The sequence below is a fragment of the Rattus rattus genome, chromosome 4 (assembly GCF_011064425.1).
Source record: "Rattus rattus isolate New Zealand chromosome 4, Rrattus_CSIRO_v1, whole genome shotgun sequence".
Taxonomy (NCBI): Eukaryota; Metazoa; Chordata; class Mammalia; order Rodentia; family Muridae; genus Rattus; species Rattus rattus.
The window spans coordinates 160,186,086-160,256,329 of record NC_046157.1 but is presented as its reverse complement, the minus strand read 5'-3'; the positions used below and the strand labels follow the sequence as shown (position 1 = coordinate 160,256,329).

Here is a 70,244-nt window from a genome sequence, read left to right as displayed (position 1 = left end):
ATGGACGCCAATTCCTTCTATCAGCTGAGGCAAGTCAGGACTCTAAGGACAAGCGCATGCCTCACCGTGAGGGGAAGAGGTTCAGAGTCATATTGAAAGGCTGTAACTGTCAGCAGGGGAGAGATAGGGAACATCTTTTAAAATGGCACCCAGCATGAGTGTGCAGAGCATGACAAGAAGCAAAATGCTAAAGCTGGAGAGAGATGGCACAGTGGTTAAGAGCACTTACTGCTTTTGTTGAGGACCCAGGTTTGATTCTCAGCACCCACATGACAGTTCCCAACCAACTCCTGTCCCGGGGGATCTGCTGTCCTCTTCTGGCATCCACAGGCACTGCATACACGCAGTGCACATACATGCTGGCACTCTGTACTGGCTGGGTTTTTGTGTTAACTTGACACAAACTGGAGTCAACACAGAGAAAGGAGCCTCCTTGAGGAAATGCCTCCATGAGACCCAGCTGTAAGGCATTTTCTTAATTAGTGATCAAGGGGGGAGGGCCCTTTGTGAGTGGTACCGTCCCTGAGCTGGTGGTCCTGGGTTCTATAAGAAAGCAGGCTGAGCAAGCCAGGGGAAGCAAGCTAGTAATCATCACCCCCCCCATGGTCTCTGCATCAGCTCCTGCCTCCAAGTTCCTGCCCTGCTTGAGTTCCTGTCCTGACTTCCTTTGGTGATGAACAGCAATGTGGAAGTGTGAGCTGAATAAACCCTTTCCTCCCCAACTTGCATCTTGATCATAAAGTTTTGGGCAGGAATACAAACTTTGACTAACACACACACACACACACACACACACACACACACTTTTAAAAAGCAAAATGTCCTTTAGTCAATTATCTATAGAGGGCACTAGGATCATGAGTCTGGTGAGGAATTAGTGGGTTATGTTGGTTTCCCAAGCAAAAATTTTTCAGTTTTTTTTTTGTTGTTTTTGTTTTTGCTTTAGTTTTAGTTTTAGTTCTTAGATTATGACAATGATGTTTGAGTCACATACAACCCATTCTTATGTGTTACAACTCCACCAAGCATTCCAGCTTTGCTTCTTCGGGTACTAACTAGGAAGTGAGAAATGAGCTTAAATGTATAGGTTATATAAATCTCATATTTATCAGTTAATTGCTTCTTGAGTTTCCTTAGAGTAACATGAAGACAACATAGAGAGAAAAATGGTACCAAGAGTGAAATTGTTACTCTCCAGAGGTTGGAAGAACTGTTAGAATTGATTGATGGAAAAATTTGGAAGAGAAGGTTTACAATGCTTTAAGATGAGCCCATAATGCTCATTCTTTGGGGGAAGAATCAGGATGATTTGGTTACTCTATGTGTGTGCACTGAGACTTTGAGTAATATTGACCTTAGAGATAGTGGGCTAATCAGGTTTTATGCTGCTCCATCTGGAGATGAGTTTTGTGCTGGGCGTGGGGAATACATAGGAGCGAGTTTCATTCTTCTACACGTAAGCATCCAGTTTGACCAGCATCATTCGTAGAAGGTGCCGTCTTTACTCCAATGTTTTGTTGGCTTATGTGTCAAAAAATGTATAGGTGTATGGACTTATATCTGCACCCCTCAATTCCATTCCATGGTTTAATGTTTCAGGACCATGTTTTTCTTATTACCACAGCTCTGGACTATTAACTTGAAACATAGAAGATGACAGAAACTTCCCAGTGTTTTTAATTGTTCAATATTGTCTCAGCTGTCATGGGTCCTGGAGTTTCCATATAAAATTTAAGATGAGTCTTCCAATTTCTATAAAGCATTACATCAGAATATTGATGGATTACAACGACCTTGTAGGTGGCTTTTGGTGAAATGGCTATTTTCTCAATATTAATCATGCCTGCCTATGAACATGAGAAGTCTTTTCACCTCCTGCTATCTTCTTCAGTTTCTCTTAATGTTCATTGTATGAGTCTTAGGCTTCCTTGGTTAGACATATTCCAAGACAATTTTGAGACTATTATGAAGGGAATTATTTTCCTGATTTCTTTCTTGGTATGTTTTTCACTTGTATATTTGGAGTTCTTGGCCACTGGGATTCTTCTGGACTCCCCCAATATTACCGGCTATGGTCAACCCTCTTAATTACCTTCCAGAATTTGATGGTAAGGCACTATTGCTGAAAACATTACATACTTGAGTCACAGAACACAAAGGACTCAAAATGGTACTTTTCCAGAATCTTTACTCCTTCTGGCTAATTTTCATAGTGATGGAAGGTGCTATGTACACTACCAGAGGAAATAATCACCAATCCTACCCCATCTATGAACACAGTGTGCCACAATAATGACTGGCCGGGCAAGACATGCTCACTGGTACAGTAGTGGCATGAATGTCACAGGTGTAACCAAGTACTTTATGAATGAAATTAAGGCACACTCCATAAGATGAAATTTATACTTGGCATTAACTTCAGGTCCAAGGTCCCATGGGTAGACGGGTCATAGTTCCAAGAGAGAACCTACTGTTGATGCTCTACTAGATGGCCATTGCATTAAACTTGTTTCTAATGAAGCATTGCTCTACCCGTAGATTAGTAGATCTCTCAACCCTCATCGGAGAAACTTTTTTGTAGCAGACGATGATTAACGTAAAGACCCACAACTGATCAAGATGCAGAGAATAAGAGACTTTAGAATGCTCAGCCTCGAAGACGATGTCTACTTCCTACACCCTCCTTCCAAGACCCAGAGGGTTTGTGGGAGTAGGGGAACAGAAAGATTGTACAAGTGAGAGGCAATAAATGACTACAAGATAAAAATGCTTCCTGGATACATCAGGGCAGTTTCACCTATGAATTCAAAGCAGTTAAGACAGCAATCACAAGACCGGTGCAAGCTCAAGACAAATAAGATCTATTTCAAAGCCTTTCCAATGGTTCCAGGAGATCGAGGGTACTTGATGATCCCATGGCTACCCAGGCTTCACTTCTCTGCACCCAGCCAGCCTTCATTCCTTATTTGTGGCAAAAGACCCAAATATCATCCATCGGATGCTGGTTTTACAGATATGCAAATTCCAAGCTCTGTGGTCACTGGAGGCTTCCACCAGATCTCAAAGCCTGGGAAACCAGGCAGAGCTGTCTAGCTAGATTGGCACACCCAATGCTGTGTTAAGTAGTGAGGCTGAGAGAGAGAGAAGCCAAAGCTATAAGACCCAAGGACAGAAGAGATGATGTCAACCTGCCACACCTGTGAAGGAAGGATCCAGGAAGTGTGAAAATCAGTTTGAGAGGGCAGGCCCATAGGATGCAGCCTCCGAAGTCACAGAAGAGGGGATGGTCATACTCTTTGGGAACCTGCATCCCTCCAAAGTGTGTCCTTGGTACCAGACAAAGATCTTTGATGTTTGATGCTTCCCCTATTCTTCTTTGGAGGGATGATACCTCTTTAGTTCTCCGTGACTCCCTTTGAGAGTAGGGGACGTTTACGTGATGCCTGGCCTCCACTGATTTTGTATGTGATTGGGTTTTTGGTTTTGTTCTAATATTTGTTTTTCCGGTTGTTTCTTTTTACAGAGGCTCGCAACTGTCCCGAGTCTTGATGAGACCTTGGACTTAGACTTCCATCGCTAGAACAGTAGATTTTGGGACTGGCTTTAGACAGAACTAATCCATTATTGTTTGTTAGTTTTGTTTTTCAAGACAGGGTTTCTCTGCATAGCCCTGAATGTCTTGGAACTTGCTTTGTGGACCAGGCTGGCCGATGTACTCAGAGATCTGCTTGCCTCTGCCTCTCTAGATTAAGGTCTGGCATCGATCCATTTTTTAACTGTGAAATGAACACGAACTTTTGGGACTTTTGGTCAGGCTATATAGCTTGAATCTGAAATCACAAAGAGCCATGTGATAAAAGCTTGGTCTCCAGAGTGCACTACTGAGAAGCAGGGAAGCCTTTGTTTCAGGTAGGGCCTATCAGAATGTCCTTAGGTCATTAGGGATTTTCCTCAGAGAAGATTGTGATAACCTAGACTCCAGCTCCCTGTTCCTGGTTCAAGATATAATTCATGGCTTGTTCATGTATATGCTCCTGTTTGACATGCCACCGTCTGCTACCCTCACAGAACTGAACCTCATAAACAATAGGTATGTTAATAAACCTTATGTTACTGTAGCAAATACCTGAGATGTGGCAACTCATGAGCAAAGGTTTATTTTGGGCTAGCTATAGAAGTTTCTATCCCTGGTCATGTGGCTATGTTGCTTTGGGACTCACGAAAGATAGGAGAATACTCAGAGAGACTGTCCTAGAAGCTTGTTTCATGATAGTAAGGGAACAAAGAGAGAGAAGGTGCCTGTATCCCCACATCTCCTTCAAAGGAACACCCCCAGAGACCTAACTTCTCACGCTAGAGCCCCTCTTAATGGTTGCACAACTTCCCAGTGGTGCCACAGGCTGAGCATCCATTGCCTGCAAGCCGTCAGCAAACACATCTTTGAAGGACTCAGAATCAAAACTAGTCAGCAACCATGGTTATTAACGAGCACTGTAATTACGGCTGATTTCTTTCTCGTGCGTGTATGTCTGCATGCATGAATCTGACACAGTTTTCAAGTTCTGTATCTTGTCATGTAGTACTTTTACAATCCAAGGATATACTTTGACAACAAATAAAAATAACACCATGAAAAGAAAAGTAATAATACAATTTATATGAATTTATTGACAAGTTCTTGGTTTGGGAACACAATAGAAGACTTACTTTCTTTAGAATGTACTTCAGTTTTCATCAAATTCAGAGACAAGCAATGATTATTATCTCAAACACAGAGCCACCAGGGTCACAGCCTCATCTTCTTTTCTCCCAAAGCTCAAAGGCCGTGCCACCCACAACACATGAGCACAGTGAGGAATGACTAACACTGGGAAGGGCACACTGGTCTGAGAATCCAGGGGAGGAAGCCATTAGCTGACAGGAGTAAGGGAAACTATGGTGCTGTCACTGAAGGCAGAACGCTAAACTTTCTGTAAGTTACCAACAGATGGCAGTCATTGTTCAGACTGAAGATACTGGAGAAACAGATCACATATTCCAGTACCTTCCCTGATGGGTGTGGCCAGCAATTAGATTGTTTTTATTTAAAAAAAATATGTTCTGGGTGTATAGTGTATGGTGAATTATTTCCCTAATAAAAACAACATGGATTTAACACTTGTTTCCAAGTTTCAACTGATTGGATAAGGGACTAATACTTCTTCACTTCCTGCCACTTCTCAGTGGGTCTTGGATTTGTGTGATTTCTTCACTCGACTCTTTCCCCCAAAGCATTTCCGGCAGCCATAGGCACAACTTTTATAGACAATGAAGACCACCGTCAACACGATGGCCAGGAGAAAGCCAATCACGTCCAAGGAGTGGTACTGGTACCAGGTGAGGTCGTGGGCGGCGGGGCGCAGGTGTGGCGCCCCCTTGTGCCTCATCACGTACTCCACCCAGAACACAGCCAGGTCCAGAGGCTCGATAGGACGGTCCTTGTGAAGACTGGAGAGGCGCATGATGTTCTCCTTGTAACTGAACACAAGGCAACTGTTAGTGTCTGGAACACTCGTGTAACGGATAGTATCTCCTTAGTCCTGGCTCCAGTTAAGGAGAGGAGCGTGTTTCTAATGAAGACTTCTCCATACACTTAATAATTGTTTGTTTTTGCTTTTTAGTGATTTCTTTGTAGGAAATTATATTTTGCCTTCCTTACGGTAAAATGAAGTTGAAGAGGAATTGAGGACAGATGAGAGAGTAGTGCGGTTTGTGGGCATGTGCTGCCCACGAGCTCATGTGTGAGAACTTTGGTCCCCGATGTGAAGGTACAGAGAGGTGGTGGAACCTTTGGGAGGCGAGAAGCCATTGAGAGAGATGGTGGCCTTTGTCACCTGGAACCTGTCACTGTGAGAGCAGCGTGCGATCAAGCAAGGACGTCATTTGTGTTTTGTCTCTTGCGTACACACATCCTTTGAACCTCCAGGTTTCTACCATGTGGGGAAGCAGCGTGAGACCCTTAGATGTAGCTTCCCCACCGGAGATTTCCCAACAACTTCTAGAACCGTGAGCCAGATAAACGTTAACCCTACATAAGTCATGGCATTCTGGGTATCCTGTTATTGCAACAGAAAACAGGCTAAGGCACATGCCTGAAACTCTTTAACATACATGTTGTCATGAGTATGCCGCATGTGCCATACACCATTGCTGCGTTAAATCTACCACTGGCCGCTATTTCTTCTAAAATGCTGTGGTATTGCTCTGAGGATTTTATTTTTATTGTGTTAATGTGTTTGTGTCTCCATGTGTGTGCACACACATGAGTTCAGTGCCCATGGAGGCCAGAAGGGGACACGGGATTCCCCTAGAGCTGGGAAACAAAGCAAGGCTGTATAGAAGAGCAGCGAGCACTCCAACTGCCGAGCCTCAGGTCTACCTCCCTGCCTCTTGAATTGTTGTCTGGGGTTTTGCTGTTGTTTGTTTGTGTGTGGTTGGTCGATTTTGTCTTAAGGTAGAACCTTGACTATATAGCCTAGAACTCTTCTTGAACTTGTAGCAATCCTCCTGTCACCAAAGAGCTGAGGTTACAAGTGTTTGTCACCAGGCTGGTCTTCCCATAGCTTTTCAACAAAAAAGTTCCAGTAACTTTGACAGCAATATATTGAATTTCAAGTAGGGACAAAGTGATCTCATGGGGTGTGCGTGTGTGCACGTGCATGTGCGTGTGTGTGTGTGTGTGTGTGTGTGTGTGTGTGTGTGTGCGCGCGCGCGCGCGCATGCATGTGGGCATACATGCATGCATGTGTGTTCACACATCTGTGTCCGTTTCTACATGTGTCTGTGCATTCACTCACAGGCTATAAGACAATGGTCTCCTCTGTGGCACTTTATTTTTTTGAGACAGTCTTTCATGGGAGCTGGATGTAGGCAGGTGGCTAGCAAGTCCCAGCAATTCTCCTGCCTCTACCTTCCACTGTGCTGAGGCCTGGGATTCCACGTAAATGCTGGAGGTTAAACTCCATCCTCAGTCCTGTATAGCGAAAGCTCTTACCCATCTAAGATGCTGGGGTGAGCATCTCCCCAGCAACACCCCTATACATCTTTTGGTGGGACATTTCTCTCTTCTCAGGATCTTAGAAATGAGATGCCTACTGTGGTGATATTTTTACTTGAAGATTTTAAATCTAGGGAAAATAAAATTTTTAAACAAATTCTATGATAAAATATAAAGTCATTTTATCAGTAGATATCTCCCATGTTATCTTAGATAAATATAGATTTTTATGTATTTGTTGTGTTGGTTATAAATGCTGTAGGTATGAATACAAGTAGTTTTTTTTTTTTTTTGGATTTTTTTTGGTTTTGTTTTTTTTTTTCTATTACTGACCTCTTGTTTTTTATTACAGTTTTAAGGGCGTTTTCCAAATCATCGGCAGTCATTTCCAGGACATTCAGGGTCACCCCAGCTCCCCGAGTTTCCATGCGCTTGGCGTTGTCCATCTGATCACCAAACAAGGGCATCATCACCATTGGAACCCCATTGCATATTCCTTCATAAATACCATGGGAACCGGAGTGTGTGATGAACGCCCGAGCCTTTGGATGACCTGAGAAGCACAACAGAGAGGGTCGATGAGCTGTCCAGACTTACAATGTCTAGATTCTGAGAATCCCCCAGGGACTGTTATCTTCCTGTGATCATTGTAGGAACTCGGGGTGGGGGAGGGGAGAGAGAAGTGATACATGCTAGGTGCTATGTGTATGGGCCACAATCGAGCTAAGCAATCATTTAAAACAATCATGCTTGTCATTTTCTTAATTTAGCCCTGATTTGACCTCCATGTCAGATGCCCCCAACCTATCAAAACCTACCAAGCAGATCGTTTTGGGGTAGCCATTTGACAAGAATGGTGTTCTTTGCAAGGTTCGATGGTCTAGTTCCGGTGTAGCGCCACAGGACCTTGCAGGGACACAAAGCACAAGGTTTAATAAAAGAATGCAGTGTGATTTTTTTTTTTAAATCTGCTATACTAGCTAGAAAGGCCAGTCATATGGAAGGAACACATATGGTCTCTGCATGGTGGGAGGTCTGGGGCACAGGAAGTCCCTGGAGCCCAGGCAACACTGTATCTTGATGTGGAAGCCTGGCGATTTGAGTGTGAGAAGCCACGAAGCCAGGCACGGGGAAACTCTTCACTTTTCTGCACTGCAAAGGGAAACTTGCTTAACTAAGTAAGTGAATGCAGAGCTAACCAAGCAAAAGCAAACAAAAACTAAATCTTTTTGGAGAAACATCTTCATTTGGTATGAAAAAAAATATCATTCTTATTTTTAACCAGTCTCTGCCTAATATGGAGCTTCCTAGAGAAAAGGAAAAATCTGAGTGAGGCAGAAAATACTGTAGGAGTACCGAGTGAAATTGCAAAATATAATAATAATAATAATAATAAAATGCTAATGTTATTAATAATAATAACAATAATGATAATAACGTTGTAGAATATCATAGGATTTTGAGACCCTAAATTTCTGCCTTTAGACCCCTAAGTCTGGAGTTAGAGCTCCCGTGAAAACAGATAGAAAGGAGTCATGCAGAACCATCTCACCGTCTGAGGAATTCTGCCCAAAGCCTCAGCGATTTCCATCGCTTTCTTCTCTGGAATCTCTGAGACCATGGATCCCAAAGAGAAAACCACGATGCCATGTTCTCCGGAGGCGTTGACATAGGCTTCAAATTCCTAGAGCAAGGAAAGACATTTCTGATTCGTCTCTTGTCCTTCACATTCCTTGGGGACTAAACACATTCGGTTACAAGTCACTTCCCTCTCATGGAAGTCAGTGAAGGGGTGTAGGTAATAGACAGAAATCATCATGGCAACTGCCTCCTTGTTCCCTGTCAACTCAGGAGGATTCCTTGCTTACAGGGTTATCTGTGGGGTTGCCTGGAGATGCAGAATGAAGGTAATATGCTGACCTCCCACAAGAGAAGCACATGCATGAGTGTGCACACACATGAATGTGCATCCATGAACGTGACACGGGTCCATATGCATGCTCCCACCTGTGGCCCCATACAGGAAACAGACTCTAAGCGGCATGGCAGCTCTCCCATGCCACACATTATTAATAAGCTAACCAACCAAAGAACTGTTTCCAAAGAACGTGGGGAGTGTTTGCATGCTGGGTGATGTGACAGGCTGCCCACAGCTGAGGAGCTGCCTGAAACCTGGTACTTTTATTACTAAAATCTAAATTTTCCTGGGCAAATCACATCCTTGATCCCCCAACATGTAAGATACAGAGAGACTTCTACCAAACTCTACCCTGAACACATTAGCATCCCAGACCCTGGGCAACCTTCCCAGAGGAGCACCCCTCTTCCACCCACCTGAGCACCTCCCCCCCAAATCATCACAGCAGTGCACCTTGGTCTCACCCACTGTGCCATCTGAAGAGTCAGAGAGGGCAGGACAGTGTCTCTGCCACGGCCCTGGATTTTGATCTGTTTAAGAGCACACTGGAGTTGGCCGCTCTAAAGCCTTTCCTCTCTAGGATCAAATCCCAGGCACTTCTTTTCTGGTGGCAGGCAGATCCCATCCTAGTGCCCTTAGCTTTGCTGCTGCCTCCAGACAGCACACGGTTCACCTACATTCTAGAATCTTTGCTCCTTCAAGATACGCGTGATCCTATCTGAAAAGAGATCAGTCTAGTTTTCCTTCCTGCATGGCTTCCCACGGCTACTCAGCAGCCACTAGTGTGAGATTGGCACAAAATCAGATCTGCAGAGTCATAAACACCCACAGTCATTTAACTGGGGCTTAACTGGCACGCAAGTTTGTGTACAGAGGCCAACAGAGTAAGCAGCAGGGGCAGGTTGGACAATGACGCTGATCAAGTTCAGTGGATTGAACAAAGGTGAGTCCCCTCTACTTGGCACAAGATGCCCTAAACTTGGCCACAACATCACAGTCCTTGGGACAGCCAAACAGTGAGGCAACATGTTAACTGCAAACAATCTTTGATCTCTGACTTGTTTCTTACAAAACACAATAAATGTTCCAAAAGAAAGAAAGTCCTTCTTCCCTCCAGCTGACGAGACCTTTAAATATTCCTTACATTCTACTAAGAGCTGCACAGTTGGTTCTGAGCTCGGACCAAAACATCTTTTCCTTTCTCAGAATCCATTTAGACTACCTGTCAGACGCCTTTCTCTTGAGACAAGCACAAGCTTGCTTGCCTCCCTGGTTGGTCTTTTTGTCAGTATCTTTCTATCTCTGGCTTCCCTGATCTCCTATTAGCCATTTACTTCAGACTCAACAGGTATGACTGTGGTCCTGAATTGCTCTCTTTCACCAAGATTGCCTCTTGCTCAGAGGGGTGACGCCTTGCCCTATGGGAAGAAGAGGAAGACCACCATATCTAGCTTCCTGTTAGAATATCTAGACATTAGAATGACGACAAGTACCGTAAAGGCAGTGACTCCCGCCAGGATCCATAAGGGTTAAAGAACAATTGCATCAGACTTGAGCTACTTAGTGCCTGAATCGAGAACAGGAGTTCCCAGCAAAGGAATGATTCACAGCTCTGTTCTCTGAGAAGTGTCCCAAACACAGTGGTTCTTTTGTGTTGCATTAAATTGAATTCCCCAGGATAAAATGCCCAAGATATGTTTTCCCAGAATATTATATACAAAGAAGTAAAAAAGAAATGCCAAGGACAGACAAATTCACGACTGTAAGACTTAGGGGATAGAAGTTAACACAAGAGAGCACTAGAAACCATCCCAGCAAGCTCACCGAGGTCAGCACATACCTGAGGAAAGTTCCTTCTCCCCAGAGAACACAGGCATGGAAAGGCCCCACTTAATACACACCTGGGATAGGGCTTTTTTCTGAAGGCAGTTTATCCCACCAATAAAAACCATGTTGGGCATGATGGGCCTGGGGTAATCTTTCATAAAGTCGCTTCTCATCAGCCAGATAGATGCAGGGCTCAGAAGGTCCTTGACAGTCACCTCTTTCTGTAAGATTTCGGTGGCAAGTGACCCATAGGGGGAGTAAACCACTCTGCATAGAAAGTTCTCTGTCAAAGCAATAAGCATGTTCTTCACCCGCTGCAGGAAGTTCATGCGATCTGTGTTCGAGGACAAACTCTTGGGCACGTAGGACAACGGAGCAGGGCATTGGGTGGCTTCCAAATCCAGGCTGCATGGCAATGCATTCAAGAAGTACACAGCAGGCAGAGACAGGTACTGGGCCACAATGGAGCCACACGGAAGGAAAGGGTCTGTCAGCAGAGCATCAAAGTGGCTTTGTTCCAGAGAGGCCATAAACTCGGCATTGTGCAGAAGGTGGGAGCAGGCAGACAGCAGCATACTGGAGTCCCTTTTGACTCTGTTGTATGTTTTAATCACACGCAGCAGAAAAGGATCTTGATCAAAGACACTCCGCCCAAGTTCCACAAAAGCAGCTGTCACGTTTTCACTTTGGAATGGCACAGGGTACTTCCTCGTAGTGTAAAATGATCCTTCTTTTATGTGTATCGAAGCTTCAGGTGCTATGACCACCACTTCGTGCCCCTTTTGCTGGAGCTGCTGAATAACCCCGAGCATACTCAGCCAGTGGCTGCCATCCACGGGGATCACTAACAGCTTCCCAGCATGGGACGCAGAGGGACCCAACACACACAACAGAAGGCACGGAAGAAGCAGAAGCGAACGTGAGCTCCGGCACACCACAGACATGGTAGCTCTCCTTCTGCTGCTGCTGGAGCTCTACGCAGGCCTGCTCATGACTCATGAGAATAAACCTGAGCAACCAGTTAATGTTTGATTGTGCCCCATGACTAACGCTGTCAATGAATTGGCAAAGGCCATAGAACATCTGTTTTCCATGGCGAAGTGGGTGAAGCTTTACTGAGTTCCTTAATAACAGCAGCTGGGCTGACTGCTATCCCTTCCTCAAATCGCACTTTTGAGTGAATATAGTGGACCCAACCCTCTCTGGCCATTTTGGACTCATGAAATTAGCATTGTTTTTTTTAGGTCAGAAAGGATTAACAGAGAGGGAAAAGGGACTGTAAAGTGCCAAGGCATAAGATTTTACCAAGAATAAGACTGATAGTTACTCGGTATTTTGGAAAGAAAGGAGTATTATGTTGAAACATTACTTTTATCCATGGAAGCCCTCCACCATCTTCTCAGGCCTCCTCTAAATCGCTTCCATCATTTAAGAGTGGGGTGTGTGTGTGTGTGTGTGTGTGTGTGTGTGTGTGTGTGTGTGTGTGTGTGTGTGGTGTGTGGTATGAGGTGGGCTCTTTCACTGGAGTAGTGCCTACCAGTTAAGCTATATACCAGAAGGCTACAGAGCTAAGAAATCTCCTTTTCTCTAGCTCCCCAGGGTTGGGATTCCCTGCATACCCAACTGTTTCCAGAATGTTCATGTGGCTCCGCAGCTTAAGCTCAGGTGCTTATGTGTACCTCAGCCTCTGCCACTGTGTTCACTTGGTCCTTAGTGAATCTAGTACAGGGCAGGGCTTCAAGATGGCAGCTGAGACCAGCACAGAGGAGCGCCCTGCCTTTCCAGGACTCAGCTGTCAAGACAGATTGGCTCTCAGCTGGAACTGATAAATCAGGCCCTTTGAGGATGCAAATGAATGGGCTGGGGTAGAAAATGACCAAGAAGGCAGAGTCACATGGGTCTGTAGACACGAGGCCTCTCCAAGAGCTCCCTCAGAGGGACAGTGAGAAAATGTATTCTAAACAGAAAATCAAACTAGATAAGCACTGGCTAGTCCATTTGTGCTCACAGCATTTGCATGAGGCCGAGAGGGAAATCTGATGATTGAACTGAAAGTGACAAAGTCAGGTGCATGCTGTGTGCTAAGCGTTGTCAAGCTGAACGCTCTACAACACATCTGATCCCGCCACGCTGTCCTGTAAAGGCAGACGTTAAGTCCCTCGTTTTATAAACATACTGAGGCCAACAAAAGCCAAGACATTTGCCAGAGTCCTTGGCAGAGCTAAGGCACAGGCCCTGGCTGTTGGTGCCCAAAGCCTGAACTCTAAACTTCCAGCCTCCAGCAGCACCGGTAAGTCCCCGGTGGAAATCCCACCTAGTTAGAAACTAAGTGGGAAGTTGGGAACCTAAGGTCATGACGCCACCATAATGAGTGAAGAAAAGGCAGAAGGGAGGACGACTTTGAGCCCAAGAAGGTGTTCAAATGACACTATCTGGGGCCCTGGGAGACTAGGGGAAGAGCTGCAGAACAGGAATGCCCCCCAAAGTAAGCAACCAAAGCAAAGCCCAGACTGTACTCCTTCTGGGGATCCACTGATGTTCTATTCAGTCCCTAGGAAGAAATCCCTGATCCCAGTACTGACCACAGTACTAGTCCTGCCTACGTGTGGCTGTGCTGAGGACACCAAGGAGAAACAGCTTAGCTTTAAAGCTTTACTTTCTCATCCTTCTTTTCTTGTGCCTTCACCCTTCCTCGACAGAATTCCAGTTTGCTTGTGTATTTTGCAAACACACACACACACACACACACACACACACACACCATGCACACATGCACTCTGACTCTTAAGTCCTTCCCCACACTCAACCCCCCCCCCATCACTCTTAATTCTTGGTAAGTGCCAAAGATGTAGCAACGCCTTTGCTTCTGCTGTGCCTTTAACTGAGATCCCAAAGCTCACAATCCAAGTTGGACTGAAGGATTAGTAATCCTTGCGAGCCCCATTTTGTGAGAATTCACCTGCAACTTACGGGGGGCAAAGAGCCTGCAAACGCAACAATGCCTTTATGACTCTGTGTCCCTGTCATCACTCAGAACCCTGAGCTCTTTCACACACATGGTGCTGGAGATGGAGTGCAGGGTCACAATCAAAGCAGACAGTGTGTTACCTCAGACTTCTTGCAGCTACTGTGGACTTGAGTGGTTGGGGCCCAACTCTATCTTTGGCCAGGGAACACTGTTCACTGATCAAAATGCAATCTACATCTCTTGTGACCAACAAGGAGAACCAGTTTGAAACAATTCAATGACAGGTCTGCCCTGGAATATGAGCAGACCCAACCCCTTCAACTTTAAAGCCAATCCCTCCCTTCACCAACATGTATGGAACACGTGAATTCACCAACATGTATGGAACACGTGAACTCTACTATGCTGGGTGCTGTGCTAGGTTCCAGAGCCAAAACCCGAATAACCAATGGACACTGCCTGTAAGCAGGGATCCGGGGTTCAGAGAAGAACTTAAACCAATCACAGGGAAGCACGAGATGTGCCTCTGGCGGCTGAGGAAACAGAGCAGAGCATCAATATGGTCTTGCTTTGGGGGCCCTTGAGGGATGTGGTGTCTTATTTAAAAGTCCCATGGGGGGATTTCTTTTTTAAGATGGAACCAGAAGTTAATATTCCCATCTATGGGATGCCGAGTTCCTTTGATGGGATAAGAAAGCACATAAGCTCTCCATCCTCCTGAGGCTCACCTGAGGACCCTTAGAGAAAATAAAGGCAGTTTTCGTCAAATCTCTGCGGCATTTTCCTCTGTCCTGCCTTTCACCATCTGGAACTTCCCACAGCGGCCTATGTGTTAAGTCAAGAATAAATGGACACATTCCTCACAGGCAGGGTTTCAACCTTGGGGCCAATCCACGGCTGTGCATTCAGTAACTGTTTTTGTACAACTCCATCTACTTTTACTATAGGCCCAATACTTAAGCCAGGTATTCGCTCTTTCAGACCCAGCTGCCGTGGTCTTATTTCAGGGCTTTAGCCCCTAGGCTGTCCCTCCAGCTCGCTCTATCGGTTTTGGCCTTGTACTATCCCACACCACCACTGCTTCTGGCACTTTGGTTAACAGCTTCCTAGGGCCCACAAGAAAACTCAAACCCTTTATCCTTGCCCTTCCTTAGACCCTGGGTCATTTTTGGAAGATTATTCCTCCTCCCTAGCTCTCCTGATTAGACAAATCCACCTGCCCTTTCCTCCCAATCAGGATTCCATTACTGTTTATTTCGTGTTTACCAAGTGCCAGGCCTAAGGTTCAAGTTCAGTCACTGGGTGCGGCATAAACTCAAATGACTGTTCTGGCAATACTAGAGCTTCTGATTAGACCCAGTCCCCTTCATGACAAAATCTTTAAAAGTTCACTGGTTAACCATTTCCCTTTAGAACTAGGTAACCTTTATGTTGCCTCACCACTGATCAAACTACAAGGAAGTGGAGATAAAAACAAGTGTCAGGCAAAGGTAGAAAGAAGGCCAGAGTCACACTACAACAGTATTGGTGGTGACAAGAACATTTCACCTGCATTGCTTCGAAAACAGCCACAAGTTGCAAGCGTTTTTTTTGTTCAGAACAACAATGGCTCTCCAAGTATTCACTAGGGAACCCCGAAGATCCCAAGGACCTTTCAGAGGAATCTGACAAAGTTGAAACCCTTTCCATCAACAGAGATACCGACTTTTTAAAGATCTAATTTTCCTCATAAGCACGTATGAAATCACAGTAGATTGAATGCAGAAGTGGAAGAATCCAGCTCTGTGGAGCTGGAGTGATTTGAAGAACATAAACATACATTGCCCTTCTGAGTTTTTGTTTTGAAGAAGTTATTTTCTAATAAGAACGTGATTTATACTAGTGTGCCGCTAATAGACATGCTTTTCATTGCTTTACTTTCTCGTGTGACATGGAGGGAACGTATAGCCATATACATGAAAACAAAGGATCCTGAGGCCAAAATGTTTAAGAACCCCAGTCCTTCACAAACCACTGTCCTTCAGAATAGGGTCAGGCAAAACCCACTCCTGTCAACCTTCCTATCTTCTTGCCCTGCGGATGGAAAGAAGACTTGTGGCAGAGCACGAAAATCCATCTTAAAAAGCCAGCTTTGTGAGGCACACTTGTAAACCCACAATGCACTTGTAAACCCACAATGCAAGATGCCGAGGCAGCAGCGCATTACTCCAAGTTCAAGGCCAGCCTGAGCTACACAGATGAGGAAAGAAGGGCAAGCGGCATCAGGAGATTGGCGGGGAGGGGTGTTTGATGAAAAGAAGAGGTAGAGAGGAGAAATGAAAGAGGAGGAGGAGGGGACAGAAAGGAAGAGAGAGGCGATAAAGGAGAGAAGCTGTAGGAGAGAGGGAAAAGAGGAACAAAGGATGAAATAGTATTTTCTAAGGCAGCCCAGAGTCAAAGCCTCTCTCCCCTAAGTCGTCCTTTGTTCTTCGTACCATAGGACAAACCCCAATCACCAAGGCAAGGATGCTAGCTAGACTCGGTCCTATCTCTAAGCCTGACCATCACTGAGCATCACTGAGCATCACTAGGAGCAGAACTAACCCCTGGGACTCTCCCTACTGATAGGCTGAGGCGCCGCCCGCCTCCGTCAATAAGAGACGTCCACGTCACAAGGGTGTGTGTGTGGCGCTGGCCGGTAGCGGGCGTTCAGCAGCTGCCACCAGCGCTCCAGCGCCGAGGCCGCGGGCCGGCCAGCCGCCATGGTGGACTACTACGAGGTGCTGGGCGTGCCGCGGCAGGCCTCGGCTGAGGCCATCCGCAAGGCGTACCGCAAGCTTGCGCTCAAGTGGCACCCGGACAAGAACCCCGAGCACAAGGAGGAGGCCGAGAGGCGGTTCAAGCAGGTGGCGCAGGCCTACGAGGTCTTATCGGACGCCCGCAAGCGCGAGGTGTATGACCGCTGCGGCGAGGTGGGCGAGGTGGGCGGAGGCGGCGCGGCGGGCAGCCCGTTCCACGATGCCTTCCAGTATGTCTTCTCCTTCCGAGACCCCGCCGAGGTCTTCAGGGAGTTCTTCGGGGGGCACGACCCTTTTTCCTTCGACTTCTTCGGAGACCCGCTTGAGAACTTTTTCGGCGATCGGAGGAGCACCCGGGGAAGCAGAAGCCGAGGGTCCGTACCCTTCTCTACCTCCTTTACCGAATTCCCAGGGTTTGGGGGCGGCTTCGCTTCGTTAGATACTGGATTCACATCCTTCGGTTCTCCGGGAAACTCAGGCCTTTCCTCTTTCTCCATGTCCTGCGGCGGTGGGGCGGCAGGCAACTACAAGTCGGTGTCAACTTCCACCGAAATAATCAATGGCAAAAAAATCACCACCAAGAGAATCGTTGAGAATGGCCAGGAAAGGGTGGAAGTGGAAGAAGATGGAGAGTTAAAATCCCTGATAATTAATGGCAAGGAGCAGCTGCTTCGCATTGATACCCAGTAAAGACGTAAAGTGTGATGTAAGGACTATCAGGACTTTTTTTGTTTAAACGCGTTTTCAAGGGAGCTCTACTTTCAGAACAACTGTATTCAAGACATTATATGCAGCTCATGTCGGTGCCTCTTGTTATTGTTGGGATCGCAGGGATAGGATCTCTCTTGGTCTTTATGCCTGTTGTAAATATCTGTATGCCTTTGGCAGTTATTAAACGTAATCCTGAGGCAGACCACCGTTATGTTCTAGTGCCAGCAAACACTACCCACAGCACCCAAAACCGCACAATGTCCATTCTGTTGAAAATTCGGCCCAGAGAGCTTTCCTTGAACCTTCTAGCTCCACTTCCTACACGTGCACCGTGGTGAATGGCGGGGTGTATCTTGAGTCTTTAGTTTAAGATTAGTTGAAAAGAATGGCTTTTAGTTTACCTAAAATCATGCCGATATAGGAACAGTTGGCCACTGTTTAAATGAGAGGTTAAAACATTTAAAAGCACCTAGACTGAACAAAGTAGACATAAGTAGGTTTTTGGTGCGGCTGCAACGAATTTACCATGAACTCGGTAGTGTGTATCACGATTATTCTTCCCATGTTTTGTAGAAGTCTGAAAAATTCAATAGGCAAAAAGAAGGGTTGCTAGGATCGTGCTCTCTCTGAAGGTTTAGGGTTACATTTACCAGTCAAGGTCTCAACATTTGGCTGGTTCGTGCGTGAGTTTGTCCTACGGCAGCGGAAGGAGCTAGAAGTAAAAAGTGCCTTGTGAAGGAGGGCCAAGCTCCTTGGTTGCCGTATATAATATCCAGTATAATATATGTGAGCAATAGAGTCCATTCTGTAGTACAGTTGGGTGCCTCATAGACCTTGCAAGAAGATGGTTGCCTTTAGAAAGTACCTCGTTTCAACGTTATCTGTAAAGACTTCATAAGGCATGGAAGCAAAATGGATCTGAATAGGTTCAAGATGCCACACTTTGTAATTCTCTCCCAAGAGGTCATGAGACCTAAACACATTATCACAGACTTAGGCTACATGAAAAATATGTTGGATACCCTTACTTCCTTGAAAATGTAGCCTCGTACGTTGACATATGTACAACACACAGCAGAAACACAAGATTCAATACCCTCCCCCAGGGCACACAAGGGTCTTTAGAAATCATGTCAATCAAATAGTCACTGCCGTACTGGGGTAGCTTTCTATGCAATATGTTTAGAAAGTCCCTAAATTAGACCAACTACCAGACTTTGAAACAATGTTTTCTCCAGCCCAGGGAGCTAATGAAGATCGTCCCTGAGGGGATGGTCCAGGGGTTTCAGTGCTTACTAGGCAAGCATCCCCAGAAACCCCAAATTAAACTGGTGTGTGAGATAATCCTCAGAAGGCAGAGAGACACAGGATCCTCAGAGCATACTGGCTCTGGACTTTTTTTTTTTTTTTTTTTTGAGGGATCCTGGATAAAGTTTAAGAGTAATTGAAGATGGTTCTTGACATCAACCTTGGATCTCCTCCTTACACACACACACACACACACACACACACACACACACACACACACACATGCACACACACACGCACGCACGCACGCACACTATGCAGATACATAATCACAAACATAATAATGGGAGAGTTACTGAGTAGTTTGTTGGTATGGTTTTGTATCTGAACTGGTAGAAGATATCAAGGATTCTGGGATAATGAACACATACAGTTAGTTCTGCGATGGTTAAATGTGGAAATCATCACCCTGGGTGGGCCATGGATCTTCAGCTCTGGTTTGTTTTAACAGTTGAGAGCAAACACAAGAATCAATATTCATCCGTCTTGGATTAGTGCTTCTATAGATGTAAAGTTCCTGGCTGGACTGGAACTCACAGGAATCTACTCTGCTGTCTCAAAACACTCGTGAAGACATGCCTGTAGGTCACAGTGGTCAAAGGGCATTTCCTGTGCCTCTTGAATCCACCAGTGGATCTGTAAGAGCATATTTCAGCACAAGCATGACAATTTGTCTCTGATCCCTGGAATCTAGGGTGGAAGGAGCACCAGCAGCCAGAAGTAGAAGTTCTTGACGTCCCACAAGCACTTGGCACACATGCACCTGCAGTCATACACACATGCACACATCACCTACTTGAAGAAGGCATTCAAATGCACTGCTGGAGATTCCCTCATGGTGTCATTCCCACAATGCACCAGGCAAGGAAGAGCAACATACTGTAAGACTGAGAAGACTAGGAGGCCCTGTTCCACCTAAAACAGAATCAGGAATTTGAAAAGCCAGGCAACACTGGCATGAGGTTCTCGTGCAGTTTTAGCATAGTCGACATGGCTGAAAGCATTTTGGAAGAAACTACTGCTTTTAAGTAACCCCTTTGTCTTTGACTTTATGTCACAGCCTCTGAACTGGAAGAATGCACCTTCTCCATTTGAGGAGTCATTTCATCTGTATCAGCTTCCATTTCTAGAATTTCCAATTCCACATTGGCATCAGTTCTCTCTCCCACCCACCCTCATCTTCCTCATCTCCTTTCTCCTGCCCTCTCTTCTCTCCCCCCACCCCTCTTCCTTCCCTCTTCCCCTCTCAGGTTCTCATTACTTATCCTAGCTCCAGCACTCATGTAGCCTCAATGGGCTTGGACTCCATCCTGCCTCATCTTTGAAAGTGTTAGGATTACTGACCTGTGTGTCCCTAAACCCAGCTCACAGGTTTCCTCATTAAATACAGAGTCATTTAACTTCCTTAGGTCTCCATTAAACTGCTTTAGTATAGTTTCAGTAGTGACAATCTACTAGACTGGGAAGTAGCCAGTGGCCTCAGGAGTAAATGTACAGCTTATTTTCTACCTCTACCCTATGATAAAACGTTTTGTTGTGGTGGACTTCTCTAGGTTTTCTTAGTTTTCTACATACAAAATACACAACTCTGTTACGTCATGAGAGAGCTCTCACACAGTAGCTGCTCAGGCACACATGACTACTGAGCCTTTGACGTGTGGCTGGCCCGATTGATCCTATAAACCACCGATTAGCTTGCTCCCAGATCTGTTGAGTGCTTGGGTGTGGTGTGGACACACACCCATTTCATCCCCGAGGACAGAAGCAAAAACCGCCACATCAGCTGCATTTTGCTGAATCCTTTATAACCTTCAGAAAAAAAATCTGGAAGCCACACCCCCTCTGGTGGGTCAGGCCACGGGTTAATTTCTCAGCTCCTGAGCAGAACTGGACACTTACCAATAGAAAAACCATGTCTGGATACATGGGCAGTCCCAGTTGAGCCCCACTGCAGAGCCTCAGTCTGAGCCCCCTCACCTTAGCCTTTTAGTCCTGACAGTGGCCACTGAAAACCCAAAGTATGGCAGGGTGAACACCTTAATAGGTAATTTAACTAAAGCCTCTCAGGAAAGGAGAGATGCCATTGGAAAGATGAGTTGGATAAATAAGAATTTGAAAGTAAAAAATATTTTTCCTGGAAAATTCTTGAAATAAAAGAATACAGACCTGAGAGAGGGGCTTCTTGATGACACAGTTTATGCCTCCAATGAAGACCATGTTAGGCATGATGGGCCTCGGGTAGTCGAACACAAAGTCCCCTCGGAACAGCCACACAGATGCATGGCTGAGAACCTCCACTAAAGACATTTCTCTCTGCGAAAGCTCAGAGGCCAGGCTTTCATAGGGAGTGATTGATAAATGGCAAATGTACTTCAAGGTCAGAGGGTACAGCATGTTCTTGACCCTTTGCAGGAAGGTCATGTGGTCAGAAAGCATTGTGAGTAGGTTCGGAATATAAGAGGAAGGTTTCGGACATTGTGTAGCCTCATAGTCTATGCCACAGGGAATAGAGCGCAGAAAAAACACAGCAGGAATCTGTAGATACTTAGCCAGTAATGCTCCACAGGGGAAAACAGGGTCTGTTAAGACCACATCGAAGGAACTGGAATTCAGTTGCTGGATCAGGGTCTTATTGTGCAATAGACCTGCACAAGAATTTGCGTAGAGATCGAAAAACTTTTTATAGATGCCATAGTTTCAAAGAAAGTCTTCACAAAATCTTGTGGTTCGAAGCCCTTCTTAGCGTTGCCCAGTATTTCCCGCTGATATTCTTCCTTGGTATATGGAAAAGCATAGGTTTGGAGGGTGAAGAAGTCCTCTCCTTTCATGTGCACAGTCACCTCTGGAGCCAGGACCACAGCCTGGTGACCTCGGGCGTGGAGCTCCCTCACGACATCCCTCATGCTCAGCCAGTGGCTGCCCTCCATGGGAAACACCAGCACCTTTCCACCTTCAGCCCAGGGCAGGGCACACAGCAGGAGCAGCAGTCCTGAGAGTCCTCGAAGGGGTGCACACAGTCCTGTGTCCATCTCCCCAGAGGCACACAGCAGTGGCCTTTCCACACACTGTGCCTATGTAGGTTTATTCATTTTCTTATCACCGGGCAATTCGCACTCTGAATTCTATTGGGTAATAGTGCCCTTAAGTTAATTAATAATAATCTCCCCTTTTGCCTGCCTCCACCCACAGACACGTAAGCTGTGCTTTTCTTGTCTGATAAAAACTCCTGTGACAGGTTTCTCTTTTCCTAGGGCATACTAGTTCACCTCTAGTTTTCCTACAATTCCCAAATAAGGCACTGAACACCCATTTCTTTCCCACCTAGACTGCCAATGAGCTCTGAGAGAGCCCTGTACCCTGGTCTCCCACATGACCTCTCTGCTGGATAAGCCCTTTTATGGTAGCATATCGTTAAAGTCCTCTGATTCATGGGTGTCAATCAATGCATCACAGCTACAGAACACTGCAAACCAAGCTTGGCCAAACCAAAGAGGAAATCCCTTTGCCATGACTCATACTCTTCAGGGTGCCAGGAACAGAGGGATCAGGGAACACGATTTGAAGGTGCTGGCAAAGATCTCAAGATCCTAGGATCTGCTTCTGCTGTAAGGTCTCTTGAGAATCTTGTCACCACTCCACAGAATGAAGTTGAAGCTTTGTAAAACACTTTAGGACAATACCAGCCTAGTCACTGATACAGAGTGAGTTCTGAAAGGATCCCTCCCTCTCATAAGCTGATCTCCTTGTGGGGGGTGGGGGTGGGGACAGATTGCTCAATCATTTGGCTCTGTCTCAAGTTCTGTTCTTCTGAATGCCGAGGATCCTGCACTCAGTTAAGGGACCTAGGTGAACACTAATCTGAGTCTTCGCTGCATTCTGAGGTTTATGATCAGATCTTCTCCTACAATCCACACCAGACCAGAATCCTGATAAGGATGGGATTCTCCACAAAGCATGGACTCCCAATTTTCTGGGGACACTGGACTGAAATTCAAGAAAAGGTGAATTTGAGGCCCAGGTGGAGGCAGGACTCTGGTGGTAGGCACTGTGTACAAGACCATGAATCTAACCTTGCCTCAGAGAATTCCTCCCACATGTGATGAGCAGTTGCTGCCACCTCCTTCCTTACAAGCTCTGGGGCTCCACTCTCTACTGGGCAAGCCCCTGGGGTGTCCTGCATGCTGTCTCTCCACATTGGTGTCAGTCTGCCATGATGGCCAGGCTGAGGCTTTCCTCTGGAGAGAAGCCACCCTCTGAGGCTCCAGACTGGGAACAGCCCCAGCAGATATTGATATGCAAGATGCCTCCCGTGTGCCACTGCTGCCCCGTACAATCTGCCTCTGCATTTCACCCTTTCATGGAAGGTGGCTAGGGGTTTAGAAAAGTGTTCTGCACTTTCTTTTCCAAAGGCCTCTCTGTCCCGCACCCGCCTCATCTTGCATGTTTTATCTCAAGGCAAACCCTGTCATTTCCCTTCTGTGCCTGTCTATGCAGAATTACCCAAGTGTAGGCTGTAGCCTTTCCCGTCCATGCCATGCCCATAAAAGGAAGAGGACAGAGGGAGCAGGTGACTGAGAACTCATCTGAACAGTGCTGCTGCTTAGGCGCTGCTGCCAGCCTGAATACGGACAGACACTCCCAGCACTACCTCTAGTAGAAGAGGCAGGCGTTGCTTCCCAGACTCGCTGTGCAGCTCCCGTGTACCTGTGCTGGTGAAAATCGAACTAAGGCAACGTTGGTGGTTTCCCTCGATGTGAGGGCCGGAAGTGGGCTCACAGGCCTAAAGCATATAAGAGCCAAATACCAAGTCTGAGCAGTGTTTCTACATATAAACTAGGTCAAAGGACTGCTGCTAGTTCTGCTGACCATGTGCCACGAGTGTAGCATGTAGCATAATGAGAAGCATGAAGAGGCACGTGGCAAAGACTGGCCTTCAGGTTACTCTTGTTTTCCATTCTACTTTAAAATGTTCATATGTGCACAGTGCTTTGGGTATTTACGATGATTGATGCCTAGGCAAACTACTTCCTGGAACTAGGAAATGATGTTTAGTGCGGCGTTGTGATCCTTGAATTTGCTCTGGGCTGGAAGTGTGCAGGTCCAGGTAAACACATGAATCCTTTCATACCATTCTTAAGTAACTTTGAAATAATTTAATTGTTCACAGATGCTGCCGATATCTGAATAGTTGACCATGCATCCAATCTTGGCTAGAAGTTAAACCTTGCCTTTTTAAAAGTAGTGAAACCTGGCAAAATTAGAATTCTTAGTTTTTATCGTGCTTGTATCGAGTCATAACATACTAGATGCCTTAAGTTCACATTAATCTCGACATGGTTATGTTACCAGAACCACACTTTCTCTGAAGGTCGAGGGCAAACTATTTAAGTGCATATCTTAAGATTTTGAGGTTGGTTGGTGGGATGTCAGGAATGACCTTAGCTGCAACTTGGTTCTGTATTTACGGCAGGACTTGTTGATAGGAAGAACTGTTTCACTAAGGCTATGTAAACCTCTCCGTTTCCACAAAGGGGCCACTGATTAAAGCCTGACAAAAGGCAGCTTTCACACTGAGCAGTTTAAAATAAAATGGGAAACAAGAATATTGGGGCTAGAAATGCTATACAACTGAACAAGTCAATTATATTAGCACAATTATAGCACTAATATATTAGTCAATTATATTATATCAGTTCGTGTCTGATATAGAGGCTTTTATGACATGATGGCCTTGAGAAAGTCCAGCACAAAATACTGCTGCTCCATGGTTATTGGTACGGACTGAGTAAGATTAGAAAGAAGCAGAACAGATGGGAGGGATCAAAGCCCAAAGAATTCTTAAACCTTGGTAGAGAGTTCACAAACTGGGATATAAAAGTGGCTTTGGATACTGTTTAGTGCCCTTAAAGTCTGAAATAAATGCAATAACATGCATGTGCGCACGTGCGTGCGCACACACACACACATACACACACATACATGCACACACACATGCACACACACATATACATGCACACACACATGCACACACACACACACACACACACACACACACACACACGCACACACACACAGTCTTTGCATTTCACCTTTCAAGCAGGGTTCAGATAAATCCTATGCAGTTTTTCCTCCAAAATTAGCTCCCTGCTTTCATTTCCTGTGTGCACTTCCTATACCTGCTACGTCTCTGCATGTTTTACCTCATGTCAAATTCCACCATTTCCCTTTTATGGCCATCTCTGCTGAGTTACCTGAGGCCCGGCACTGGCCACTCCTGTCCATACTATACCCATAAAAGGAAGAGGACGGAGGGAGCAGGTCTACTGAGAGGTCAGAACCTGAAACCTGTGGTTACTGTTTCAGCTATTGCTCTCAGCATTAGAAAGAACATTCCCCAAACCACATCAAGTGGAAGAGGAAGACACTTCCTGGAGGAGGGATCCCACTCTCCTGCCCAGGCTCAGTACTCACCTCCTGCGTACACATGATTTGGAGGATGCTATGGAAGACAACAGCAGGGTAATGTTGATGCCTCACCCCCACTGTGAGCGTCTGCTCTGTGCTGGGAGCCCCAAAACACGCGGGAGCCAGATGCCGAGTCCTAAGAAACGGTATGTATGTAAACTAGGTCTAGTGGGTACCATCAGCTCTGCTCACAAAGAGACAGAGTAGCTAGAATCATGACGAAGCATGCAGCAAAGATTGGACTTGAGAGATAGTCTTGAAAACTTTTGAAATGGCACCTCTGCTTTCGGAGCCATCTCACCAGATATGACACTAGCTGGGATTCCACTCGTGGTGTAAAATGTTTTGAAGATGTGTATGCTATGTTACACCTATGAAAGCCAACAGTCACACAAGCTTTACGTGGGCAGCCTGTGTTCTGGAACTTTCCTTCTAGGAGGCCATAGTAGTAGAGCCTTCTTGCTAGGCTGTGACCCCTGCCCTACTTGAATCATCTTATCTCCATGCTCCCTGACATTCATCCTGTCGCTGTGTGCCCCAGTGCCCTCCTTCCGTTAATCATTACAGAGTAAGTCCATGCTCAGCCATGATTACCGTCCCACCCCCTTCTGCCTCTACTCTTATCATCTCTCTGCTAGTAAGACTTGGGTGACCCGGGGCTGTTCTCTAGGGAACTTCAGAGTTCACCTGCTTCTCCTATATCCAGACCAAGGTTCTGCACACGCACTTGAGTTTGTCACTTCTTTCTTCGTCAGCCATTGAGCTCTGAGAGAAGCCTAACAGTCGAGAATGGCCCCTGAGGGCTCATATATTTGAGTGTTTGCTCCCTAGTTGGTGGAACTGTTTTGGGAGGGATTAGGGGGGTATGACCTTATTGGAGGATGTGTCACTGAAAGTGGGATTTGAGGTTTCAAATGCCAATGCCAAACCTTCTCTCTCTCTCTCTCTCTCTCTCTCTCTCTCCCTTTTCCCTCCTCCTCCCTCCTCCTCCTCTTCTCTCTTCCCTCTTCTCTCTCTCTGCCTCCAACTTTTGGAGAAGATATATACTCTCAGCTACTGCCCCAGTGCCAAGCCTGCCTGTCTGCCTGCTGCCATGAGCTCAGAGTTCAGGAGTTCACACTGTTAAACTCTCTGCCCTGGTCATGACGTCTCTTCATAGTAATAGAAAAGTAACCAAAACAGTTGGTGCCTTTGCGCCCTCTCTAGAGGTGATGTACTCAGAAACACTTCCAGGATTCTTCTCATCGCAAGTTGCTTCAGTCCATCACAGAGCACTACTAAGTCATCTCTGAGATCTCCAGATGGGTGCATTTCCTGTACTGTGATATAACTGTAATGACCAGGGACAAAGTATTGCAAATGTCTGGCCGACACCAAATTTCTGTTCTAGATGCTGAGGGCTGCACGCTTCTGCACTCCTTTAAAGGACCTGGGTGTACACTAATCTGGGTCTTCACTGCCTCCTGTGGATCCTGATCAGGTTCCATTTGGCAGCTTTGACAGCTCAAAATTCTTACAAGGCTGGATTCTCCACAATATCATGGGCCATGATCTTTGTGGGGGTGCTGTGCTCGGTTATCAATTTGGCAAAGCAAACTTAAGATGCAGCTGGGGGCAAGACTGCAGCTGTGGGGCCTGTGTACATGCCCCTGCCTCGGGGAATTGTTCCTCTCACCAAGTGCTAGGCAGTCACTGCCACCTCCTTCCTCTACATGCCCTGGGGCTCCACTCTCCACCCGGTGAGCTGAGTTCCCCCACGTTTCACCACACTGCATATGGGTCACTCTGCCCGTGGCTGTTCAACTTGAGAGGTCTCTCTGCAGCAAAGTCACATCCGTAGTCTGTAACTGGCCTCCGATGTGCTGCTACCACACTGTAGCCTTTGCACCTCTCATACATGGCAGGAGTTCAGATTAATCCTATGCAATTTCTCCCCACCCCCACCCCCAAATTAGCTCCCTGCTTTCTTTTCCTGAATCTGCTTCTACACCTGCCACGTCCCTGCAAGCTTCACCTCATGTCAAATTCCACCTCTTCCCTTCTATGGCCATCTATGCTGAGTTACCTGAGGCCAGGCAGCAGCCACTCCTGTCCAAGCCAAGCCCATAAAAGGAAGAGATTGGAGGGAGCAGGACACAGCTCAGTCTCTCTGCATCTGCCCAGCTTCAGAAAAATCTCACTCCTACAAAGACAGTGCCCAGACAAGGAAGCAGTGTTGGGGGAGTCACTGCTGGGCCTCAGGCCCAGTCCAGATCCTCGGTAGTGCCTTGCATTTCTCTCAGTGACCACTACAACCCTGAAATGTCAACTCTAGATATCCTGAAAACTCAAAACCAAAAAACATGTTTTGAAGAATTAGATGTAAAGATCCCTGGAGAAGTCAGGAGAAAATGAACAGATGCAAAGGAGATATTTAGAAAACTCGCCCTACCCAGAATACTGTAGATAAATTATGGTTCCAATACAAACTTGAGAAAGTATCTTCCTGCTGGCACAGTTTATGCCCCCAATGAAGACCACCTTGCACATGATAGGCCTGGGGTGGTTGAACAGGAAGTCCCCTAGGAACAGCCATACCATACCAATGCTTGGGTGAGAGCCTCCACCGAGGACTTATCTCTCTGGAAAAGCTCAGAGGCGAGGTTCTCAAAAGGAATGAAAATACATGACGTGGGCTTCAAGGTCAGAGGGCACAACATGTTCTTAACCTTTTGCAGGAAGCTCCTGCCGTCAGAAAGCCTTGCCTGTAGCCTCAGAATATACTGAGGTGGAGGGGGGATTAAACATTCTGTGGCTTCAAAGTCCATTTCACAGGATGCAGAAAATGGAGTAAAAAAACACAGCAGGTACACCCAGGAACATTGCAAACAGAAAAAAACAAAAACAGACAAACAGGGTCTGTCTACACCAAACCAAAGGATATAGTTCAGGTGTCAGGCCAGTCTCATTGTGTAGCCAACACTCACAAGTCCTCCTAGGGAATGTTGACACATTGTTTCATATTTGTTATTTTTAAAGGTACCCGTACCGCATTCCAAAGAAAGATACAAATTAACCTAGAAAATGATATCTACTCTTCCTCGGAATGTCATGGGTTTTCAAGGAGACGTGTCTTCTCCTCTGATGTAGAGTCAGGTCGGAAGCAAGGACCACTGTCTCTTGTGGCCTTGGAAGGGCGCTCCCTCACAGTGTCCTCCTGCTCAGTCACTGACTGCCCTCTGTGGGGACTATGAGAACCTTCCCCAGGATCGGGCCCAGACCAGGAGCAGCAACCTGATTCCCAAAGCCATGTCCAGGGAAGCCCAGAGGAGAGGATCTTCCCTGCTTGCCTTTGCCTGTATTCCTCCACTTAGGAACAAAAAAAGAATATTTACACAAAGCCTGGATATTGTTTGATGTGAAAAGTTTTTTAATTTAGACATGTTCACTACTTGGAGACTCTATGAGGCCAAAATAGCCTTGGAGAGTGAGGGAATAACAGTGAGTACGGAGAGAGAGAGCAGGAATCTATGAGCGACAAACTCAAGACAGTCCTGGAGCATGATGATGAATAAATGAGGGAAGAGAATGCGCCTATGTTGCTGCTCTTACCAGGTACAAGGCAAAGCAGAGGAGTGAAAGAAAAGAGAGTGAAGAAGTCCTCTCCTTTGATGTACACAGACACATCTGGAGCCAGGACCACAGTCTGGTGACCTTGAGTGTGTAGCTCCCTCACAATGGTCCTTATGCTCAGCCAGTGGCCTGTCCTCCGTGGGAAACACCAGAAACTTCCCTCTCTGAGCCCAGGGCAGGGCATAGAGCAGGAAAATACACAGAGCACAGCCCTGAGAGCCCTCTCAGCAACCCATGGATTCCCATGGCCATGTCCAGAGGAGCCAAGAGCAGAGGTCTTTCCTTGCCTGTCTCTGTCTCCAAGGAGTTTCTCTATCTTATATCACCATCAACTGACTTTGTACTGTGGCATGTCATTGGTAGGTGCAATGCTCACCTTCAATTGAATCATTGCATAATTAATCTATGCCTGGCCTAACCTTCTGGCTCTATTCAGAGAAAACAGACTTCATCATTTGTTCACTAGAAAGACTCCTGTCACCTGCTGTTGCTCTCTGATGAACCTCACAGACTACCCTTCTCCTCCTCCGATTTCCACAATAACCATCTGCACAATCCTTCTCTGTCTATCATATATCAGCAGGATGCCATTGAGCAGTGCCTGATGACTGGGCACCCGTTGTAACCTCTCCATTAAACACGGCATACTTGGTAGCTCTCTCAGCATTCTCTCGAAGCATTCACTGAGTTATAAAACAGAGAGCATTGATAAGGCAGCTTAGACCAGCAAAGAGGTTGCTTGCTCTCCGTGACCAGAAAGCACACTAGGGATGAAAGGATTTTTCTGGCGTTCCCTTCCTGATCATAGCCCATCACTGGAGGAAGTCAGAACAGGAACTCAAGCAAGGATGAAACCTGGAGACAGGAGCTGATGCAGAGGCCATGGAGGGAGGCTGCTTACTGGTTTACTTCTATGGCTTACTTATCTTGCTTTGTTAGACAATCTAAGGCTACCAACCCAGGAATATTTCCACCCACCATGGGCTGGGCTCTCCTCATTGATCACTAATTAAGAAAATGCCTTACAGCTGGATCTCACGGAGGCATTTCCTTTCTCTGAGGACTGTAGCTTGTGTCAAGCTGACACATGGAACCAGCCAGCACAGGAACCTTGCATATGAGAGACAACCTGTTCTTGCCTCAGGAGATTCGTCTCAGGTGTGCTAAGCAGTTTTCTAATCTACTGCATGTTTATGTTCCTGTCCTGTGTACTCAGACAGGACCTAGATAGAGATCTTCATTCAGAAGCAACTCAACCACTAGACATATGAGTCTGTGTATGGTGCTTCCAACTGTGCCGCTGATGTCCAGTGCTTAGGATCTTATATATCCCTTTAGTATCAAGAAAGCTCCAGGGAAAAAAGATTCCAGTCTTCTCTCTTCACAAGCCATTGCTCTGGTCTTTTTCTCTGGGTTGTCCTTGTGTCTCTAGCACTTCTCTATATGGTTATGGGTCTTCAGTCTCTGACATCTTTATGCAGTGAAAATCTAGTATATCTTTTCTATGGAAACCCACAGAACAACTCTTAAGTTCTGGCTTCCTCTCCTATATATAATGGTCATAAAATTAAAGACATGGATGAAGCAGTTGATAGACTCATATTTAGTATTCATTGTCATGGAGGATCAAAATGTGTGTCTCTGAAGGCTGAAGGCTACAATTTTACACCAACCCCTTAAGGTTCCATGTTGGACAGGGACATACTATGCTAGTATTTGGCCCTAACCGAGTCCCAAATCTATGATGGATTTTTGGCAGTGAGAAGAAGCTTTTACATAAGACCTCATAAACCTCCCCACTGTCATTAAGAAGGCATAAATATCAGATCCTAAGGCCAAGGCGTACCAATGAGTACCATGTAATAGACAGAAAGAACAAGGACTGAGTGATGTGTTGAAGAAGCACATAGGATCTGTAGATCCCTCAGCCAGAGGCCAGTCAGGGAGGGTCAGGGTTGCTGTGCATGGAAGTCAGAATAAAACTTTGAGATTGTGCCTTCATTTATTCCCTAGACAGGAACTTCCAGATTGAGGAAGTCACTAACCTGAATAAATGTTGTTTAGTGATAAGATAAAAGTTATATGTTTTATCTATAAGTAATAGATAAAATACTATTAACCTCAGTTCACCAATGAAAGTGCCATATACATGTACAGGGGAAAACCATTAAAATGCAAATAGGACTTAAGCAAGTACCAGCACTAGACATTCACTTGGGGTCTTGGCAGATTCAGACACAGGTTTTGATACACAAAACAGGAAAATGTGAAACTTGAGTGTGCCCCAGAACATTCACAAACAGTGACCATGGAACAATCACATGACCCCAGGGTACTTGAAATGTGGCTTGTTCCAAGGCGGGCAGCCTATAAAAGGAAAAGAACCATGAGATTGCTTCCACTTTGACTGAGCGACCAGGTCTCTGGTGAGCACACACCGCCCCTTCCCACAGGACATCACTGAAGATTATCAAGTCAACAACTGCCACTTGCTAGGTCCTCTGTCTGAGAAAAACTCCTTGTGATGGGTCCTCTTTCAGCTCGGCTTCTCTGGTCCTCCCCCGATTCAGGAAATCTCATCTCCAGGAAGACATCGTCTGCTGGTGGGCAGACTCAGTAGAGTGCCAGCATCCACCTCTCCTCAGTAGAGGCCCTGAGTACTGCTTCCCAGTCCTCAGTGACCACTGACAACCCGAAGCAGCAACTCTGAACGCCATAAGAATTTAACTCACCACAGTCAAATAGAAGAATTACCAAAGAAAGAAAGAGAGAGAGAGAGAGAGAGAGAGAGAGAGAGAGAGAGAAAAAAAGAAAGAAAAAGAAAGTGAGTAACTGAGCAATTCAGGGTACTTTTAGTTTTGTTTGTTTTTTGTTTCGTTTGTTTTTAACACAATCTTGCTGGAAACTCATTTGAACAAAGACTAAATACAGACCTGAGACAGTGGCTTCCTGTTGGCACAGTTTATGCCCCCAATGAAGACCATGTTGGGCATGAAGGGCCTGGGGTAGTGGAACACAAAGTCCTTTCTCAACAGCCATACAGAGGCATGTCTGAGGATCTCTACCACGGACACCTCCCTCTGCAAAAGGTCAGATGCGAGTCTCGCCAGAGAGCCATAATTAACATGGCATAAATACATCCATGGCACAGGATAAAGCATATTCTTCACTCTGTCTAGGAAGCTCATGTGGTCAGAATTCATTGTTAGTAACCTGGGGATATAAGAAGAAGGGTTTGGACTGTTCGTTGCTTCAAATTCCAGTTCACAGAGCATGGATTGCAGAAAAAACACAGCAGGAACACGCAGGTACATGGCCAGCACTGCCCCACAGGGGAAAAAGGGATCTGTTAAAACCACATCGAAGGAGCTGGAGTTCAGGTGCTGGATCAGAGCTGTGTTATGCAGCAGGCCCATGCAAGATCTCACATAGAACGTTGATACATTATTTACAGCTACCATTCTCTGTAAAACTAACTTCAGAGAAAATTCAGTTTCAAAAAAATTTTGAAGGTGGCCCAGCAAATGGTGCCTGTATTCTTCCTTGGTGTATGGAACAGGGTAGGTTTGGAGGGTGAAGAAGTCCTCTTCTTTGATGTGCAGAGTCACCTCTGGAGCCAGGACCACAGCCTGGTGACCTCGGGCGTGGAGCTCCCTCACGACATCCCTCATGCTCAGCCAGTGGCTGCCCTCCATGGGAAACACCAGCACCTTTCCACCTTCAGCCCAGGGCAGGCCACACAGCAGCAGCAGCAGCAGCAGCAGTCCTGAGAGTTTCTGCAGGAACCCTTGAATTCCCATGGCTGATGCCGGAGAAGTCCAGCAGTCTAATGTGCTTACACGTCTATGTCATTTAAGTTATTTCCTATCTTCTTATTCCCAAGTCCACACCTGACACAGTACCCTCCTTAAGTTAATCATTGCCAAAGAAACCCACGCCAGGCCTGGCCTTAACTTTTTGCCTTGATACCAAAGAACAACTTTTCTTATCAACTCTGTAGTAACAAACCCCTGTGATTTGCTACAGCTCCCTAGAGACCATCAGAGTTCATTTCATAAGGCAAACAGTGTAAGACAGAGATTAATCCCAGTAATGGGGGGCTTCAGTAGCCCACAGTCACCATTATACAGGTTATCATACCCAGAAAAAAAATACAAAAAGATATCACCTAAATGGCATCAGAGGTCAAATGGATGAAATAGACATTTGCAAAATATTGCATCCAAACACAGAAGGCACAATGTTCTCAGCAGTCCCTGGAACCTTCTCTAAAAAAAAAAATCATGTAATAGGACACCAAGAAAGTCCTAATTTGTGTAGGAAAACTGAAGTAATTTTTGGTATCCTACCCAACCACAATGGATAAAGGAAGTAATCAACAGCAAGAGAAACAAGAGAACACATGCAGAATCATTGAGACTGAACAACACACCACTGAATGATTACTAAGTCACTGGGAAAACCAATAAGGAAATTTAAAAATTCCTAGAATGTAATGGAAAAGGAGACACACTGCCAAAACCAATGGGACACAAGGAAAGCAGCCCTAAAAGGGATGTTTATACCTACAAGTGTATAGCTACCCTAAAAAAAAAAAAAATTAAAGAGCTCCCGGTTACACAATGGGTACACTTAGTGTATTTGAAAATGGAAATAAACCAAGACACAAATTAGTACATGGTAAGAGAGAATTAAGTTCAGAGCAGAAATAAATGAAAAATAATTTTTAAAAATTACAATAAATGAAACAAAAACTTTGTTCTTTGAAAAAAAATAAATACAATAAGCAAATCCTGAGTCAAACTAACCAAAGAAAAGGAAGACCTAAATTAATAAAATTAGAGAGAAAAGGGAAGCCATGAGTGATTATCGGGTTTAACTTCTAAGCTTATACTGTACCATGTTAGGAAATCTAAAAGCAGTAGAACCTCTAGAGGGAGACAACCCATCAAGAGTAAACCAAAACGAGAGAAACAACTTAAACAGATCTGCGGTTAGCAGCAAGACTGAAGTAGGATTAAAACTCTCCCAACAAAAAATAAACCAGGACCCAGCTGGATTCTACCAGCCTTTCAAAGAAAAATAAACACTGTACTTCTCCAACTATTCCCTAAATCAGAAAGGGAAGGGACACTATCAGTCTTCTTGGAAAATCAGTATTACTCTGATAAAAAACCAAATAAAGACATGACTACAGCCACAAAAAGGAAATTAAAGGCCAAGCTTGCCTATTAACATAGACACAAATGTTATCTATAAAATACTTGCAAGTTTAGTCAAGAATACATCAAAAGGGTCATCCACCATTGTCACACCAGCTTCAGTCCAGTGTGCAAATTTGGACTGACCTAGGGCAATCAATAAAATAAATACAGTATACCACATAAGTAGACTCAAGGATTAAAAAAAAAATCACATGAACACCTCAACAGATACCAGAAAGGTTTGGGGGAACTGTAGCATCCTTTCCCAACAAAGGCCCCAAAAAAACTAGGAACAGGAGGAACTCATGTCAACACAATAAAGGTTTTGTATCACGACGAACAAAGGTGCCTTCCTTTCCCATTCCTATTCAATATAGTATTCGAAGTCTGGCTAGAGCATCAAGACAAGAGACGGAAATAGAGTAGATGACATAGGAGAGGAAGAAGCATCGTTATTTGCAGATGGTATTGTTCTGTATATGAGAGATGACAAAGGCTCCTCCAGAAAACTGTTAAATATAATAAACATTTTCATCAAAACGGTAGGATATAAACTAACATACAAAATTGGTTTCCTTCATATATATTAGTAGCAAATATTCTGAGAAAGGAATCAAGGAAACAATCCCATTAACAATTACCTCACAAAGTATCTCAGTAAACTTAATGCAGGTGAAAGACCCCTATGGGGAGCATCTTCAAGTACAGGGGCAGGGGAAACTGAAGAAGACACTAGAAAATGGGAAGATCTCTCATGCTCATAAATTAAAGGAGTTAATATTGTTAAATTGGCCTTTTCAGCAAAAGCCATATTCAGCATATTCAGTGCAACTCCCATCAATTTCTTCTTCTTCTTCTTCTTCTTCTTCTTCTTCTTCTTCTTCTTCTTCTTCTTCTTCTTCTTCTTCTTCTTCTTCTTCTTCTTCCTCCTCTTCTTCCTCTTCCTCCTCTTCTTCCTCTTCCCCCTCTTCCTCCTCCTCCTCTTCTTCCTCTTCCTCCTCTTCTTCCTCTTCCCCCTCTTCCTCTTCCTCCTCCTCTTTTTCTTCTTTATCATCCTCCTTTTTCCTCCTTCTCCTTCTCTTCCTCCTCCTCCTCCTCCTCGTCCTCTTCTTCTTCTTCTTCTTCTTCTTCTTCTTCTTCTCTTCTTTTTCTTTTACAGAAATAGAAAAAAAACTCAAAACTCCTGTGGAAGCACAAAGGATCTTTGTTGGGGGTAATCTTTCATACATTGTGTGAAGGCTGTCTCTGTTTATTCAATTGTTGATTGCTCTACCAGGAGAAAGCTGAGAATGTTTACAGAAGGTTGGAAGGTTGTTTCATGGAAAATGTTTGGACTTTTGGTTTTATATATATTTGAATTTAGGGAACTTCAATACTTTGGGAGTTTAGGAAATCAAAACAGTCGTAAAGAGTGACAGTGTAACAGTAACTGCAAAAAAGAGCAGGAATCTATGAGCAACACACTCACGACAGTGCAGGAGCATGACGATGAATAAATGAGGGAAGAGAACACACCTTGTGTTGCTGCACTTACCTCGTACAAGGCAAAGCAGAGGAGACAGTGAGGGGAAGAGCTGTCCATAGAGACTGGAGAAAAGGAAGCCAGGGAGGACCCCTGCACTTAAGGACCATTAGGTCAAACTGTTTGGAACCCTCCCAGCTTTAGCTGAGGCCCAGGCTCACTTCAGGCTCACTGCCTGCTGGAGACTAAGGAATCCCCCCACCCTGGAGCCAACAAGTGAGCTCCAGAACATCTGAGAGCCAGCTTGGCTTCTCTGGTCCTGCCCAGGTTCTGCTCAGGTCCTGGACAGGTTCAGGAGATACTGTCTGTCTGGTGGACACGCTCCACAGAGTCCCACCACTGCTCTTGGTTCAGTCAGAGGCCCTAATTTCTGCCTCCTGGGATTCTCGCTAGACACTAAGATCCTGACATGCCAACTGTGGATGCCTTGAAGGTTTGATTCATCAAAGTTCCTAGAAAGATTCGCGGTAAATGAGTAACTCATAACCAGACATGGAAACTAATATTGCTGGACCACTCTTTGGATGAAGGCCCAATACAGACCTGAGAGAGCAGCTTCCTGCTGACACAGTTAATTCCTCCAACGAAGAACATGTTGGGCATGATGGGCCTGGGGTAGTCAAACACGAAGTCAAACCTGAAGAGCCATATCGATGCATGGCCAATGATTTCCAGGAAGGAGACCTCTCTCTGGAAGAGCTCAGAGGCCAGTTGCTCATAGGGAATAAAAGCGAAGTGGAAAATGAGCTTGAATGGCAGGGGGTAGAGAATGTTCTTGACTCTTTCCAGGAAGCTCATGTGGTCTAGATTCCTTGTGAATAACCTTGGCACATACGAGAAAGGGCTCGGACACTGAGCGGCTTCAAAGTCAGAGTCATAAGGAATGAAGCGCAGAAAAAACACAGCAGGAACCTGCAAATACTTGGCCAGCAATGCCCCACAGGGATACGCAGGGTCTGTTAACAGCACATCAAAGGAACTGGAGTTCAGATGCTGGATGAAACCCTTGTTGTGCAGGAGACTCATGCAACAGCTCACGTAGAATGTTGATACATTTTTCATAAGTTCCATATTGCTTAAGATCATCATCACAGAAAATTCATTCTTAAAGAACATTTGAAGGGAGCTCAACAAGTGATATTCATATTCTTCCTTGGTGTATGGAACAGCATATGTTTTCAGAGTAAAGAAGTCCTCTTCTTTGATGTACACTGACACGTCTGGAGCCAGGACCACAGTTTCGTGACCTCGGGTATGGAGCTCCCTCACAATGGTCCTCATGCTCAGCCAGTGGCTGCCCTCCATGGGAAACACCAGCACCTTCCCACCCTGAGTCCAGGGCAGAGCACAGAGCAGGAGAAGCAGCCCTGAGAGTCCTCCCAGCAACCCGTGGATTCCCATGGCCATGTCCAGAAGTGAACCTTTTTTTTAACCTATCTGTACTCTAAACATGAGTTTTTCTGTATCACCATGAAGCCACATTGCACAATGACATGCCATTGGTGGACACAATCCCCGCCTTGTTAATCATTGCATAATAAATCCATGCCTGGCCTTCAGTAATGTCCCAACCACCTACCCCCAAAGAGAGAAAACAGATCATTATCTCTTTTCCAGAATGACTCCTGTCATGTACAGCTGTTCTTGAACCATCAGGGTTCACCTCTTCCCTTCCCTCAATTTCAAAGCAATGTTGTGTACGTTCATTTCCTTTCCTTCTCTGTTCATCTTTGAGCTCTAAGCAGTGACTGATGGCTGGATTCCAAACACAGCCATCTTCTCTTCTCTAGGTCCAACTGAGTAATCCCTTAAAATCCCTCTTCCGTTCTCAAGTAGCATTCATGACATCATAGAACACAGACCACTGACAAGCTTGGAAAAACAGTGTTTTAACTCTCTTGTTGGTTCATTTAATAGCATGGTAATGATAGTTATCAGCAACATTGTTTAAACTGGTTGGCAGGTGCCAAATATCAAAATGCTTTTAGAATTTTGAACTCATGGTTTGATTATTTGAATCTACTTCATGCTGTGTAGAAAGTTGTACCCTCATGGATGTCAATGCTATCTGAAGCACACTGGAGCAAGACCAGCCTGTGTTAAAACAGCTTCCTGCTCCCCTCTGTGAGCTGTTCCCTTGATCTACTCACTCATCAGATGGATTCTAAGTCTAGGCTGAGATCTTAACCTCAGCTGAAGTTGTTTTCCTTTGTGATAAGTGCTACGGCCTTCAGGTCTCTATTTAGGGATCTGGGTGGACCCTAATCTTGGCCTTCACTACCTCCTGAGGTTTGTGATGAGACTCCTTTCTATGAACACTAACAGCTCTCCATTCTCATACGGATACTGTCTGTGAGAACAGCATGGGCCTGTGTTTTAACTTTAAAATGGAAAAGACACTCTGAGACTGAGTTGGGCACGTCAGCTGATCATATATAATCAGGAGTCTGATCCCTACTCCAAGTATGTCTTATATGCTCTGCAGTTACTGTCATGTCTTGGTCCTACTGCTCTGAGGTTCCACTGTCCACTGGGCATGTCCCAGGGCTGTCTAGCATTCTACTTCAAGGTACCCGTGACCTTCTGTCAAGTGTTGTCAGCTATGGTTGTACAGAGAGAAACTTTCGGATGGAGAGAAGCCACTGCCTTAGAGAAGTACTCTAATGATAGCAGATTCCACTACTGGGCAGGTGTGAGTTTGCACAATGCTTCCTGGGCACCACCATGTGTCACTGTGCAGCAATCCTTTGTGCCCCTTCAGGAGGCCAAGAGTCTAGAATTCCATTTCCTTCCCAAAAGCAACTTCTCTGGTTTTCTTTCCCTGTCTCTTTCTCTTGTCCTCACCACTTCTCTGTAAGTTTTACCCTATCCTCAGTTTCTGGCCTTTAACATACAGCAAATCCTATCATTTTTCTTCTCCTACCACCATGCAACATGTTGCAACAGTCAAAGGACACCTGGAGATGACAGAGTTAACCTCTGGTCTCTGCTTTAGCTGCCACTACCACTGTCCACTCCACATCCAGTGGGACCCCCCAAAAAAGCAACTGAATAAGTCAAGAAGAGTTGGTAAAGAGCTATCAGAAGCAGTTGGTGATGCTCCTTCCTCTCTGAGAGAAATGCTGGGAGCTATGGCTCAAGGCAAAGTGACTCGGAAAGTCTGTATTGTGCTTCCAGGGTCAGACATCAAAAAAGCAGAAAAAAGAGGGAGGAGGGAGACATATAAAAAGAAGGGAACCTTATGAGATCCTCTCTAGACAGATTAAAGGTTTGGAGTAAAGATTTTTTTGAGAGGACCCCTGGTTGAGTGGGCAGCATGTCCACCATAAACCCTCTCTGAAGCACACACTCTGGAAACCCAGAGAAAGCATTGTGAATGAGAACTCCTAGGTGTGTGGGGTGATGGGTGAGAACTGTGTCTGCGAAGGCTAATTGATGGGGTTAGAACTTGAATGACATGGAGAAAGGAGAATTTTACAGGCCCAAAGCCTACTTACGACTTACCTTGGCCATCTCTATCCTATTACATAGTCATCCTCTGCCTTATTCTGTGTCAGACCATAGCATAGAACCTATTGGACCTTACAGCCTAACAAATAGATAAAGTATCTTTTGTAATATTTTAATAAAACCTTAGTATCATATCAATCAAAAGACTTAGAGTGTTGTCTGAATGCATCTGAGGCCTGTAGCAGAGTTCTCCCAATCTGGCTGTAACCTGCCTACCTATTGTGTGCCCACCAATATGTTTGAAAAGTGTCTTGATTTGTGGATTTTTTGTTATGTTTTGTTTCTGTAAAAAGAATTTCATGAAACTCATTGAAACATGGTATTTGAGGAGACTTCAATCTATATTCTCGGGCCGTAACCACACATACTTGACTCCAGAATAAGCCACATCTTTTATTCCATGGATTTGAGAACTGTTTCTTTCACCAACAGTCTCACACTGAAACTTAGCCCACAGAATACCTCTAGATATCAGGAACTAAACTTTGAATCAGTACCATGCAGTCTTCAGCAAGGTTGAAAACTGATCAGAGTCAAAATCTTCAGTAGACCTTGGACACAGATTATAAATGAATGCTGGGTAATAAGTCCAGGGGCATGACTAGCAATGACAATCAGACTTGAGAGTGACCTCTCACTGATAGCATCTGTGACTCAACCTTACAACTGCCTGCCTAGAGAGGTGCGACCAAGAGCCTTGAATGGACACAGTGAAAGACCACCTAGGGAATACCAACTGCATCTGCCCTTGACCTGTGAAAGCCTGCCCTGGGGCATGACCTCAGTCTGTGAGCCTAGACAGGGATGTCCACTGCGGACCAGATTCAGCAGAACCCAAGGGAGAGACCAAATACAGGCTCAATACCCACTCCCTCCTTCCCTGAACATTCATTCCTCCTTTCCTTGGTACCCAATGGTGTCTTAAGCATCCTATTGTCTAATTCTGTTTGTCTTCTTTGTTTTTCATTTCCTCCTTTTCTCCTGTTCTAGTCTTTTTAAGTTCCCCTTTGAAAGGTTCTCCAAAGAGCAAAGGCTGCCTTGGTTTTCGGTCTCTCCTGAGCTGGCACCGTGTTAGGGTGTTGGGTTGTGTTTCTCTCTCTCTCTCTCCTCAGTCTACCCTTAGCTGGAGCTGCCTCTCTCTCATATCCATCCCCGTTGTTCACCTCTTCTACTCGTTTTCCCTCCGTGTTTCTTCTCTAGCATCCCAATACCAATCACTAACCTTGTTGGACTTTAAAATTTTCCATTTATACATTAAGTATCTAATGCCGTAGGGTATAGAGTACCATTACTTCTGTTCGGTTACTTCAGTTATTGGAGTTAAAGGATTGATTGCTTTTGGATCAGTTGCTACTGTATTTTTGTAGTAGGCCTACCCTTTAGATATAGGTGTAAGAGCGTAATATTAGAATTCACTCTCTGGTCAGGTCTCCTATCACAGATACTGACCAATGTTCCCTGGGACTCTGTCTCTGACTCTAGACACTCACTAGACCCACAGCGGCTAGCCCAGGAGTTAGTTTATACAAAGAGGACCAACCTCTCCATCCTCACAAAGGTATATAAAAACCGTACTCCTCACCCCTACCCTTGCCATGTGCTCTCTGATTCTCTTCAGAGTCCCTGCCATGGGTCTCTGTACCCATGTCACTGGTACTGGGGCCTGAACTCTCCTTAGAGGCCCTGACATGCTGATGTCCCTGTGTCTGACTGTACATGATACTGATAACTCTTCAAATAAATTCCTTATTCCCCCGTGGTCAAGCCCAGAATCCTCTTGAACTACCTCCACCATCCAAGACCTAACATTGGGTCTAGGCAATGGTTTTCAGAACTACATTCCAAGGCTCCCTGCAATAACCCCAGGAACTGGCAAGTGGGAGGCTTGTTTCTGCACAGCAACAGAAACAACCGACCAACAGTCTGTGCCAACAACACGGAAGCCTGGGAATGGATAACCAGGAGGCATAGAGGAGTGTACAGATTAAACCTCTGGAGCCAGGACCACAGTCTCCTGGCCTAAGGGCACAGAATTGCCTCTAAATGGTCTCCATGTTCAGCCAGTGACTGCTTTCTATGGGAAATCACCAGTGCGCCTCCCGCCACCCCAGGCTATAAAACCAAGAGAATTAGGGGGAGCTTGAAGTTTGTTCTTGCCACTGCTGCTGTCAGTATAGAAAAGACACTCTCCACAGACTCTGACGAGAGAGTCTGTCAGGCCCAGGTCCAAAGTACACTGCTGGACTATCTATGACTACAGTAGACAGCTGAGGGAGGTCATTTTAGAACAATGTTGGTACTTCTCCTCACTGTGAAGTTCAAGTGTTTGTTTGCTCTCAAAAGCACACAAGGCCCATTCAAATGCCACGTGGGAAGAAATATTTTACCTATAAACTAGGCCGTGCATGCAATGTGGCTCAGCCGAGTCAGAGACATAAATCTAGACCAGAATTGTGAAGAGGCACACAACAGATATTAATTATAGCTCTCTTAGTTTTATGTCTTTAAAGATGTTGAGAAATCATTGTTGCTCGTTTGTTCTTGACAGGAGGAAAAGTGTTGGTCACACAAGCTGCTAATCTTCCACTTTACATTTTGCTAGAAATGTTGCATAAGGTATTTAGCTGCTCTGAACCAGTTTTATTTTTTTACAACTCCATAGTGAAGAATGTTAAGAACATTACTGACGTTTTGAGTTTAAATAAAAAGCTGGGCGTGAATGGGCATGCCCTTAATTTTAGCACTATGGAGGCAGAAGCAGGCTGATCTTTGTCACTCTGGGCTATGTAGTGAGTTCCAGCTTTGCCTTAAATGAAATAAAATATGATTTTCAAATGCACATAAATATTGAAGAGTCATTTGCCCATCAATGGAGACAGCAGGCAAATGTACAATGGAAATGTGTGGTACATGCACACTACAAAAAGTCATAAAGACAAATGGAATTTGCAGGTAAAAGAATAGAACTAGAAAATATACTGAGGCACCCCAGGCTACAAAGACAAAAGTCACATGTTCTCTCCCATATGTAGTTCCTAGCTCCAAATCTTCTGATGTCAGGAGTATATAACTTGGAATAACCACTGAAACCAGGAAAATGGAAGGCCTCCTGTGGGTGGGGAGTGGGGAGCAGTAGCAGAGAACAAATTATATGAAAAGAAAATTGGGGAATGTTGGAGGGGCCTTAGTTAGGGAGGATGAAGAAGGCTAATGCAGGAGAGGGGAGGAGGAGGGAAAGATAGCACCAAGATAAGGAATCAGGTAAGAGTAACTTTACTTACCCAAAGTTACATGCAATACAGTTAAGTGTCTATACCTATACACATATAGTTTAAAGTTCAGTCATGGGCTAAAAATGCTTCCAAGAGCCACAGACTATGTCTTAGGAAAACCCAGCACCTACTTTTTGAGTCATTGGTCAGAATAGATTCCCAAATACCATGGGCCATTGCTACAGCCATTAGTTGCCTCACAGAGGTTGGAGTTGGTCCCTATTGCTGAAGATAGCATGTTGTTTGGACACAGGACTTGGAGGCGCAAAACGGAAAGATTCTCCCTAAGGACTAACTTTAATAGTTCTGGAAGGTGCTAAGCAAGCTGCCAAGGGGTGGGGGGTGCTGTGGAACAAAAGTCATATCCAGCTGTGCAGCCTACAAATCAGTGATCAACATGACAGGATTTCCCGACAGGTGCAATAATGGTACTTGTACCTGGTGACAACAACAGCTCTCTAATTGGATTAATGATGCACTCAACAGGAAGGAAATCATACCCGGTACTAGAAACCTATTCAACAACATGAGGTTAGTGAAGTCTTAGAGCTTAGAGGAGTACCTAACTAGCACCAGACCAGAATGTTTCCTAACTGAATTCTAACATTCCAAGACAAGCAGGTACATGTAGCACCTAAATCTCATGAAGGAAGCTTCTCTTTACAACAGATAGAGACCATTATAGAGAGCCACAAGGGGTCAAAATGCAGATCACAACAACTGATCAGGGAGTGCCCAGCTTTCATGGATAGATAGATCTACAATACAATGACTGCACATAAGGCTCAGGGAACACACCAGAAGGGATGGATAGATAGATAGATAGATAGATAGATAGATAGATAGATAGATAGATAGACAGACAGACAGACAGACAGACAGATCAATAGACTTAAGATCCAGAGGACCCCACAGAAAAATCTGTTGTAAAATTGTGTCTCCTAGAAATGACAGGAAAGCTTCACTTATGATACCCCAACAATGTAGCTTCTTAACCATGACCTGAACAAGAAAAAATACTAAAGCTGCTAATATTGCACTCTAAACTCAGGTTGATCCACTCCACTGCTGCTGCTGTTCTTGGTGACCATCCCATGGTTCTGGCATCTTCAGTACACTGGGGTCTTCTGTTGCAACCAGGCTTCACCAATAGCCTCACATGGGCTCTCTTCATGGGGCCAAGCCTCAAATTCTTTGCATGACCCCTTCAGTCCTTGGCTGTCAACTGCAACTAAGGCTGCACCTTCACCAATGGCCTCCCATGGCCTCTCACAGTGCCAAGCCTCAGCTGCTCTTCATGATCCCTTCATGCCTTCCAAACCAGTACCACCTGAGTGACTCTTACACATTACTGAGTACAGCTGCAGCACGAGGTACAACCTTGGCTATCTCTGGAACACAGCTTCTTTGTGCTCTCAGAAAACACTTTCCTGAAGATTTCACCTCAATGATTCTGGTCTCTTCTTAATCACCACTAATTTCTCAGCTGCAGCTGACCATCATCAGTTGTCCCAGGAGTCTCCTTCTCTTGACTCTAAAACCAGAGCCAAATGGCCAAAGCTGCTGAGTTCTGCTGCTTCCTGGGGCTGGAACTTGGCCCGCTTGTTCTCTTACATTATCATTGGTTTTCTGCTTTCCAACTCCTTCACTGCCTAAGCTTAGCTGTCCTGGAACTTGCTGTAGACTGACTTTGAACTCGGAGATCTGCATGCCTATCTCATGGGGTTAAAGGTGTGTACCACTATGCCTGGATTTAATTTTTTTTTCTCCTAGAACTTGTTCAGTCCTAGGCTGGCCTTGGACTCAGAGATCTGCTTGGCTTTATCTCCTGGGGTTAAAGGTGTGTACCATCATGCCTGCATCTAAACTTGCCCTAAAGTCCCACTCCCTTAATCTGCTATCTTCTAGAACACAGGATTGGGCTCCATTTTATTTCCTGGTGCTCCTTTAATACTCAAACCATATATCTTATATTTTCCCTTTCTCAGCTTGCTATGCTTGTTCAAAATGATCTTTATGAGACTTAGAGAACAAAGTCTATGATGGGCGTTTCTGAGACTTCCCTTGTCAATGCAATTAATCTGAGTCTCTGCCTTAGCCTCAGGCAGACTCTTCAGACAAGGGCAAAAAGCAGCCACATTATTCACCAAAACACCACAAAACAGTCTCTAGGGCACATACTGAAATTCTCCATTGAAACCTCTGGGGTCAGGTCCATATAATTCAAATCACTCTCAGTAACAAAATCTTCCATATTCCTACTAGGATGGCCCATTAAGCCCCATTTAAAGCATTCCACCACTTTCCAAATCCAAAGTCCCAGAATCCATATTCTTCCAAACAAAAGCACAGTCAGGCCTATCACAGTAATACCTGTACCAACTTCTGTCTTAGGGTTTTACTTCTGTGAACAGATATCATGACCAAGGCAAGTCTTATAAAGACAACATTTAATTGGGGTTGGCTTATAGGTTCAGGGGTTCAGTCCATTATCATCAAGGGAGGAATATGGAAGCATCCAGGCAGGCAGGGTACAGGTGGAGCTGAGAATTCTACATCTACAGGATGGCTGTTAGTAGAAGACTGATTTCCAGGCAGGTAAAGTAAGGGTCTTATAACCTACAGTGACACAACTACTCCAACAGGGCCACACCTACTGCAACAGGGCCACACATTCTAATAGTGCCACACCCTGGACTGAGCATATACAAATCATGACACCAATAGATACAGAAAAGGCTTTCAGCAAAAACCTAGGATCCACTAATGCAAGAAGCCCTGCAGATGCAACGAATTGAAAGGACATATCTTAACATAATAAAGTCTGTACCTCAGAACGGTAGCCAACATTTAGGAAACGGGGAGAAACTCAAAGCACCTCCACTAAAATCAGTAACTAAACAAGGAGTCTGTCCTGTCCACTCATCCACTCTAGTACCAGGATTCTTATTAGAACAAAACAAAAGGAGAGAAATAGCAGGAAACAAAAAGGAAAAAAGAAGACATCCAAGTATCCTCATTTGCATATTTGCATATGACACGGCTGCACGCAGAAGTGGCCTTAAAGGCTCCACCTGAAAACTCTTCGAGGTGTGAAACACCTTCTTCGAAGTGGTAGAATATGAAATTAACAGTTGTCTTCCTAATCACCAATGACCAACACATTGTGAAAGTGATCCAGAATGCAACCCCAGTAACGAGTGCCTCAAAAAAGAAATACTTTAGATTAAAGCTCCTCGTGGCTGGAAAAGAGCTGTACAGTGAGGTTGTTTTGTTTTCCTAACGCTGAAGAAAGACATTGAAGGCGATGCTAGGGAATGATAGGAAAGCCCAGAGGACCAACAATTGCAATTTGAAGTTCCTTTAGCCTCACCTAGAAATATTTACCTTGAACTCTTCCGTAATAGGTCAACAGCTCGGTGTCTCTGTTCTTGCCCCAGTTTGGAAATCTTACTCTCGGGAAAACAATATATTGCCACATGGATAGTCTCAGTAGGGCCCCACCACCACCCTTCGCCTCACCTCAGCCACCATCCTACTAGTAGCCAATTGAAAATGGAAGGGTCTGAGGCTGGAGAGACAGCTGCTCTTCCAGAGGAACTGAGTTCGATTCCCAGCAACCCCAGGATAACTCACAACCATCTGTAATTCTAGTTCTAGGGGATTTGGTGTTCTCTTCTGGCCTCCACAGTCACTGTACGCATGTGGGCGAAAAGACTTACAGATAAAATAAAGACAGAAGGACCCAAATCTAATAGTTTATGTTATGAAAGGATATGATAAAAGGGGAAGAATCCTTTGAAAGACCAGGAGGAAAGTTAGCATTAGAAAATATATTCTGCATAGAATACTGATAGCTTAAAAATACAGACCTGAGAAAGAGGTTTCTTGATGACACAGTTTATGCCTCCAATGAAGACCATGTTAGGCATGACAGGCCTCGGGTAGTCAAACACAAAGTCCCCTCGGAACAGCCACACAGATGCATGGCTGAGAACCTCCACTAAAGACACTTCTCTCTGCAAAAGCTCAGAGGCCAGGCTTTCATAGGGAGTGAATGAGAAATGGCAAATGTACTTCAAGGCCAGAGGGTACAGCATGTTCTTGACCCTTTGCAGGAAAGTCATGTGGTCAGAAAGCATTGTGAGTAGGTTCGGAATATAAGAGGAAGGTTTCGGACATTGTGTGGCCTCAGAGTCTATGCCACAGGGAATGTATCGTAGAAAGAACACAGTGGGGATACCCAAGTACTTGGCCAGCACTGCCCCACACGGAATCACAGGATCTGTTAAGACCATGTCAAAGGAGCTGGAATTCAGTTGCTGGAGCAGGGACCCATTGTGCAATAGATTCATACAAGACCTTAAGAGAACTGTCGATATGTTTTTCAAAATCTCGGATGTTTCAAAGAATGTCTTCACATAGTTGCCTGTTTCAAAGACCACTTTAATGTTTCGCATCATTTGTTGTCTAAATCCTTGTCTTGTGTATGGAACAGGGTAGGTTTGGAGGGTGAAGAAGTCCTCTCCTTTGATGTGCAGAGTCACCTCTGGAGCCAGGACCACAGCCTGGTGACCTCGGGCGTGGAGCTCCCTCACGACATCCCTCATGCTCAGCCAGTGGCTGCCCTCCACGGGAAACACCAGCACCTTTCCACCTTCAGCCCAGGGCAGGGCATACAGCAGCAGCAGCAGCCCAGCTAATCCTTGCAGGGTCACATGGAGTCCCATAGTCACTTCAGTGGACACCCACGAGAACAGGTTTCCTCACCAGGCTATGACCCTTGCGTTTGTTTCTTCCTCCTCTTATCTCCTGCCAACCTTGCCGTGCCATTGGATGGCACCGGCTCCCAGACGTTAATCATTAAAGGATAAATCTATGCTTGGTGCCTGCTCAATCCTGCTTCTAGCCAACACATTGCTGATCTTGTTTGATAGGCTAACAGAACTCTCTCTTTAGAAGACATCATAGTTCATATCTGGTTTTCTTCCATCTTCAAAAACAAGGCTGTGTACACCCATTTCAGCCTGTCACCTCATTCTCTGCTGGCCACATTCGATCGAACAGGCTGGACTGAGCTCTGAGCACTGCCTTGTGTTTGGATTTACAAGGTAACGGTTCTAACTGTAACCCTACTGGGAAACTCTCTAAAGTCTCCCTCCCTATCCACAAGGGGCACTCACTGTACAATAAGATAGGAAACATTGCTGAGTCAGCTTGCCCCAGACCAAGAGGAATTGTGGCGGCTCTGCTGGGGTTCATTTGCCTGGGTTTCTCTGTAATGATCAGGGAACGGTTTTGGAAGCCGTTGGTTGTTGCTCAGTGTGGGAATAGAGTGAGATATTTCACACTCAAAACGAGATACCTTGATTGTAAAGCAAGGTCTACTAAGAGTTACAGTCATGGATGAGAGTTACCAAAGCTCTCTCAGACCAGAGCAGGCTAAGCAATGGTGCGAAGTAAGCTTAATGAGCACTTCCATCCCATAAGCTCCATGCCTTGGACTGGCCTGGGATATGACTCAGCCTAAATCTCTATTCTCCAGAATGCTGGGCTAGCAGGCTTCTGTATTCCCCCTGCACTCTGACTGTTCCTGGTGAACATTGCAAACTTGAAGAATGCAGCTATACCTCAATACCAAAGACTATTAGAAGAAAGAGGGTGATATTTTAGATAAGTAAGAAATGAAAAGAAAGTTGTTAAACAATGAATAGTGCCTGAACCATAGCTGGATAAATACACCAACAGAGACCTGACATAGTAACTTCTTGCTGGGATATGCACATCATGTTACAGGGATAAATAGGACCTGTTAAAGCCACATAGAAAGCACTAGGGTTCACTGCCCAATCAGAAGTATGTGCAGTAGACCTCACATGGAAGCAGATAACTCTTTAAAAAGTGTCTTCAGGTGTTTTAGGCAAAAGGATTTTTGAAAGCCACCAAGCAACTCTACTTGTATTCTACCTTGGTGTAAGGAATGGTCTAGGCTTTCAGGGAAGAAAAGAACCCCAATCCTCTGGGACGTGAATTGACCTCTGAAGCCAAGACTGGCTGGCTCTCTCATACCCACCAAGTTCAGCCAGTGGCTGCTTTCCATGCGGAAGATCAGCCCAGGGCAGGGCATCCTGCAAGAACAGACGTTTTGTGCGCCCTCACATGTGGACCAGGAGTCCTGTGGCCAACTTCCCAGAAGCCCTGAGCAGTTAACTTTCCTCACCAGGTTGTGTGCTTCCAACATTAGAGTGGCTGGCCCTTGCTACTTTTTCTCACCTGTTATCCCCCTAAGTTTCACTCCCTGACACAAGATGGGAGAGAAAGAGGGAGATCCTCAAATCCTCAAATCTAACTTCTTTCTTCTTGTTTCTTCTTTGAGCACCACTACCAAGAAACCACAACCAACCCCTCTGAACAACCACCAACCACCAACACCCCCACCTACTGGGATCCTACTATTTATATATCCTCTGAGAAGTTCCCAGAACCCCAAATGTCACACAATCACGGAAACTATCTGCAGCTGGCAAAACCATGCACGAGGAAAATCAGTCATTTGCTATGGTGGACAGTCTGGAGCAGCTCCATATCTCTCTATACCTGGGATTAAAACAAAAACATATTCTTATATTTCTGTTTTTAAAGAGGTCAAGATTCCAAAATTGTCACTACACAGTACTTTCTTCATCTCGCCTTACCCAGGCCACCTGACAAAGTGGATTGACACTGGACAGCATGTAATTGTCCTGAAGTTAATCGATACAGAACAAATCCACCCCAATCTTTCACCACTGCCCTGTTTTACATCCTCATCTTCAAAGACCCTTACCTTCTCCCTCCCTTCCTTCCTAGAACAACTCCCATGATCCACTGCTCCCACTAAGGGCGCACTTCTCATCTTCTCTTCCAATCCCCGAGATTGGGGTCCCTTTCATTTCATGGCTTCCACCCCGATCCTGCATATCTAGCAGGCTGCGCTTGAGTTCTGAACAGCGTCCAATGCCTTGCTCCCCCCGTGCAGTGGCTGGGTGCGATCCCGGAGTTTTGAAGTGTGTCATGAAAATGGCGCATTGTTGGAAGCTCTGGCTCCACCTGGTGGCACTATTGAGCCAGTGGCTGGTGAAGGGGCTGACACTCCACAGGTACATTTATACTTGCCTGCCTTTTAAGGAATACCCACTCCCTGAGAGCTTCTCTGCCATGATGTTTCTGTGTCGCCAAAGGTCTAGAGAAATGGAACCAGCCTACAATGAGCTGGTACTTGTGAAACCACGAGTCAACCCCAACCTTTCCTGCTTTAGCCTATTTCTCTTAAAAACTTGTTACAGCATTGAAATGCCTGTTTAGTAAGATATAAGTCTCTCTTCCCATACTGACTGGGAACCCTATTGGCAGGTGCTGGCTGTTGTTTCAGGTGGGATTAGCTAGAAGAAAACACAAACTCAAGAACCCTTGACATGATTCTACTGAGGGAAATTTTCAGAATTCTATATCTGTGTAACAGAATAAGAGCCTCTTCAGATTGTGCTATTCGTTCTAGAGATTAGGGGCAAACACCTTCTCTGGGGTACCATTAAAAAAATCACTATACTTTTAATAATAAACTAATGTGGTAACGCTCTCTGATACACAGTTTCCCGAAAATAAGCAAGTGCTTGGGGGATAGGGCGAACTGATGCCCTCAGTAGCAGCTGACGAAATCTCCACGCTGAGTTGCCTACCTTAAACAAAGTGACTGTTGTATAACGGCTTGACAGGCTACCCCTAAACCAGCACCAGTCGGACTCAACACTCCGTGATTAGCTTGAGACAACCACATACAAAGACTGTAGCTGATTGTCTTGAATCCTTAGGACAAACGCCCACCAGGTCCACTCAGTGTTGTTTGGATTGGAGGATTTGCTTCTGGAACCATTAGTGAACTCCAAATTACTGAGCAATGGCTCAACCCAAGCCACCTGGCTAGCTAGCGCTTCCCTTGGTCAGGCAGAGGAGCTGCTGTGTGGAAAGGTTGGGATTGGTCTGTTTAAATAGTTGAAGAGGCAGGGCAAGCTAGGATTGGTTCAAACACCTCTCCAGGGGCTGCTCTGTTGTCACTCCAGGAGCTGTTCCAGGGAAGCCCTCCTGGGAACATCTTTTCTTTGTGTGCCCTTTTCTGGCCTACTCTCAGGAATGTGGGCTGGGATAGCTGAGCGCCGGCAGGCCAGGTTACATAAGGGCCATGTAAGCCTGTCCACAGCTAAAAATGAAGAAGCTACAGAGTTTGGGAGCGTCCAAAGGAAAGGAAAGGAAAAAGCACAGGGGGTGGGGGTGGTAACTATTGAGGACAGGAAAATGAGGCATCTCTAGACTGGAGAAGAGTAAAAGGCTGTGAAGAGCCAAAGAAAAGAACGTGAGGGCGCTGGCTGCATTTCCATATTCCAGAAAGCATTTTCAGACCAGGGCCAAGAACTGCAACTTGAGTCCCTAAGGTCTGCAAGAGGACTGTGACACCACCACCTCCCCACCCCCTGCCGCCACCCTGAGGTGCCACCTGCTGATGCTTATTCCTCAGAAGGTGCGGTGGCACAGCCATGCTGTGTTCTTAAAAGGACTGAAGGAGCAGCTGGAGTGGTCAGCCTGGTTATGCAGAGGGAAGAATGAATTTAAAAGCTGCCTGATCCTCAGGAATGGAGCCATGTGAATGCAGGAAACGAAGGCATCCACCAGGCGGCGCGCAAGAGTAGCAGAGAGAAGGCAAGTCTACGGGATCATCCAGAACTGCAGGTGGGAGGAGGCTGCCAGGGGAGCCTTGAACACAGGGTGGCGCTCTAGAAGAGCGTCTCTGTTGTGGGTGAGCATCCTGCCCCTGATCTATATCCAGTAAATACCTTCCGGCCGGACTCGGAGAGAGGCGGGAACAGGCCAGAAAGAGGGTTCCATTTCCAGTACATGGGCTTCCCCACTAAATGACCTCAGTGGTGCTTTAATTATATATTAACCAGGTAAAAGAAAACGGGAACAAATCTTTACTCCTTTAAATATTCCTAAGACACAAACTTTTTTTTTAAAAAGTTAAAATTAGCTAAGTTGGAGTAAAAAGATGGTTCGGCACTTGCTGTTCACGCAGAGAAACTGAGTTGTGTTCTCAGTACCCTCATCAGGTGTGTCTATGGCTTCTGTGGGCACTGCACCTCGGTCTGTATGTCTCTTTTTCTCTGTCTCTCTCTGTCTCTCTGTCTCTCTGTCTCTCTGTCTCTCTCTCTCTCTCTCTCTCTTTCTCTCTCTGAAACATTTTCTCTTGGAAAATATTATTTCTAAAAGTAAAAAAAGAACCTAAGAATATGGCAACATGTGTCTAACGAAAGATAATATTTAGAATATACCAAGAAACTTCACAATTTAAAAATCATGTTAAACAATAAACATGAACAAAAGAATTGATAAGGAACCTATCCTATCAGAAGATGTGCTCAGTAAAGCACACAGCATCACCAGTCATGAAAGAGGGGCAAACAGTAACCGAGATGAGCTTTAACACAAAAATTCAAATGGCTAATACAGAAAAGACTGCTAAAAATACACGTTAGCAAAATCGGAGTAACCACAACTCAGATAAACTACTGTGAGGTATAAAATAGTCCAACTGCTTTGGTAACTTATTATGGAAACTTGGGATTCAGCAATCCCAGTTATGAGCATTTACCCAGGAAGATAGGAAATGGATAGTCTGTGGCAAACCAAACGGAGGTATTAAGACAAAACAACCACGACTTGCTTGGGAAGGGGACCAGTAGTGGAAGGGAGGCTATCACAACACAGGACACTGAGGGATGACAGTAAATCTGAGCAGAGTTCAAGGGACATGTGTATGCCACAGTCAATACAGCACCACTGTTTGGTACCACGAACACGTGGAATTACGCTCACTCTGGGTATCAGGAAAAAACCCACAAAGGCCAAATTAGTAATATTTTAATTTACCACAAAGGAAGTCAAGTGGCTTTATTTAGGAATCATAAATCCTACGTATTGACATAGTCGACTCCAATCCTTCACAGCAGTGAGAGAGGAGAAAGCATCGGAGCTCAGCCTACAAGGACAGCGATATCCTGACATCTTGTGAAGATCAGATTGCTTTACTGAGATGAAACCCAGTCTGAAAGTGCCTGCCATCAAGCCAGACTGCTGGAGTTTAATCCCAGAACACACATGGTGACAGAGAGAATTAATTCCTTCAAGTTGTTCCCTGATGTCCATAGGCATACTCATAGTATGTGCTCCCTTTTGGGATAAGTGGGATTGTCCCCAGAAGACAAAGTTGGCTTAGTTATAGAATAAAGAATAGAATAAAATAAAGAAGAAGCCATATGTTGATCTTAACAGACACAAGAAATTCATTTCACAAGATCTAGCAGTCCTTGTATAGTAAGAATACAAAGCAAACTAGTGACAGTTAAAAATTGTCTCAATGTTTTAATCTGAGAATATAACCAGATGTCTCTAGTTATTAACACGCAATGGTAAAATGCTAAATGCTAAATGCCTTCCCTCTGAGATTAGGAGCAAAAGAAGGCCATCTTCCTTTCTCCAGCACTGAAGCCAGGCAATTAAGCAGCAAGAATAAGAAAGAATGAAAGAATAAAAGAAAGGAATGAAGGAAAGAATAAGTGATAGATAGATAGATAGATAGATAGATAGATAGATAGATAGATAGATAGATAGATAGGCAGGCTTCCCAGGCTGCAAAGAAATATAGCTCTCTTCTTGTAGCTGACATGATCTTCCATTTAGAAAAATCCTAAGAAGTTCACTACAAACTTCAACCGTAAATAAATACGGCAAGTTTAAAGGGCGCATGATGTATATGGAGAGTGAACTATATTTCTGGTAATATAAAATTCAAACTTATTTTATACTGAAATAATCCCATTTAAAATTACATCAAAAACTAAAACGTGTAGACTAGAGAGATAGCACAACACTTTAGAGCACTTGCTATTTATTCTTCCAGATGACCAGGGTTTGGGACCCAGCAACTACGGCAAATAGCTCAAAATTACCAGTTACCTCAGCTCCAGGGAGTCTACGCCTTCTTCTGGCCTCTGCTGGTGCCCACACATGCATGCACATACCTCCACACCAGTACATGCCCAAACACTCATGAAATATCATGGTGGTAGATTTAAAGCATAAGCCTTAAAGGAGGGGTGCCAAGAGTGAAATATACTAAGTATATTAAAGAGGACCTGAACCCTCAGAAGGAATCCCACATTGACGGAGCAGAGCTGTATTGGGAAGAATCACAAGAAAACTAGGGGGAATGGCTCCCTGGGGAGTGCACTTACAGGAACAGAACTGACAACTGGAGTTCGGATCTCTAGAAGTGACGTCAAGCAGATGTGGATGCATGCATCTGCGATTCCTGCATACCTATAGAGAGATGGGAGGCAGAGAGAGCAGAATCCACACAGCTATTGGGCCATCTAGCCTCACTCCACATCAGTGAACAACAGTAGACCCTGTTTCAAACAAAGGAGAGAGGTTGTCCCCTGACCGCCACATAAGCTCCACTGTCCCTTCACTCACGTACACGGATACACATGTGCGCACACACCTACAAAGAAACTACAAAGGAAATGATCCTGGTAAGGGGTTTATATTTAGAATGCATACATTCTACATGCATTAGAACTCAACCACAACTACAGAGACCACTTAGAGACATGCAATGCCCTTCGTGTTCCCCCTCCCCAAAATGACATGCAAATAGGCCAATAGGCAGTTGGAGAGATGGTGACTATCAAGCCATTACGGAAATGAAAAAAGAAGGTACGAGATAACATTCATGCCCACTAGGACGGCTTCAATTTTTAAGTGGAAAATAACAAGTGTTGACAAAGAGGTTGAGCAAGTAGAACCCTTTGTTCATTAAACATTGATGTTTAGTGGGAATATAAAACAGTGACATAACTGTCCTCTGCGATTTAAACATACAGGTGTCATATGGCCCAGCAATGCCACTGTTGAAAAGGGGGGGTGTTCTATGGGGATCTCGGGGAAGGGGGTGCCTCTGTGGGCCCGTGCTGAGACATCCCTTCCCCCTGAGGGACCAGCCACACGATGGTATAGTATAGAATAGAGTTTATTCAGGGCATGAGGAGGGGAGTTAAGAGGGCAGTAGGGCAGAGAGAGTAGAATAAAGTAGAGAAGGAGAGGAGTAGAGTAGAGGTTGACCATGAGCATGTGGAGAGAAGGGGGTAGGGGAATGGGGAGAGAAGGGACAAAGGGGAAAGAGGATAAGAGCAAGAGAGCAAGAGCAAGAAAGTGAGGAGGGGGCAAGCAGCCCCTTTTATAGTGTCAGGCACACCTGGCCATTGCCAGGTAACTGTGGGGCAAGAGCTAATAGAACATATATGCAAAAGAACCAAAATTGTGTGCAAAGACTTGTACCAAAGTGTTCATAACAGTACTTTTTTTTTTATTAATTTTTATTTATACGGTAAATGGTAGCTGCCTTCAGACACACCAGAAGAGGGTATCAGATCCCATTCCAGATGGTTGGGAGCCACCATGTGGTTGCTGGAATTTGACTCAGGACCTCTGGAAGAGCGGTCAGTGCTCTTAACCACTGAGCCATCTCTCCAGCCCAGTACTTTTCTTAATAATGGCAACTATTCGTATTATGTAAACTCAAATGCCATTAAACTGATAAACTGTGAGATATTCATACCCATAAAATTGTACAGCCACAAAAGTGAAGTACATGCAACAACATGGACAAACTTTTAAAACATTCTAAGAAAGTTAGCACAACAGATCACAAATTCTAATTCAAATTTCCAGGATAGGCAACTCATAAAGATGATGGGGTAAAGGTTGTCCAGGGTTAGGGTTAAGGGATGTCTTAGGGAATGACTGGGAATAATTGTGATTGTTGACCAATCTGAACATAAAAAGTTAGACATAAACTGTCCTGGTTTTCCTTAACTACTAATGTGACATAACCTAAATTCACCTGAGAAGGGAGTCTCTCCACTGAGGGAGGGATCGCCCAGGTCAGACCGGTCTATGGGCTTGTCTACAGGAGATTTTCTTGAGCCTTCTGTGATGTGGATGTGCCGAGCTCCCTGAGAACAGAACTCCTCCCTGGGCAGGCAGGCCTCAGCTGTAGGAGAAATCTAGGTAAGCCTGAGCCTGGGCGAGGTCTCCAGCAGCTTCAGCAGAGGGCTTCTGCCTGCCTGCCTCTTCCTGCTTCAGTTCTTGCCCTGACTTCCTTCAAGGATGGACTGTGACCTGCAAGTGGACGCCAAAGAAACTGCTTCCCTAAAATGCTTTTGGTCAGCTTGTTTTATGACAGTGACAGAGAGAAAACTAGAAAAATAACAACAAAAAAACTCACTAAACTGTAATCCTTAAATGAGTAAGGATATCATAAGCAAACGACATCTGGAAGTTTTCTTTTTTAAATCTCACTTATAAGAGAAAGATTTAAGAAAAGATTCGCAAAAACAGTATTAGACATTTAAAGTCACTCATCTGATCTGGCATCACCTAAATTGTTAGCTAGATCTCCAGCTATTTACACACTGGATACCTTGTGGGAGCCTGGACTCACTCCAGCCTTTATAACTGATTAACAGAAAGTGGCAGCCAAAATGTTTCCTAATCTCCAAGAAAAGGAGGCAAATTCTAAGGGAAGCCACACATTAGGTAGTGTGTGCCCTGGATTAAAGAGCACGCTTTCAAAAGTGCATGCTAAGAATGAATCAGCATTTGTGAGGAGGGGATAGGGAGGGAGAGTGCTTAAACACACATCTGGGCCTTATTTATTTGCGAAGATATATCCTCTCTCTCCTTTGCTCACCCTCTCCCCCATCCCTCATTTCCCTGTTCTCTCCCTCCTGGGCTATCCTTGAATTCGTCATCCACTCCTCAGCTTTCCACAGTGTCCTGAGTGCTCAGGTAATAAGTTTGTGCTCCCTACAAGACCTATATCTTCTTTTAAACAAATCCACAGGACCAATCTTCCTTCCTTCCTTCCTTCCTTCCTTCCTTCCTTCCTTCCTTCCTTCCTTCCTTTTCCTTCCTTCCTTCCTTTCTTCCTTCCTTCCTTTCTTCCTTTTCCATCCTTCCTTCTTTCCTTCTTCCCATCTCTCTCCCTACATCTTTCTCCCCTTTTCTTCTTTTTTCCTACCATGATGAGAATTGAACTCATAGCCTCACATGTGCTAGGCAAACACAAGTGCACCTCCATTTAGCTAGACCCCAAGACCTGATCAGCCATTCAGAATATTCACAGCCCTGTTGAACCAGGAGTCCACCTGGCCCCAAGCATTCCGGTCACAGCAGGTGTGAAAAATCAGAGAGGCTCTTGGGGACTCCTTAAAGCTTTCTCTCAGATGAAATTAAAGACAGGTGGGACCTGAAGCCCTTCAGCAGTCTTGAATTCAAAACTCACATTAGTATTTTCCAAATCATAAGTCATACATCCTAAATCATGAAGTGATGCTTGTTTCTTTCTCTCTGGTAAAGGTCAGAGGGCAAGTGATGAGAGTTTGAAGCCACGTACATCTCGCCACTCATTCTTCCACAGCTGCTCTCAGCGTCCCTTTGAAACTGTTTTAGCTGTGGACCATGTAAACACAAGACCTTGGAAGCTAGAACCTCTGACCTTTGTTGGCTGACCTCTGGCTTAGCACCCAAGGAATACACATGCCACAGCACTGGTTGAGAAGGTTTTGATCTGGACCTGTCTCCTGAGTCAAGCCTTCACCTCTGTGGACCAAATATTTCTAAGGTTCATTCAAAGATTCTGCAACTGTCACCAGGTCACCAAACCAATCATACTTTCTCCTGATGCCAAGCAAAGAACTCTGTATTTATCCAGCTTCAAGGACACACAGCTCCTTACTCTGAGCCTGGCATCCTATTGCCTACCACTAGGTCATGTGACCATCTTCCCAATGAGAGGCGGCTGATGCCAAATACAGGTCGGAGTGCAGCCCACAAGAACCACAGCTGCCAGTGAAGAGATAATGCAGCCAGAAGCCGTGAGTCACCCACCTGAGACAGGTTTCCCTTCTTCTTGCAGCTGGTCCCTCCGATGAAGATCATGTTGGGCATGACTGGCCGGGGGTATTCGAACACAAAATCATACCGTAACAGCCACAGAGAGTTCTGGTGTAAGGCAGGTAGGGACACATCTCTCTTGAGGAGGTCTGAGGCAAGGATCTCATACTTTGAGTACAGACAATGATAAAGGTAGTTCTCCAAGATGTTAGCAATGAAGTTGGCCAGCCGTTGGGGAAATGTCATGTGGTCTGAGAATTTGGTGTAGAATCTGGGAACATAGGATACCGGGCTTGGGCTTTGACCAAGCATGTGCTCCAGAGAGCATGGGAAACCTCTGAAGAGGTAGGCGGAGGGCAGCTGGAGGTACTCAGCCAGGATCACACCACAGGGCATGGCCGGGTCCGTGAACAGAGCATCAAACTGGCTCTCCCTGAGGAAGCTGAGGGTGGCCACGTCCTTCAGGAGGCTCTGGCAGCTGAGAAAGCACATGTCGATGACAATCATGTTGTTCCTGTACTCTCTTAGAGGAGCCATCAGGGGGGAACTGGCGGCAAAGTGGTTGTTCCCAAAGGAGCGATAGCGGGTCCGCAACTCTTCGAGGTTGTAGGGGACCGGGAAGCTTTTCCTCCTGTAGTATTTGGACTCTCCCAAAAGCAAATTGACTTCTGGCACTAGCACCACAATGTCGTGTCCCCGTTCACTGAGGTGCTCCACTATGTCCTTCATGCTAAGCCAGTGGCTGCCATCCTGGGGGACCACCAGCAGCTTGTCACCTAGAACTGAGCCCCAGAGCACTAAGAAGAGAAAGCCTGCAGGAAGTCTCTGAGCAGCAGGAAGAAGGCAAGCCATCCTAGTGGGGAGGAAGGCAACAGTGAGCACTCCTGAAGCCGCAGGGCTCTGAGCTACTCCCTCTCACACACCCAGTGACTTCAGTGCTCCCCAGCTTTCTCTCCCTGACTCTGAATCATGCCCTGTAATATGAAGGAAGCTAAATTAATATTTAACCACATTAAGCACGAAGCTGACCTTATGCAGCCTATCAATCTTCCTCGGAGACTCTAGGTTCTTTTTCTCCACTAATGGGCCAATTCCTCCAGTGGGTCTTTGCTACTGTTTAAGGACAATCTGGAGGGAGCTCTGGGGTCCCAGCAGATCTGGGCCTTGTGAGGTTAGTGGAGAAATGGCCCTCAGTCAATGCTCTGACACTTTCCTGCCCACTTTGTTCACTGCAAGGGGGGGAAGCACTAATTTAACAGAGGACATATTTGATGTTCAAAGCAACACAGAGACTCCTCCTCAGAGTCACCTTCTGCTATGTGTCTTTGGGCCTATGTGGCTCTGTCTTTAAAAGGATACCAATCTTTTGGGCGGGACTCATCCTAAAGATCTCATCTTCTAGGTCCATCTGCAATGACTGTGCAATCGAGGTCACTTTCAAAGGTGCTAGGCATTGACTTCAGTGTACTTTCTTAGGACACACAAGTTAGGCCTTAAACCCCACCCATATCCACACATGGTACAAGTCTCAGAATACAGTTATGGCCAGCCATCTATGTGCGAGAAACTGAGGTTACTGTCTAAGCAAAGGACATTAGTTGTAACCCTTGTAGCTTTGGAAGAAACTAATATTAGCTACCTCTGCTTAACAGTTCACAAACTCTTGGTCTTAGAATTTCTTCACAGTCATCAAATGATTAAAAACAATGAGGAGTTTAGTTTTAAAAACTTAATGGGGGGGCCAGGGATGAAGTTTGGCTGGTAGAACACTTGCTTAGTCAGTAGTCTTTGCACTCCAGGATGTAGAGCCAGAATGATCAGAGGCTGAAGGTCATCCTAGCTACAGAGTGAATTTGAGGACAGTCTCAAACTGAATACATGAGTGTTTGCCTCAACAAAACCAGACGAGGAAAGGTTTGGGATTTAGCTCAGTGGTAGAGCGCTTGCCTAGCAAGCACAAGGCCCTGTCTTCGGTCCCCAGCTCGAAAAAAAAAAAAAAAAAAACCAGACGAGGGCCTGAAAGTATGGCTTGGCAGTTAAGAATACTGTCTACTACTCCAGAGGACCAAAGTTCAATTCCCAGCACCCACACAGCAGCTAATAACTATGTGTAAGCCACGCTCCAGGGGTTCTGCCGCCATCTTCTGACCTCTGTGGACGTGTTCAGGATGCACGTATTTAAACCATACACACACATATAAGATTCACATCAATAAAATCCCAAAACAAGGTCTTAAAAGAGAACTTAAGTGGATTTTATTTGCAGTTCTAGAATCTGGCAGCGCCTCACGTGGAGTGAGTGTGTAGTGAGCCAACTAGGAGACAGCCTAGGTCTGACACAGAAGGCCTTCAGAGACCTTTACAGTGTTCCTGTGGGCTACAGAAGTCAAAGGGGCTATTTTGAAAATCAAAGTTGACATACCCAAACACACACAAACACTTCCTGTTTAACTTCCACAAACAAGAATAAATCCATTTTTTTTTAACATCTGTCAGGTCGGGAGGATAGAAAACTGTCTAAGAGTTGCTTTGTTTGATGTTTTCTCAAGCCCATTAACTGTCTGGCCTCCTAGGCAACAGCTGGAAATCTCTAATTTGCTTTATTGTTTGTTCTGTTGCAAAGCCACATACCCCAAAGCTACCAGAAAATTCCACAGCACCCTTGGAAGAAGATGCGCCTGGGAAAAGCAAACGACCGTTTTGATACTGCTATGAGAAAAGTGCAGTCGACTCCTAAGATGGGCTCAAAAAAGTCACAGGGCTCCTAGAATGTATTTTGAAACCCCTGGTTTGATACTGGGGGTGAATAAACCTTCCCACCTGTGGCCCAAGCCTTGGTTATTGATGCATGCCATTATCTCTCTGAAATGACAGAGCTCTGGGGAGGGAACAACATGGAGCACATGTGAGAAGCATGGTCCAGGAGCAGCAGAGCTCAGGGCTGATGTGACCGGAGGGCTGCAGCTTTCTAGCCCTCCCTTTGGTGGTTTAAATGAAAACGGGCCCCTGTGGGCTCATAGGAAGTAGCACTGTTTACGAAGTTAGGAGGCATGGCCTTGGACTAGATATGGCCTTGGAGTAGATGTATCACTGGTGGGCTTTGAGGTTTCAGGTGCTTCAGCCAAGGCCTAGTGTCTCTCCCTGTCCCTGCTGCCTGCCAAGTCAGATGTGGAACTCCTGGCTTATTCTCCAGCAACCATGTCTGCCCGTTTCTTGCCATGACCATAATGGACTACAGCTCTCAAATGTAAGCCAGCCCCAAGTACATGTTTTCCTTTCTAAGAGTTGCTGTGGTCATGGTGTCTCTTCACAGCAATAGAACCCCTTAAACCCCTAGAAGATGTGCATAAGGAACAAGACGTCAGCCCTGATTGCCCCCTTCCTTTGAGATTCTGCTAGTGTCCCATCTGTGACACCTTTCTTGGTGAGCATGTGGTCCAGCAGCCCAGCCTGCCACTCTGGGGCTCTTCCCTTCCTTTATCTCACCTTCTGTGCCTGAATTGTGTCTCTCCTGACTACCAGTAGCATGCGCAGCGTGGGGCCTACCAGTGTTCTATTGTCCCTCCCCTACGGTATCCAGGGCTCCTCTCTATGGTGGCTGCAGCATCCAGATCAGTGTCCCCCATACAGGAGGCTCCCAGCACCAGTTTGTGCGTGACTGAACTAGCTTTGGGGCTGCCTATCTTTTCATCCCTGTGCTTCATTTTCCACCAAATAGTAAAAGGTCACTCCAGGAAGGACAAGCACAGAGCCAGCTCCCTTTTGAGGAACTGGCCACTGACTCCTTGACATGTATGTGTAAGGGAAAAACCAACTTCTTCCTTCTGCATCCTCCCATGCACGTGGCCCTTGTGTTACCAGGCAATGTGTGAGTCAGGTCAGCCACTTGACAGAGTTGGCTACAGACCAGAGGCTCCTTTTCTTAGCTTTTCCAGCAGCTCTGCTAGAACCACTCTGAGAACTAAATTGCTCAGTCAGAGCACGGAACACCCACGGTGCAACAAGACATCAGTGGGGACGTGCAAAGGGCCTGGTGGAGGGGCATGGATGTTCTCTGTGCTCTCGAGCAACCTATCCTCCACACCTCCAGCAGCCTGGCAGCTCCCCAACCCAATCCCTCTGCACTTTCACGTGGGCTGCATTGTGAAATACAGGGGACTGAATGGTAAAATTACCGTTGATCAGCAATCAACTAAACTTCAGCCCCCTTCTCTGCCCTTCCCTCTAATCTCAGAGTTGGCTCCAGCTCTCATCCTTATAAACTTTCCAAAAGTCACCCCCTTGAGCATAAGCTTAAAAAAAAAAAACAAAAAAAAACAAAGTAAAAGCACTCATTGCAAATAAGGAACCAGTACAGGTTTTCCCTCCCGCCCCTCATAAAACCAACAGGCATTTGTGAAGACAAAGGTCCCTATCTTTCAAATTCTGTATTGCTCTCTCACAACACATAATTTTTTTTTTACTTGCCTTTAAGAGAATAAGGTTAGAGACCTGCACACGTGATGAGGGCCCTTGTGGAAGAGTAAGAAATCTGGAAGTCCGTTTTTCAGTCAGCCACCCTCAGCCAGCATCTGAATTCCGGGTTTCCTAACCACCACCAAAGAGGGCGGGTTACATTTGTTCTGTTTGCTAATCGCTGCCTAGGGCGGGCCGTGGAGTGATGGATGTGGAAATCGGGCAGCTGAGGGAGAGAGTGTTCTTTGCATCAAAGAACTGGCTCACCCAGACCTTGTCACGCACATTCTCACATTCCACATTTGCACATCGGAACCAGCACGCCAGCGCTTGCATTAACCTTGGCACCCTAGTGGGCTGGGGCTCAGGAAAGCAGGATTGAAGGAGCCAACCCAAGGGCAAACCTGGCCCCAGGAACACAGCCAAGATGAAAGTTCTTTGTTTAAGGCTTACAAAGACTCCACTCAGCCCAAGCTGGGGTGAGGCATCAAGGGAGGGGGGGCTAGGGGGTGTTTCGTTATGCTTTAATTGATTCTTTGTGAGTTTTATATTGTGCTCCCCAGTTCCACTCACGTCCCATTGCCTCATACCTGTCCTTAGCCTTTAACACACAAACAAGCAAGAAAAACAACAGAAAGCACAGGAAATATCTCCTCACGGAAGCTGCAGTATGTCACAGTGTGTCTTACAGTATGTCTCTCTGCCCAAACATCTTCACTTTCAACGCAAATGTTCATTGCAATAAGGCACTGGTCTGGTTTGAGATCTCTGGCTTCTGTGATATCATAGGGTTTGTTTTATGTTTGTTTGTTTGTTTGTTTATTACTCAGAATAAGAAGAGACAAGAGGGGGAGCTGCCATCCCTGCTTGCAGCAATGAGGCTCACAAAGGAAGCTCACTGCACTTCTTTCCATGCGAGCAGCTGAGCAAGGTTCCTTCCACAAAAGCTCTCTAGAGAAAGTCTTGAAGCCAGCTGGCATAGACTGAGGAACACAAGAGGAACTGTAGTCTCGGATTCTTTCCGGCAGACACACTTCTAACTGAGGCCTGAGGCCTGGGCCCTTCCTAGCAGTCTTCCTAGGAAAATCATCAGGCTCCTCTGGGTCCTGGAAGGGGTAAGCCTTGTTCTTACTTCCAGCAGGCCTACAGGGTCATAGGTTGAAATCAGGAAGAGGGCAGGAGAGGAAGGCAAGGATCTGTCAGAGCATCACTAGAGGGATGCCTTGCAAGCTTTGCTCCTGAGAATTGACTCTATTGTTTCTTAGACTGGTGTGTGTGTGTGTGTGTGTGTGTGTGTGTGTGTGTGTGTGTGTGTGTGTGTGTGTGTGTGTGTGTGTGTGTGTGTGTGTGCATGTGCACATACAGACACAGGGGTGTCTGGAGTGTCAGAAATGGGCACCAGAAAGGAAACGTAGCATGTCTGTCACTCCTAAGTTTGATTCCTAAGAACTGCTGCTCAGGAGACCCAGCCCTGCCCAGGGAGGTGATACAGACAGGGGGGTCTTGGATCACATTTCTCCTGCCTGTACAGGGAAAGGTCATCTTTGACCCAAGGATTTCTGAAGAACAACTTGGGCTTGGGGCACACTCCAGTGGACTGAAGGGACAGATGCTGGGATGGAGCCACCCTGTGTAGGAAATGAGCAGATACCCCCTCCCCCAAGTGGATGAAGGACAGCTGGCATTTGGAGTAGGAAGGAGGATTGAAAGTTTACAGGGGACAGCTCATGCCATGAGTTGGGAGCTATCTGGAAAGTTTGCCCATGTAGAGGACTTCCCTTCTCAGGAACTCACCCTTCCAGATCTTTCTGACACATGAGCCCATGAATAAGAGGATCTACAAGATAACAGAGGACCTAGATAACAATTTGAGACTTGAAAAATCTGAATCTAGAACACAAAAACGGCAAAGTCAAATCACTGAATTGCCCTGGTTTTATTCCTGCTGCTGTGGTAAGATACACTAGTAACCAGGAGCTTAGGGGACATGGGGTTATTTTCACTTTCAATTTCCAGGTTCTAGTACATCGAGAAGGTAAGATGGCAGGAATGTGAGGCAGACAGGTAGAAGATCCTCAAGCAAGAAAAGAGAAAAATGGATGCAAAACGGTGCAAAAGCTTAGTACTTAGCTAGCTCTCTCTATTACTGTGTAGTCCAGGGACTCAAAGCAGGGAATGGTATTTCTTGCTCTCAGGTGAGATTTCTCCACATCAATTGTAGCAAGCAAGACAATCCGCTAAGGACAGGGCCATAGGCGAACCCAATGTAGATTATCCAGGTAAATCTGGGTCGTATCAAGTTAGTGATGAAACTAACAGTCATTTGAATGTTTTAATACATATGTGTATGATTATAGCCATATAACAATTTACTCAACTCAATCTATCAATTTACATAAACAATCCATGCAAAGTTAGAACCTGAGTTTGAACCCCCAACATCTACAAAATAAAATTCAAGTGTAGGAAGTGCGGGCAGCCCAGTGAGTGTGGTGCCTGGTGAATGAGTACTTTGACATGTGCATGGCCTGTCATGGATTCTGAGAACAATTGACCCATGATAAATTGGCAAAGCCATTATCCGCATGGGCCAGCTAAGAAGTAGAGAACCTCACATAATGCCAGCGTTGTTGTATGTGTGTCCGTCCTGTCTTCAATCTCTCACCGACAGCCCTAGCCAGGCCTCTGGTACCCAAGCCTCTCAGGAAGCAGCATCCAGGCACCACAGCATGTACCTGCAATCCCAGGGCTGGGGAGGGTGAAAAAGAAAGAGTCCTGGTGCTCGGTGGTTACTCAGTCTACATGAGTCGGTAAGCTACGGCTGCAGTAAGAGACCATGGTTGAAGAAAGTAGGAGGGAGTGCAATGGAGGAAGACATGTGATACTGTCTTCCATGCTTTACACACACACACACACACACACACACACACACACACACACACACACACACATCATATGAGAGGCCGTGATAGAGACAGAAGTGGACACACAGACACGGATGGATGGATGGATGGATGGATGGATGGATAGATAGATAGATAGATAGATAGATAGATAGATAGATAGATAGATGAATGGGTAGATGGGTAGGTGAATATATATATATGTAGATATATATGAGAGAGAGAGAGAGAGAGAGAGAGAGAGAGAGAGAGAGAGAGAGAGAGAGAGAGAGAGAATAACTAGAACCTGTGCCCCTTGTGGTACAGGAATATGGAACAGGGGATGCACTTGCCATCATCTCATCTCAGGGTTTCCCTATTGGGCCCCTTGTTATTGATTCTCTTTGTGCCTCATTCTTCTCTTTCTTCATTAGTCAGCAAAATTCTGCCTGGCTAAAGCTACCTCCATTTGTCAATGGCCACATCCTTAACACTGAGCCAGGCCCACAGCAGTTTTTAGTAGACGACTGCTGAATGAAAGACTTGAGTCTTTAACAAACCCGTGTCGTGTCATTCGAGCTCACAAGCGCTGAGGGATGACATTCAGAGGATCCAAGTCAACATTTTGCCATGCTGAGAAAATTTCATTGTGGGGAACATTTCAAAAAAAAAGACAGAGGCAAGATGTTTCTCAAGTGTGCTGACAATACAGAAGGCAGCCAGCCGATTGCTGCTTACACAAGTGTGCTTCAGGATTAAGACGGGAAGTTGAGATCTTCTGTTGTTGTGCCTATAGCCACTGGTCTCCCAACTCCAGAGCCACCAAGGCCCCAAATTGCCCACAATGACACGAATGACCAGTGGATGGACTCAGTACTAAATTCTACTAAAACTCACTGTAAAAATGAAAAGGGCTGGAGTGACTCCTTCCTATTTAATTCTAATATATTTTAATAATATCTTGCCATCCTTACTAAAGTATGTAATAGCATCTCTGGATAAAATTAATCTGCATAAACTCAGGAAGATTTTGTTAAAGGTAGCACTCAAGAAAATTATCTGTAAAAAGGGCCAGAGACAGAAAACATACCGGCATACACACACACACACACACACACACACACACACACACACACACACTTATACACAAACTTTCTCCCCAGGAAATATTTGTTTCTTAACAGACGTAAGATCCAGGCTACCACTAGTGTTCTCCGGCAACATAAAACCCATGCGGTTTTCCAAGAGCAATGACCTTCTCACCTGAAACAGGGATGAAGGAATACATACATCCAGAGTTCACTCAATGAAGATTTACCTTACTACAGGTACTACGTGCACACTCTTAGTCAAAGGACTGTCTGTGAGATCTGAACATTGCTTTCTGACATTGCCTTGCCTCGATATTTATCCATGAATAACCTTCCACATGTAAAAGATCTATCCCACATATAAATCCTTTAGCAGATACATGAAACCATATGTACATATAGATACAACCCTTATCTGTAAAACCATGGTTCAATGTATTCAGATTTTATAGGTATACAGCTATAAAAATCAGATATGGCTTTAATATCAGTAAACATTGGAGGGGTGAAATGAGCTACTCTAATATCACTATTTCAACGTTCAGAGAGTTTCACCCTGGGAAAGAGGGCAAGGGCACACACATGGGCTGGGTAGTGCTTGGCACTTTATTGATGGGGAGGAAAGGGGAGAAAAATATCTTTCAGCTAGCTGACTCATGCTCCTCAAAGTCCTGCCACCTGCAGCTCCCTTGCGTGACTTACCCAAGAACAGAAAGACTCACCTCACGGTTTACAATTTACTTAGATTGTGCAATCTCTGGGTGCCCGTTGCCCTTAGGGACCAGAAGAGCATCAGCCTCTAGGACTGTGGCTGCAGAAGACGAGCAGCAGTGTGGGCGCAGAGACTTGCACCAGATCCTCTAGAGCAGCACTTACCCCTGAGCCTTCCCACCTGCCCCCGCTCCTCACTTTGACACCCATAAATCTGTAGTCCTCTACCTCGTAGGAGGGACATCATTTCACTTTGTCGAAGAAGTTTCTTTTTCACACGAGAATATGCCAATTTGTGAGAACATGTAGCCCAGTTACAAGGTCCCCTAGACCTTGTAAGTCGCCAATACCATAATCAGCGAAGCACAGTCCATTCCTAGCCGAACTATGCACTGAGCTAAGACACCAGAGATTAGGAACGATGTACTCGCCAAGAATGTTACGCTCAAAAACACCATTCAGTGGACTCGTTCATAGGGAAAGTTAGTATCTTCCTGTATCTTTCCTGGTCAGTCACAATCTTCAATTTGTGGTCTAGATTCTCCAGAGTCTGAGACATCGAATAAGACTTTACCATAAAATGTAGAGATTGCACCAGGTGCCAACTCATGCCTCTGGCATGACTACCACCATCTTATATCTTCTGTGGTTGAGTTTCTCCTCAGAGTAAATCAGTGCTGGTGCTAGGCAAAGCCAGACGTCAGCAGCAGACACACACACACAGAGAAAGGGAGGCTGAAAAGCCTGCAGGAGCTGTGGAGGAGCACAGCCTTGTGGAAAGCATGTGCTCACAAGCCATCAAGGCCCTCTCGCAGACGGTGGGTACCAATCAGAGAAGGAAGAAAGGAGCAGCCCTCACTGAGATGCCCACTTGTGTGTTCACATGATAAGAAGAGCTTAAACTGTCCAGCACTGGGCAGAGAGATGTGCAGTGTGCCGCAGGGCAATTTACAAACAGCTGTGAAGAAATGTGTGAGACACCAAGGATTCTGAAAGCAGCAGGAAGTACACTTCAAAAAGGAAGCTTCCGTTTTCAGAACTGGTCTCGAAGCAAAGTGGGAAAAAATTTCTTCAGACAACCAGCCCCTTTGCTCACAAAGGAAATGCTGCCTCTGTTTCCAAGGTATTGGGCACAGGGGAGATACTTAACACAGATTTTTATTCCCCTCCATGACACCACACACAGGCTTGCCACAGACAATGAAAAATCTCTTCCGGGATGGGTACATCTGCATCACAGCCCCTGTGCATTGTGAAAAGAGGCCACAAAGACCGTAAGAGTCAGAATACCAGGAAGTCTGCGGTGAAATGGTCTCTGCATAAATGAGACCAGAACAATGGCATATCAATGGGCATGCCAATGTGGAAGGGGGAAATCCCACAGGGTCCCACCCCTAGACAAAGAACTACAGGCTACTGTGAGAGTTAGCCTCTTCCAGGCATGAGACCTTTATTGGATGTCCAATACAAAATGGTCAGCCCCGATACCATGTACACACAAACAACAAAAACAGACTCAGCAGCCTATATCTGCACTGTTGTGAAACACACACGTAACAATAATTATCAAAGAAGAGGAGGCACTCAATTTGAGAGTGGGATATATGGGTGTGGTTGGAGAGGGGATAGGAAGGGAGTCATTATATAATTCTGTTTTGTTTTAAAATGTAAAAAACAAAGGTGGTCAAAATATATAATCACCATTACAGGAATTTAAATACCCATGAGACACAAGTGATGAAAACATTCAGATGTTTGAGATTCAGACAAAACAAAGCATGTTGAAATCTAAAATATTTTAAGAAAAAGTTGTCATTCAGAAAAAGGGAAAATTAACCAATTTGGACTCCCACAAATAAAAACCATATAGAGTTAAAAAAAAAAAAAGCCAGCAAAGAACCAACAACATAGAAAAAAAAACCCCTAAAAGCCATGCACCACACACATGAAAATCTGAGTGTTAATATTCCTAAATAAATACAATAAATTGCTAACCCTGGCTAAAGGGGTGTGTGTGTGTGTGTGTATGATTTCCTACAGAGGAAATGCAAATGCTCCAACAGGCTAAGGAAACATGTCAGAGACTGAAGCAGATACACAGAAAGAGGTAGAGTCCAGGACTGATCAAGGGGGAGCTTCATTTCTTGCCGTATCTCTCGCTCTTTTGGCAAAAGCAATGCAGGTTGGTGATTATAGATGAGAGTGTCAGTGGTAAACATGCATATCCACAAGCAAAAATTATCACGAATCAACAACTAAGTGTGAACAGTCAAAAGAATTAGATCAAAAGAACTGAAAAAGGAAAATATAAATGACCAACCACTGTTCAGTAAGGAACAAATTCATCACCCAGAGCTGCCCCTCCCTTCATGTGCGAGGAAAGATAATGTACCTGGGAAAGTGGCTTCCCCTGGTGGCAGTTGATCCCTCCAATGTGGATCACATTGGGCATCACAGGTCTGGGGAACTCCAACATGAAGTCTGTGCGTAACAACCAAATGGACACTGGGCTGAAGAGGTCTGTCATAGTCACCGGGGTCTGGAGAACTTCAGAGGCAATGTCGGTAGCAGTTTTGAAAAAAGTGGGACAAAATGCATGCTCCCCCATGTAGGAGAGAAGGTTCCACACTCTTTCGTTGAAAGTCATGGTATCTGTGAGTTTCAAGATACCTCTGGGGACATATGAAGGAGGACTGGGGCACTGGGTGCCTTCTTCAAGATAGTGACAAAATATCCCCCTGCTGAAGACCACGGACGGGAGAGAAAAGTACTTGGCAACAGTTAAGCCACACACATCAAAAGGATCCAGAAACACAGCATCAAACGAACTCTGCTTCAAGTACTCCACTAACTTCTTGTCCTTAAACAAACTTCTACAGTGTGAAAACAGTAATTCGAAGAAACCCTTGGCAGGGCTAGTCAGTAGAGGAAGAACTCCGCCCTCTTGTTGAGTTTTCCACTGAGAGTCAATAACAAAGTTGAATTCCCGATTTAAATCCTCCTGAGTGTGAGAAACTGAATACGTTTTCACCGTAAAATTCAGTGGTTTTCCCAGTTGCCAACTCACCTCTGGAACAACCACCACGACCTCATGCCCTTTGGGAATGAGTTTCTCCACAACCATCTGCATGGTGAACCAGTGGCTACCATCCATGGGCACCACCAGCAGCTTGCCTGCATGCCCAAAGCCAGAGGCCAGCAGCAGGCACAGACAGAGAGAAAGAGAGGCTGCAGGAGCCATGGGAGAAGTGCAGACCAAGCAAGACAGCTGCTGAGACTGTGCTCTCCTAACACAGCAGAGGAAGTGAGAGCCAGAGAGAAATCTACCCCCTCAAGAGGGCGTGTCCTCACACAGCAGTTCCTGGCAATGATTTACTTGGGAGAACAGTAATATTTGAGTAAGCATCATTAAAACATGCTCCTTTGTTTTCCTGAGCAGAAGGGCTTGTGAGCCTTTTCTTGGGCAGAATCACACAATGTGAGCTTAGAAAGAGTTGTGCGGAAATATACTTGATCCTAAGGAGTCCAAATGATTTTTACCAAAGGAAGCAAGTTTCAAAGAAGCCTACATTTCTAGAATTTGTCTCAAAGTAAAAGTCTGGACACTTTCTATAGGATACCAGACTGTGTTCCAAAGCGATTTGCTGCTTCTGCTTCCAAGGCTCAGGGGAAGTTCCTGAACCTGCCCCTCCTCCTGAGACATAGAACCAAGACTGTCAGATGAGAAATCCTGCTGTCTCTGAGCATGTGCAGTGGCATTCTTGTTCCATTTCCAGACACCTGTCTTCTGATCTGCACACATGAGACTGACAACCACCCCAGGGACTTAAGGAAGGTGACCATCTACCTCCTAACAACATCCCCTCTGATGCACCCGAAGTCACAGGCAGACATACTCTATGGAGAAGCAGAGAGCTCTACTGTGAT

At 45.3% G+C, this 70,244-nt stretch overlaps 7 protein-coding genes across 7 annotated transcripts; 1 reads left to right on the top strand and 6 right to left on the bottom strand.

Moving 5' to 3' along the window:
* Nucleotides 1-4,642: 4,642 nt before the first annotated feature.
* Ugt1a1 (UDP glucuronosyltransferase family 1 member A1) lies at nucleotides 4,643-11,751 on the bottom strand. The gene is made up of 5 exons (XM_032901584.1): nucleotides 10,856-11,751; nucleotides 8,589-8,720; nucleotides 7,855-7,942; nucleotides 7,370-7,589; nucleotides 4,643-5,517 (listed from the first exon to the last, which is right to left on the bottom strand). Exons 1-5 carry the CDS (start codon nucleotides 11,723-11,725, stop codon nucleotides 5,220-5,222), a joined length of 1,608 nt encoding a protein of 535 aa, XP_032757475.1. The 5' UTR covers nucleotides 11,726-11,751; the 3' UTR covers nucleotides 4,643-5,219.
* Nucleotides 11,752-16,395: 4,644 nt separating this feature from the next.
* On the top strand, nucleotides 16,396-17,439 carry Dnajb3 (DnaJ heat shock protein family (Hsp40) member B3). The gene has a single exon (XM_032901583.1). It carries the CDS (start codon nucleotides 16,491-16,493, stop codon nucleotides 17,214-17,216), a length of 726 nt encoding a protein of 241 aa, XP_032757474.1. The 5' UTR covers nucleotides 16,396-16,490; the 3' UTR covers nucleotides 17,217-17,439.
* A 5,706-nt stretch (nucleotides 17,440-23,145) lies between these two features.
* On the bottom strand, nucleotides 23,146-32,422 carry LOC116898572 (UDP-glucuronosyltransferase 1-3-like). The gene is made up of 3 exons (XM_032899778.1): nucleotides 31,556-32,422; nucleotides 30,924-30,989; nucleotides 23,146-23,325 (listed from the first exon to the last, which is right to left on the bottom strand). The coding sequence occupies exons 1-3, from the start codon at nucleotides 32,420-32,422 to the stop codon at nucleotides 23,146-23,148; spliced, it is 1,113 nt and encodes a 370-aa protein (XP_032755669.1).
* A 2,977-nt stretch (nucleotides 32,423-35,399) lies between these two features.
* Nucleotides 35,400-37,106, bottom strand: LOC116899618 (UDP-glucuronosyltransferase 1-3-like). The gene has a single exon (XM_032901580.1). It carries the CDS (start codon nucleotides 36,753-36,755, stop codon nucleotides 35,829-35,831), a length of 927 nt encoding a protein of 308 aa, XP_032757471.1. The 5' UTR covers nucleotides 36,756-37,106; the 3' UTR covers nucleotides 35,400-35,828.
* Nucleotides 37,107-45,807: 8,701 nt separating this feature from the next.
* LOC116899620 (UDP-glucuronosyltransferase 1-5) lies at nucleotides 45,808-47,579 on the bottom strand. The gene has a single exon (XM_032901582.1). It carries the CDS (start codon nucleotides 46,858-46,860, stop codon nucleotides 45,955-45,957), a length of 906 nt encoding a protein of 301 aa, XP_032757473.1. The 5' UTR covers nucleotides 46,861-47,579; the 3' UTR covers nucleotides 45,808-45,954.
* An 8,670-nt stretch (nucleotides 47,580-56,249) lies between these two features.
* On the bottom strand, nucleotides 56,250-58,150 carry Ugt1a6 (UDP glucuronosyltransferase family 1 member A6). The gene has a single exon (XM_032901578.1). The coding sequence runs from the start codon at nucleotides 58,028-58,030 to the stop codon at nucleotides 57,017-57,019; it is 1,014 nt and encodes a 337-aa protein (XP_032757469.1). The 5' UTR covers nucleotides 58,031-58,150; the 3' UTR covers nucleotides 56,250-57,016.
* A 10,478-nt stretch (nucleotides 58,151-68,628) lies between these two features.
* Nucleotides 68,629-69,606, bottom strand: LOC116899619 (UDP-glucuronosyltransferase 1-7-like). The gene has a single exon (XM_032901581.1). The coding sequence runs from the start codon at nucleotides 69,556-69,558 to the stop codon at nucleotides 68,644-68,646; it is 915 nt and encodes a 304-aa protein (XP_032757472.1). The 5' UTR covers nucleotides 69,559-69,606; the 3' UTR covers nucleotides 68,629-68,643.
* Nucleotides 69,607-70,244: the final 638 nt, after the last annotated feature.

Coding starts and splice junctions, on each gene's coding strand:
- LOC116899620 (XM_032901582.1), bottom strand. CDS start 46,860: ATGGGACTCCATGTGACCCTGCAAGGATTAGCTGGGCTGCTGCTGCTG.
- Ugt1a6 (XM_032901578.1), bottom strand. CDS start 58,030: ATGGCTTGCCTTCTTCCTGCTGCTCAGAGACTTCCTGCAGGCTTTCTC.
- LOC116899619 (XM_032901581.1), bottom strand. CDS start 69,558: ATGGCTCCTGCAGCCTCTCTTTCTCTCTGTCTGTGCCTGCTGCTGGCC.
- Ugt1a1 (XM_032901584.1), bottom strand. CDS start 11,725: ATGTCTGTGGTGTGCCGGAGCTCACGTTCGCTTCTGCTTCTTCCGTGC. Junction 7,590..7,854: donor ACCCCAAAACGATCTGCTTG/GTAGGTTTTGAT, acceptor TGTGCTTCTCAG/GTCATCCAAAGGCTCGGGCG. Junction 5,518..7,369: donor ACTGTAATAAAAAACAAGAG/GTCAGTAATAGA, acceptor CCTTGTGTTCAG/TTACAAGGAGAACATCATGC.
- LOC116899618 (XM_032901580.1), bottom strand. CDS start 36,755: ATGGCCATGGGAATCCACGGGTTGCTGGGAGGACTCTCAGGGCTGCTT.
- LOC116898572 (XM_032899778.1), bottom strand. CDS start 32,422: ATGGGAATTCAAGGGTTCCTGCAGAAACTCTCAGGACTGCTGCTGCTG. Junction 30,990..31,555: donor ACAGGAAGCCACTGTCTCAG/GTCTGTATTTAG, acceptor TTCCTTTTATAG/GCTGCCCGCCTTGGAACAAG. Junction 23,326..30,923: donor GTGATTGTTCCATGGTCACT/GTTTGTGAATGT, acceptor TATATGCTTTAG/GCCTGTGAGCCCACTTCCGG.
- Dnajb3 (XM_032901583.1), top strand. CDS start 16,491: ATGGTGGACTACTACGAGGTGCTGGGCGTGCCGCGGCAGGCCTCGGCT.